We start from the raw sequence: 72,089 nt of genomic DNA, 5'->3' as shown, positions 1-72,089 counted from the left end.
CAGAAACAAAGATACAAGTCGTTCTTCTGCAGGTATCTTCATCTCTGGGCATCTGGCAATGTATTGTTTCATTCGAGTTGCACAAACCCTAACAGACTCACCATGTTTCTATTTAAAGCTGTAGATTTGAGCTACCGTATTATGTTTAATCCCCATTTTAGAACAAGCAACTACAAATCCTTGAGCTAATGTGTTCAAGTCCATGATTGACCTTGGTGGAATGTTTTGGAACCATGTCAGAGCTTTTCCTTCTAATGTCATTCCAAACCCCTCGAATTGAGTATGGAAATCGAATATATGCTCTGCTCTTAGCACTTGCTTAAAGCTTGCTAAGTGGTCATATGGATCCCCTGATCCACTGCATTTTCTGACCCATTTTTGAAAATCAGCCGGTCTGACACGTCTATATGGTTCAACTCCAGGTCTTTTGGGAGTTGGTCCTGTTCCGAGTCTTTCAAACCAATCTGTTGGAAATAGTGACTCATGTAGCCCTGGACTGGCCTGAGTGTCACCCGGTTTTCTATGTGATGAGGTGGTTTTTGATTTTTTCACATTACTCTGAGATGATCTCTCACGATGTTCATCTCTTGGAGTGGTTTCTGGTCCTTGACCCAATATCCAATCGTGTATGGAATACCCCTGGTATTTGGTTTGTTCTACCTCCTTAGGAGTCATCACAACAAAATTGTTGTTATAACAATCCCTAAACAAGTAAGTTGGTAGATCTGCAGATTCCTTATCACTGATCTTGAAGATATAGATGATCTTCATGGCTGTTAATTGTCCTGGTCTAGCATGAGAAGTCCACAAAAGATCTTTTATGTTTCTATCTTTCCAACAATAGACTCCGATGCTAGGATTATCCGTACTAAGCCGTTTCAAAGGCTTCAAGTCTACTTGATCGTATCCCTCGAATTCCAAGGTTGGCGGTCCTTCTTTTGCTGACATATCTGGGATTATAGTGTTTACTTCTAACCCCCATTTGTCTACCATATCAGGAATTTTGACTTGTACATATTGAGTTCCATTTTGATCCATGTACATTTTTCCTTGTTTGTTTGCCCTAACCTCTTCTTCAAACTCAATGCCATGGTCATCAATGCGAATAGCATACTCTTCGTTAGGATCCAAGTAAACCTGGGCTTCATGACATTAGTCTTGTAAAAAGAGAGTATATGCTTATAGCGCATTGTCGTTCTGGTTTTCGAGTGAGTCGAGTAAGAAGACATTTCAGATGTTGAATCTGAAAAAGTGTCCGACACTTCTTCAGGAATTGTGTGCAAGGAATTGCCTTGATTCATGCTTTCTTCGGTGGATACTCTACTGGTGGTTTCTCCGAATAGGCCTTGATTTCCTAGTACACGACCAGATCTAAGGTTCATATAGACTTATGAAGCCTTGGATAGAGTACTCACCTTGGATTGACTTGTCCTCAATTTCCACTTGATTCAATTGCAACTTTCTGTCAAGCCACTGATTGCTCGACTGCAACCTGATTCCTGTACAAAATACAAAATTAATCAAATTAGCTATTTTTCTATAAAGACAGTGAAGCTCTTGAGAACTCTCGTGATTGGTCTCTGTGTATCACTTCAAATCATGCTATGGAAGTCAAAATTTGACTTTCAGATTCAGCTTTAGCAAAATCAAAGGTCTAATCTGTAACCTGTAAACTGAGTGTATCTATACCAATTTTGATCTGATTGAACCCAAAAATGTAATGTGGCCTTATATTATGTTGATCTAACACTGTATAAGCCCAAAAGTCAAAATAAAGTCTCTGGATAGCAGAAGTAAATAATTGTGATTATTTACTTTTGTCAAGTTCTGGCACTTTTTGGATTGGTTTGGCAAGTTTACAACTTGTTAAAGCCCTTGGACAAGTTTCAACAAGTTTGGACAAAATTTGATCAAGTTTACCCACTGTTTCGTGTCCGCAGACTTTGATTTCGAGAATCTGGCTTAAGTCTCACATGTGTGGTCCAAATTTCACCAAAATTGATTTGTGGGGTCTACTTGATGTGCTTGTCCTTGTGGTATGCTGAAATTTGCAAAATCACCAAGTTTTGAAGCAGATGTAAATAATCACGATTATTTACTCCAGCTATATTTTTGTAAATTTTTGCCCCAACTTTGACACAGATCTGTTAAGCACCTTAAATTAAGGTCACTAGTCAAGTTTCATCAAGTTTGGACAATTTTGTGGTCAAATGATCATCCATTATCTGTCCGCAGACTAACTTTGCAATTTTAGTCACAATTTTTCAATCCAGTGATTCAAATCTTACCAAATTTTGTTTGTGGGCTTATTACAACATGGTAAAGATAGTGGTATCCCAACTTGGTAAAAAAAGTTCAAAAAAGAGCAAATGTAAATAATCGCGATTATTTACATTTGATAAAATTTTGTAAGTTTTTGGTCAACTGAGCATGTACACATGTTTATCACATCAATATAAGCCTATGGATCAATTTTCAACAAGTTTGGATAAATTTTTACCCAATTTACAAGCAAGATTCAAAAAGTCAGTACAAACTTTAGTTTTTACCCAGTTTTTTGCCAGTTTAGTGATCCAAATCTTTAGGTCCTTTACAAAAGTTGTTTGTACACATGCAATGAGTCAATGGTATGAACCTTGGCCAATTTAGAGCAAAAAGGTAATAATCACGATTATTAACTTGAGGCTTGAAATGAGCTCTTTTTTGCTAAAGACAGTCTTTTTATGATGTTTTTTAAGCCTATAAATCAAGTCAAAACTTAATTTGGCCTAAAATGTCAAGAAAAAGTAAACAATTTGAGTTTTGATCAACTTCTTGAAATTTTTACCTTGAAGTGTCTTTGAGCTTACCCACTGGTTCGGACAACTCTTAGGCTTACTGTCCAATCGGATTGAGTGAATTTGAGTCTTTTCAAGCTATTTCTAGCCGTAGACTTGAAATTCTGCAACTTGACATAACAACTTACACTTGATTCTTTCAGAGAGAGCAATGTTTTGAAATCCACCTCGGATCCTACTTACCCTACTCCTAGTTTCTCATGCAATGGGGTTGTGGAAACTGTCCACAAACACTCGTTTTATTGTGTTTTTTATGTTTTTCAGAGTTTTGACCTTAAGACTTGTCTCGTCTACCAATCATTCTCCAAATCTTAATCTAAATCTACAATCCTACAATCCTTAAGGCACTAACTAAGCAAGTACGATTACTTCCAAGCTACCTCTACATAGCAAAAGACGACACTCTTAAGCTATGCGGTTTCTAAAAGAAAGTTTTGAACTCTACGCGAACCTAGAGAAAGTTAAAGGACAATTACACAAGACGCTCATGTTTTTCCCTAGTTTAGGTCTTTTCGATCCCCGGCAGCGACGCCAAATGTGCGACGCATGTCTAACCTCACCATCCTATCTTATTGCAGTATTAGCGAGAACCACGATTAATTTGTCAAACCATGGGACGAAGCTGACTCGACTAGTGCATAGAGGCTACTAGAGGTTGTCAATCTCTCGGAAAACAACTAACAACTCGTATCTCAAGCTACACTCAAGTGACTGAAATCACCAAAAGCCCATCGCTCATCGACAAGAAAATCACATCCGTTACAGCATCAAATGACATCCAAACACAACAAAACTTCTAGGACAAGTTGATAAGACCTAAGCACACATGCCTATGGCCTCAAACCCCACTTTAGGTCAAGTTCCAAAACTACGATTATTAACAATAGTGGATTTTTGACCTAGTCGTTTTTGAACCATAATGCATCTAAATGCTTAGCAATGATGCCCCAACACCCCGCCTATGCTTAGTTTTTGATTTAATAGTGTAAAAATTCCTAGTTATGATGAAATTAGGCCGCGGGACGGCGACGCCAAAAACTACGAAATACTGTGGATGGCTTATGTCAATGCGTAGAGCTCTTACCTGCGGTTGTAATGCAACAAACGCACTCGCAATGTAACAACCGGTGAGGGAGTAGGAAGCGCGAGAAGGAGAGAAGTGAGTACCGGTAGCTCATGCTGTGTATTTCTTATCCAAAAACTTCTAAAAAATTTACAAAAATTGACTTTTATACCTTAGCCAAGGTTTTTGAATGGCCAAAACTAATAATCTGGAGTTCTACCAAAGCTGGGAATTGACTGGCTGATACAATTTGGAAACTTGTAGCCCCGGCTCATTAATTACAAAGTTTACCAAGAAAATAGGAGTTACAATATTCTCGATTTATCAAAATAATAATTGTTTTACAAGGAGAACTCTGAAAAATGGTGTCCGCGTTAGCTTGCTGCTAATAGCAGTCCAACTTTCTGTTAAGGTGTTTGAAGACGTTGCCTCAACCCATTCTCAAGGCAAGAAGTGCAAGGATCTTCTGGTGGAGGAAATGTGACGCAAGGATTTCACATCTTTTCTTCAAAAGCATTTGACCACTTACATCTGACAAAATTTTATTGCCCGGTGGCAATCTCAACACTTCAAAGATTGCATTCATAGGTTTCTTAGAGATGTTGTGGTCTCTGTTATTGACTTTGTGGAAAATTACTCATTTAAGGAGCAAAATGAAATCCAGTCAATGCATTGGTACTCTTCACAAGTCACCATCTTGGTGCACATTACATACATTAGAGACAAGAAAGACCAGGTGTTTAAATATAGACATTTTTACATTTCTGATGACAAAGATCATGACACGCTCTTTGTGCAACATTGCTTGCAACTACATAGTGTTTGGCTTCAAAATCAGGGATTCAACTTCTTGAAGCGGCACTGGGTGTGGTCAGATGGATGTGCTGCTCAATTCAAGTCATCTAGACAGTTCTTCTTTGCATCAAGGTACGCCAGGTTTTATTCCACCTCTTATGAAAAGTTTCCAGAAATTTGTTTCTGCCTAGCATTGAAGGTGGGTCATTGTTTTAGGTACTATGGTTTGACTGGCATTGAAATGCTGTGGAGTTTCTTTGCCTCGGGCCACGGCAAAGGGGAGCATGGTGGGGTAGGGGCAGTCGAAGCATGAATTTAATGATGAAAGTGGTCAACACAGGGGTGATTCGGATTTTTTGGGAGGTCCAAGCAATTGAGGTGCCAAGGGAGAAGAAGTGGAATTGCAAGCGAGTTGAAGGCTCATGATCAATGCACTGTGTCAATGGATACTCCAAGAGTGAGAAGAGTGCACTCCGTTGCAGACTTCTCTCTTGTTTTTGTGAATTTTGTCTGTTGCAGCATTGGAGGCGATGCTTGAACAAGACACATGTTGGGAACTGGGAGTATCTAACCCTTGAGGCATTGGATGGTGTGACAATGCAAAAAGTGAAGATTTCAGCGAGCGATGATGAAGGATTAGATCTGCCGATGTATGGTGGGCACCATGACATAATTAGTGATGCTCTATGCATCGGTGATACCTTTGCCACCAATGCCAATGAAGATGGAGCTGACTTCTACCTTTTGAGGTGCTCAGAGGAGAAATACAAAACAACAAGAGCCTTGAGTGATTCCTGGGGAAACATACTTTTTGCAGGGAGCTATTTGGTTGAGGGGTACTATTACAAGCTAGTGGAAGGTGCTGAGCATATCTATAACATGCTTGCTAGTCAACCAAAGGTGCTTTTGGCATCACACTTGGTTAGATCGATTAAGGTACCCTTGGAACCCTTAAAAGGAGAGCCACATAAGTTCAAAATCGCTGCAAAGGTATACAAAAATGTGTTGCCAATAGTGATATAGGTTGCTGCCCAAGTAACTTGTAGAAGTACCAGTAATTAGCTTCAAAGTACCATGCAGCTATTCCACAGGTAGTTTTTGTAGGAGCCTATCATAGGTTTCAAAACCTCTTGTAGGCCAGTTCAAACAAGCACTTGTAAACGTTTTGTCTACTTGAGTAAAAAAAATAGCATTTCAATTCTAGAACACAAAGTACCAGTCTGCCAGCCTAAAGTAACTTATAGGTAGTTCACAAGCACTTCTGTCAAAATATGTAGGAAACAAGCACTTCTAAAAGTTTGTCTATTGGCCCAAAGTACCTTTAAGGTAGTCCTCAGGTGGTTTCCGTATGTTAAGATATGTAGGTAACAAGCACTTGTAAAACTTTTTGTATGCCATCCCAAAGTACTTTATAGGTAATTTACAGGTCTACCAGCCCAAAGTACCTTACAGGTAGTTCATAGGTGGAAACTATCTTAAACTATGTAGGAAACAAGGACTTGTAAAAGTTTTTGTATGCCATCCCAAAGTACCTTAAGGGTAGTCCTCATGTGGTTTCTGTACATAACAATCTGTTAAGGTTTTGTAATGCCAACCCAAAGTACCTTATAGGTAGTCCACAGGTGGTTTCTGTAGGAAACTATCTTAAATTGGGAAACAATAACAGAATCAGAAAAATAACACTTCAATGCTAGGACACTTCAACAGTCTTAAACTACTTGAATTAAAAATATAACACTTCAATGCTGGGACACAAAGACAATGCATCCAACCAAAAAGAATATATTACATCTTCATCAATTTGACATCAAGTCATTACATGAGTTACAATGGCAATCAAAATGAAGCCAAAAAATTGGTTTCCACATGGAAAGTAGCATATAAATTTACAAGGTTCTGCCACGGGTTTAGTTTAGTTACAAAAGGTACATAAAGGATCTTTCATCCTGAAAAAAGACGTCGCTTGCACTCTGTGGGCATGAGCTACGACCCACATAAGTACACATCATACAATGTCTTTTCAAACCCTTTTGCAATTTCTATGAATACATACTTGTCGTTATCTCAGTAGGTTTTGATTTGCTGAATGTGTCTGCCAAGGCACGGAAATCTGTAGCATGCTGCCACTCTTCCAACCAGGCCTTTAGATCTTTTAACAAGTATTGGCTGAAGTGGTGCTCAATACCAGGCACTATGATGTAAGTACCACAGGGATTATAATGACATTTAGAGAAACTATTGTCAATTAAAAGGACATTGTAGGTATCATACCACTCCAACTTCGCCAAAAAATTATGCAATACCTTGAAAAATGCTGGTCTTCCACCACCAAAATAGTAATTGCCCACATCACATAACTGTTGTCCAGCCTATCCACTAACATAGCTGTGAACCTGGGGAAAACATCTTTGAATTCTTAAACCCACTCTACTGAGCATTGCACTACTCTATATGTAGACATTTGCCATCATGTGCATTTTTTGGAACAAACAGGTACCTGCCATCCGCCTCCTCATGCTTGACAAATGATGTAGCCTCAATATCGCGGACAGATGAAGGGTCATACTTACTAGGTGTACATGTGAGACAAAGTACACCATTAAGATCTAATATGAGGGCTGGTCAGGTTGGATCATCATATTGCAAGGAGGAGATAGCTGGGGGAATGTACTTTGGGGGATCTCTGATGATGATGATTTCCTCTACGGGTTGAGGATTCCCTTTTCCTTTGCACGCTCCTCTTGCGATGTGCCTCCGCGTCGTCAATCGTTGCATCTTCCTTTGGACTGCTTTCGCTTGGTTGTGGCTCAACTGCTGTTGTCCTTACTATAGGGGGGTCTACCTTCACAGCTAGAGTGCCCTCACTGGAGTCCACACTATGGGCTTCAAGAGTAGCTTGTAGCACAACCTTTGGCATGTCATCCTGTATCGGTGCCACACAAGGAATATGGCCAGAACCTACGAGCACATCAGTGAAGTTCAGGCTTGTGCAATTAGCAGATACTTGAAGGCAACCTAAACAATTCTTGGATTTATATGAAATTTGGAGCAATGGCAACCAACCTGTATGCAGGAGCATTGATTTAAGTGAATCTGGAATACTACTCTTGCAAAAGACGTCCGCACATACCGTCTTTGATCCAAGCCAGGCAGCAAAACACAGAGCATGGTATGCATGACCACATGTTAGCATATATACACAAACCACATGGGAAGCCATAAATGCAAGACCACATGCGGCACATAGTCCTGGAACAAAGATTGTAGCCTGCAAGTGGCTCAAGTGCTAGCCAGTTGTCAGAAGCAATAACATTATGTCACCAGCCTTCACCTGCTCCAACATGCTCTCACAAAAGTTGATCTGTTGCACACATGTACTCATTGATGCTTCCAAGTCAATCACTTCTTTCTGCATGACAAATGAAGAACAAAACGCCCACAGGGATTAGATCTTAGAAGCACCATTATAGCCCAAAGTACCATGACAAGTACCTTTAACTAAAAAACCTACCATAAAGAAGTACTTTGGACACTCCAAAAAACCACCAAGGCAATGAAAAATACCATGGCAGGTAGAAAAGTACCTTAGACACTACCACCATAACAGAAAACTGCCATTCCATTAAAAACATCAAGGCAAAAGCTATTCACATAACAAGAAAGACTGTCATGATAAAAAAACCACCATGACCAAAAACAAAGTACAATGACAGGTACCTTGGGCACTACACACTAATCAACAATGACCCTACAACCACCTTGGTAGAAAAAACTACCTTTACAAGTACCTTGGTCACAAACACCATAGCAAACAAACTTCCTTAAAGAAACAATCAACCATAGCAGAAAAAACCATGAAAAAGTACCTTGGGCATTGCCACCATAACAGAGATGGATTTCCAAAAAACCTCTAAGGTAATGAAATATACCATGGAAAGTAGAAAAGTACCTTGGGCACTACAACCATAGCAAAAGAAAAGTACCATAGCAGGAAATACTGCCCATGAAAAAAACTCCACCATGATCAAAAGAAGTACCATGACAGGCATTTTTGGCCATTACATGATACCTGGAAAAATAGCCATGACCCATGCACCTGTCATGGTAGAAAAAACTATCATGACAAGTACCACAATAATAGAATGGAAAAAACAAACACCATAGCAAAAAAAACCACCATGGGAAAGTACTTGGTCAATGTCCGTAACAAAAAGAGAGCCATGTTAAAAGAAACTACCATGCCAAGTACCTTGGGCACTATTACCATGATAGAACTAAAGAGGAGTGCAAAACCAAAGTATAAAAAAAGAAAAAAGTTGGATTCTACCACCTAACAAAAAATTAGCCATGTCACAAAAGAACCCCACAATAGAAAAAACTACCTTGTCAGGTAGGTTGGGCACTTAGCACCATAACAGAAATAACTGGCATGACAAAAACAACCACCTAAATAGAAGAGAGTACCATGTCAAGTACCTAGGGCATTACCACATAAACATAAATAACTGGCATGACAAAAACAACCACCTAATAGAAGAGAGTACCATGTCAAGTACCGAGGGCATTACTACACATAAAAAAAAATCTTGCCTTGACTTGGCCGGCACATACCTGGAGATGATCCACCTCATCTCTTATGTTTGACCTACTTGCATTGGACCCAAGAGCTATGAGTGCACTAGTTAGAGCAGCCATCTTGCCTTCAATCACCAAAAAATCAGGGTCAGTATCGAGCGACAACTCCCTTCTTGCTGGACTGCAATATCTGGAGCTCCTTTAATTGCCCCTGAAGCACTGCCGTGGTTGAAGACTTCCCTTGTATCTTCCACATATTTTGGTTCATGTCTCGTAGCTCTACTCTCACATTATCCAATGTTGTGTTCAAAACCTTTAATGCATCCCTTTTTGCATCCAGAATCTGCTCCACCTGTGCTTTTACTTGCTGGCTTATGAAGAAGGAACTAACTAGAGAACTGCTACCAGAAAAAAGAGCATTTTGCCCACTTTTCTGACTTGCCCCGACATTGTCAAGACAAAGGGGCTGAAGTGATGTCCCCTCATTATTCTCCAGCCAAATATTTACTTTCTTGTCAATGCCACTCGAAAGCTTCTTACAATGGTCCAAAACCTGTTCACCAAAAGCAGCCCACGCAACCTTTCGACCTGCAGGATCTTGCCGAGCAGCTAGGGATCACTCGTACACAAACACCATTGCAAACTTGTGTGTGATCTCTTTGTTGGCTGTCATGCTTTGGTAGACTTTGTGAAACAGTAACCTGCATTCATCTACAAACTCAAGTCGCATGCAGAAAGATTTTAGAGCCCTTCTCCCTTTTCTTCATGAAGACCAACAACCAATCCTGATCTATGACATCAGCCTCACCGAGATGCTGGTAGAGCTTGACCTCCAAGCTTAAGCTATACTTCTCATGCAACTCCTCTCGTGTGTAGCAGAATCGAGTTTGCTTGGGGTATTGAATCCTCCAAGAAGATCTTGTTGCAAACCACATTTGACATAGTAAACAAACATAAACAAACATTGAAAAGAACATTTCTATAATTGAAGAGACAGAGTTGATATGTACCAATGCTTTTGTCGCGGACAGTTTCAGACTTTATGCCCAATGTTGTGGAGCTCCTAGGCTTGCTACTGAATGAAAGCATGCTAGCTGAACCACCATCAACTGCTGCCTTGGTGCACTTTTGCGGTGGATTCTTCATATAACTGTACAAATAAGAAAACAAAATCCATGATTCACTATGTCGTCAAACAAACACATTGCTCAACTGCAACAAAAGAGAGAGGGGGGGGGGGGGGGGGGGGGATCACAGTACCCGATGAAGATTGAGGTCGCATAGAGAGGGCAGGCATCTATAGTTCTTCCTCGCTCTGTTCATGCAGGGTGCATGAAGATGGAGTAGCGCGTGGGTAGCTTCCTACTGTGTAGATTGGCATGTAGTAAAAATCATAGTCACCCTCTACCCGTAAACGATGTTCAAAAAATGATGGCATTCTTGAAGTGGCGGAATTTTCCATCTCTTGCAATTTTCCACCTCCCCGATAAATTATTTGAAGGGAATAAATAAAAACTGAGAACTACTTCGAAAACCACCTAGAAAAGCCCTTAAAAGTGACCACCATTTTATGCTATCAGCCAGGAGGATGGAGTTTGAGATGAGTCCAACCTTCTCTTTGATGTCTCCTTGCCTCCTTCATTACATAGATTTGAGTTAATTAGGCCCTATCTCATGAGTGACTTGGCCCTTTTCTAGTGGTGGCAGATTTGACTTTCCATACATTTTTGATACCCCTTATAGTGCATGATTCTTTTCTCAGTTTAATTTTGCTAGATGGATTTTGTAGAGACTTTTTTGGTAGCCACAACACTTGATTGTCCTTGTAGTAGCCTTGAGCCTATATGAGACTTTGGGGAACTACATTCTCATAAGTGCCTTGAGTTAGGGCTATAGCATGGAGTGAGACCAATGGGCTTGGGTTTTGGGCTAGCAAGTCCTTGTGGATCCATCATTGCACTCTTGTTTGAGTTTGGTTGATGTGGGAGGCCAATGTAGAAGCATTCTTGGGTAGCTTCCTTTTTGTATTGTTTTGTGGTTTCCTTCCTAGGATTGATGAGAACGCTTAGGCTGTGTCTATGTCCTAGAGCTGCTTGTTGTTAAAGGTTGGGATTACACACAAAAAGTTGTAGTATTTGTAGCACGTGTGTCTCTGTGCAAAATATCCTATTGCATCTAGGCTTCGTTGACTAGTTAGCAATCGATATTATTTTGTACATTGGTTTTGTATCCATTTGTGCTTGTCTCCATGACTAAATGTTCTAGCTAGTACCCTTGATTTGAGACTAAGATTGCATGTTTTCCTTTGGTATGTTCAATGTGCTGGGTACTTTGGCCGGTGGATTTTTTGTTGGAGCTTGACTTTAACCTTTGGATGATATCCATGCTTGTGGGGAGGTTGATTGTTGTGGCTCAAAGTTGGATATCTCCTTCAATGAGAGGTTTTTATCATTTTTTGATGTGCAAACATATAGTGTTTCCTATGAAAAAATTCTTTGGCTCTTGATCCACTTTGGGTTTACCCTCGTTAGCATAGCTTGACTTGGCATTAGAAGATGTTGGCACTATAATTTGCAAAGGAGCCTACTTTATTGAAAAGACATGGTCCTACATGAAGGGTAATTGCAAGAGTTTCTCATTATCATGCGACATGGATAGTAAGGGCACAACAATTACATTTTAGCGTTGGTGTATATCCATCCATTGTTGACAAAGACCACTTCTTCCATTAGGGATTCCGTGGCCATCACCTATTGGATTTTGCACCTTTGTCAAGTAGAGTGGTGCACATTTGTCAAGTGGAGTGGTGCATCTTAAACTAAATCCATTCTCACATGAAGCACTATTGAAACCCTCATGGAAGATTCAACTTGGTCATTGGTTGCATTCTTTGTAGAAAGCTTTGTGGAAGAAGATGAAGTGCAAATTCTTGTGTGGCAAGGATGGGGCTATCAATTCATTGTAAGTGCTTGGTTTGGAGTTGCTAACCCCCTTTTTCTAGGTTCCTCAGGGGTTTCAAGCTCCTGCTTGTCAATTGCACCATTGGACTCCTTTGGTTTTTTTTATTCCAACATTGTTTATTGCTTTGATGGCATTGAGGATAGAGCATGTGAGCTTACAGGTAGGCTTTTGTGGTCCATCCCGCATTGTTGGCACATAACCAAATCCGCTTGTAGATGCTCCAAGGCCTCTCCTCCATTGAAAATTTGGGATGGCCATAGATGGCTCTTTAAGATTAGGCCATCCAAATTTTCTCTAGGTGTGATAAGACATCACCTTGAATTGTGATTGTGGAGCTAGGAGCGTCCAGCATTGGAGCTCCATATTCTTTTCTTTGTAGATGCAAAGTGCAGTGTACCTCTAGGTTGAGGATTTGTCGTCTTTGATTAAACTTTTACTTTGTGGTGCTTGCTTGATGTTTTTAGTTAGCTTTTGGGCCATGACTTGCTTGCCACATGCACCTATCAAGATAGCATCCCCTTGTATTTTTTTGTATTGAAAAGGCACATTTGTAAGGCCCCTATTATGAGGAGAAGCCATCGTGCGTGAAGAAAAATCACTCATCGGAAATAAAAGACGACGGTCGGAAAGTGGTCGAAAAACGACCGATCGGTTGGCCGGTTGGCCGGTGGCCAGTAGTCAATGGCCGGTGTGGTTGGTGGCCGAATTCAATGGCCGGTGCGCGAATTCAAAAGTGGACTTGTCTTCTAAAGGGTGGCCACATATGGGTGGATTGGAGGGTCCGATTTGGACTTATCTACACAAGGGCGGCTACACATGGCTGCCTCTCATGAGAGAGGACATCCCTTTTGGCCTATAAAAGGAGGCTATTTCTACACACATTTCATAATGTGAAGTCGATGCAACAAGGTGGGTGTGAGGTGGTGAGAGTGAAGCAAGGTGGGAGCTCTATTAAGGGTATAATCCCTTTGTAACCTACTTCTTGTTTTGAAGTACTAAAGTCATTGAGTGGCTGCTTTCCCGTGGACGTAGCCCACATTGGGTGAACCACGTATATCGTGTGTACTCTCTCTCTCTCTCTACTCTATAATCTTTTGTGTATGAAAATTATCTCTCTCCATTAAGTAATCTACTCAATTATCTAGCTACATCATATTTCCTAACAACTGGTATCAGAGCACGGTTTGCTCGTAGCTAAATTATCTCAAGGAAAGGATTCCTTCGAATTGAGTGGGAGTAATGCCGAAGGAAGAGAAGCTCAAGATCGAGAAGTTCAATGGCAAAAACTACCAACATTGGAAGATGCAGATTGAAGACTATCTCTACCAGAAGGACCTCTATTTGCCACTAGGCGGGGCGATCTTGCAAAGAAGCCCGCAACGATGGCAGATGAAGCATGGATTGTCCTTAATCGAAAGGCACTGGGAAAAATCCGGTTAAGCTTGGCGTCAACGGTGGCCTTCAACGTCTAGAAGATGAAGACCACGGAGGACTTGATGACTTCTACGAGAAACCATCAGCATCCAATAAGGTATTTCTCATAAAGCACTTATTCAATCTAAAAATGACAAAGATTGGTTCAGTTGCAGAACACATAAATGAATTTAATACAAACATAAGTTAGCTTTGATCAGTGAAAATAAATTTTGATGATAAAGTGCGAGCTCTCCTTATACTGTCATCTCTATCGGATAGTTGGGACAGCCTTGTGATGGCTGCAAGTAATTCTATTTCTGGCACAAATACTCTTATGTTTGATGATGTTGTGGGTGTTCTCCTAAGAGAGGAAATGCGAAGGAGAAGCAGAGGAGAATTATCAAGTGCTGCATTGTCAGTGGAAACAAGAGGAAGGCCTAAGGAGAGATTCAAAAACCAAAACGGTCGTGATCGCTCAAGACGGAGAAGCAGAGGAGAATTATCAAGTGCTTCATTGTCAGCGGAAACAAGAGGAAGGCCTAAGGAGAGATTCAAAAACCAAAACGGTCGTGATCGCTCAAGAAGGAGCAAGTCACGCACAAAGACAGTTCTTGAATGTTGGAACTGCGGCAAGAAGGGGCCACGTCAAGAAGAATTTGTGGTCAAAGAAGAAGAAGGAGTCGGAGTCTCAAGAAAAAAAGCCAAATCCGGAGGCCAATGTGGCAGGTAAAGTAGAGCAATATGCTCTAATTCTCTCATTAGAAAATGTGTGAAATACTAGATAGTAGATTCGGGATTTCATTCCATGCGACACCACACAAGCAACATTTCCAAGATTACACCAAAGGTAATTTTGGGTATGTATACTTGGGAGATGATGAAGCTTGTGAAATTGTTGGCAAAGGTATAGTTTGTGTCAAAACTGCTAATGAAAATGAATGGAAGCTTAAAGATGTTAGACATGTTCCTTCTATTCGGAAAAAAATGATCTCTACAGGACAATTGGACGATGAAGGTCACAACATTGCATTTGGAAGCAAACGGTGGAAGATCTCAAAGGGATCTTTGGCGGTTGCCAAAGGAGAAAAGGTTGGTACACTTTACTTGTGTACTGCTAGCATGCAACCTTCAGCTTGTACATCAACTACAGAAGTCGATAGTGCGGTGTGGCACTATCGGCTTGGGTATATGAGTGCCAAAGGAATGCAAATCCTTCAAACAAAAAAGCTTCTATCAGGTTTGAAAGAAGTGTACTTAGAGTTCTGTGAAGATTGTGTTTATGGTAAACAAAAGAGGGTAAAATTTCAAAAATTTAAAAATGAAAGAAAAAATAAAAAACTTGAGTTGGTTCATTCTGATGTTTGGGGTCCTGCAAGTACACCATCACTTGGTGGCTCATTGTACTATGTAACATTCATAGACGATGCAACTAGGAAAACATGGGTTTATGTTATGAAGAATAAATCCGATGTGTTTTCCATATTTCAAAGGTGGAAAGCCCTTGTGGAGAATGAAACATGTACTAAGGTTAAATGCCTCAGATCCAACAATGGAGGCGAATATTGCAGCCAAGCTTTAGTGCTAGCAATGGTATTCGGAGGCAAAAGACAACCCCAAGGACACCTCAACAAAATGGAATTTTTGAAAGGATGAACAAAACAATCATGGAGCGATCACGAAGCATGCGGCTACATGTAGGCCTACCGCTTGACCTTTGGGCGGAAGCAGTAAGTACATTTGTGTACTTAATCAACCGGTCACTCTCAACGGCATTGGATGGGGGGGTTCTAGAAGAGGCATGGATAGGTAAACCGATAAATTATGCATTTCTCAAATTGTTTGGGCGTGAGGCTTTCATGCACATAGATAGAAGCCTAAGATCAAAGCTAGATGCAAAGTCCAACAAGTGTTTCTTCATTGGCTATGGAGAAGGTGACTTTGGGTATCACCTATGGAATCCTGAAGATGGTAAAATCTTTAGGAGTAAGGATGTAATTTTAACGAACAAAATATTTACAAAGATTACTTGGAAAGAAAACAAACAAAAGAAACAAGTGATGAGTACATGGCGCTTGAGGACGGAGAAGGCTCAAAGAGTGCAAACGGTGATAATGTGCAACAACGTCAATCAAATGAGGAGCCTCAACCTATTGCCCGAATATCTACAAGAGCAAGTAGACCTCCAGAAAGGTTCGTTTCTTCCTTCAACCATCTCTTGATCTCCGATTCTGGAGAGCCGAAATCATACGAAGAAGCTATGCATCACAAATCCAAAGAAGAATGGATGAAGATCATGCAAGTGGAGATGGACTCATTACATTGCAACCAAACATGGGAGTTGGTTGAGTTGCCTAAAGGTAAGCGGCACTGCAGAATAAATGGGTGTATAAGCTGAAGAAAGAAGAAGGTGGAAAGAAAAGGTACAAGTCTAGGTTTGTGGTAAAAAGGTTTTCTCAAAAGAAAGGTATTGACTTCAATGAAATATTATCTCCTGTTGTAAAAATGAACTCAATTAGGCTTGTCTTAAGCCTTGTGGCTGCTCATGATTTAAATCTTGAGCAAATGGATGTAAATACGACATTCCCTTACGGTGACTTAGAGGAGGAAATTTATATGCTTCAACCAAAGGGGTATGAAGTAAAAGGTAAGGAGAAAATGGTTTACAGATTAAAGAAGAGCTTGTATAATTTAAGTTCGATCGATGGATGTTGGATCATGGATTCACAAGATGCAACTCAGATCACCACGTCTACAAAAAGAATTTGGGAGATGGGAAGTTCATCATCCTAATGCTGTATGTTGATGACATATTGATTGCAAGTGCTAACATGCAAGACAGTAAATACCTAAAAGAGGAGCTGTCTAAATCTTTTTCAATGAAAGATTTAGGTGTTGCAAAGAGGATACTTGGTATGAAGATATCAAGGGACATGCGAAGAAGACAATAAAGCTATCTCAAGAGGATTACATCAAGAAGGTACTAGAAAGGTTTGCAATGCAAAATGCAAAAATGGTTTCTACACCTTGGGCTGGTCACTTTAAACTAACCAAGGATATGTGTCCAAAGACACAAGAGGAGATATCCTATATGTCTAAAGTTCCATATGCTACAGCAGTAGGTTCTCTAATGTATGCTATGGTCTGGACAAGGCAAGACATTGCACATGCAGTGGGAGTTATAAGTAGGTTCATGGACAACCAAGGTAAAGAGCACTGACAAGCTATGAAGTGGATACTTAGGTATCTAAAAGGGACAACAACAAATGCTTTGTATTTTGGAGAAACTGATATTTTTCTAGAAGGGTATGCTGATGCAGATATGGCAGGTGACAAAGATACTCGAAGGAGCACTATTGGCTATGTCTTCACGATTGGAGGCACAACAGTAAGTTGGGCTTCAAAGCTGGAGAAAGTGATCTCACTTTCTACCACGGAAGCAGAGTATGTAGCAATGACAGAGACAAGCAAAGAAATTCTGTGGCTCCACAAATTCTTAGAAGAGTTTGAATTCAAACAAGACAATCGTGTCTTGTACAGTGATAGCCAAAGTGCTATCCATCTTGCGAAGAACTCAGCCTTTCATTCAAGGACAAAGCACATTGAGGTGAGATATCACTTCATATGCACTCTTCTGGAAGAGGGGCAACTAAAGCTAGGAAAGGTGCATACAAGTGAAAATCCTGCAAACTCTGTTTACAAAGGTGGTCAACAAGGAGAAGTTGAGATTTTGCTCATCGTCAATTGGCATTCAAGGATAAGAAGCCAGGATGGAAAGTAGTCACAGGTTTGGTTTGGAGATCAGTCTCCAAGTGGGAGATTGTTACGTATGGAGCGTGATTTACCCCTTGTAATTTTTTGTATTAAAAACGCACATTTGTAAGGCCCACGTTATGAGGAGAAGCCATCGTGCGTGAAGAAAAATCACTCGCCGAAACCAAAACGGAATATCCCTTTTCGTCGGAATATTATGGCCGGACGACGACCGGATAGTGGACGGAAAACGGTTGGCCGGTTGGCCCGTAGTCAATGGTCGGTGGCCAAATTCAAAAGCGGACTTGTCTTCTCAAGGGCAGCCACACATGGGCGGCTTGGAGGTCCGATTTGGACTTATCTACACAAGGGCAGCTACACATGGTTGCCTCTCATGAGAGAGGACAACCCTTTTGCCCTATAAAAGGAGGCCATTTCTACATACATTTCATAGTGTGAAGTTGATGCCACAAGGTGGGTGTGAGGTGGTGAGAGTGAAGAAAAACGGGAGCTCTATTAAGGGTATAATCCCTTTGTAACCTACTTCTTGTTTTGAAGTACTAAAGCCATTGAGCGGCTACTTTCCTGTGGATGTAGCCCACATTGGGTGAACCACGTATATCGTGTGTAGTCTCTCTCTCTCTCTCTCTCTCTCTCTCTCTACTCTATAATCTCTTGTGTGTGAAAATTATCTCTCTCCATTAAGTAATCTACTCAATTATCTACTTAGCTACGTCATATTTTCTAACACATTAGAGAGGTTTGTTCCCTTGTCAAATTGGTGGTGACAAACTCTAAGAGATTATTGAATTCATTATTGATAAGCTCTAGATTGGATTGCTATTGTTTTTCTTCTTGAAAGAATGTCATCAATAACTTCAAAATAATTCTCACATTTGTCATTATTAGATGAAAAATTTAACCTCACACTCCTGCCATTTAGAGTAAATTTGTCCTTTAATTTTCCTTTACCCTCTTGTGCAAGGGTTTTAGAGGACTTTGCATTTGAATAATTTTGACATTATTAGCATTGATCCATGACAAGGGATTAAAGATGGTTGCCTGGTTGTCGAAAGTCTATGGCTAGCCAGTAGCCAAATTCCAATGGTTGGTGCCCGAGGTTCAACAGCTGGTGGCCGAATTCTAGGCGGACTTGTCTACCCAAGGGTGTCTACACATGGATGCACGGGGGAGTTCTACTTGAACTTGTCCACGCAAGGGTGGCTACACTCAACTTTGTCTCATGAGAGAGGGCAGCCCATAGAGGCTCCTTTGGTCTGTAAAAAGAAATAATAAAGAAATATCAAAAGGGGCACCAACCTTTGTTACCAACGCGTTTTGGCTTGGACCTCCACCTCTCTCTCTCTCTCTCTCTCATGCGTGAAAATTATTTCTCTCCATTAAGTAAATCACTCTAATCTCTACTTAGTTGCGCATTCATTCCTAACAAGAGTGAGAGCTATGAATGCATGACTAAATTGTGGATTGAAATTAAATAAAAATGTAGTGCCAAACTTTGCCTATTGTGCATGCTACGACTCGAGCAATAGATGTAGGCAATTTAGATGTGGAAGAATTGAAGGAGCATGAAAAATGGTTTAAGTATATATTCACTTGTATGATAGCTGAGGGGAAGTTTGAAGGGAGTTTGACATGCATCTATATCGTGCAATCAGTATTGAGCAATTCTTCAAAAAACACTTTGGTATGTCAAAAAATAAATGGTGCACCAAATGTATTGGGTAATTTGGGAGCTCTATGCTCAAGAGAATGACCCAGTGTATGTGCCATGATTGATAAAGGCAAATGTGAGATCATCCTTGATAGCCATTGAATCTATCTTGAAAACATATTATATGTTGTATATAAAGACCTTACTTATATGTAACAAAATGCTTATCATCTCTTCTTGCAAAGTTTATGAGGCTCAAAACAAGAATCCCATGATGTAAAAACACCTCATGAATTGTCAATCACATCCAACAAATAGGGTCACATGACCTATTCAACCAACTCATGATTGCAATTCATGAACTTACAGACGGGATAGATGTTATACCTATTTTCAAATTTCGGGAGCATAATGCACAAAGAATAAATGGATTGGGAAAGTACAATGTACACTCACTGATGTGAATGCAAGTACAAGAGGTCAAAAAGAAGTAGCTAAAGGATGGAAAGATTGTGTATCCATTGTCAAATAAGACAAACACCCATGATACGCATGACTGAAAATTGGTGCACCAAATGGGATGCCTACTTTTGTGGTCATTTGGTACATCCCTCATTGTAATTTCAAATTTGTTCTTACATAAATAGAGACAAACTTTTGTAAATTTGGAGAAATTTATTTTGTATTTTAAGGACAAAACTGAGGTTATTATATTAGGTGGCATGAATGCATGCACAGAATCTCTACAGGTTGATACACAATATGTTAGACATGCCATATGGATCAAGCTTAATAGAAGATGTATTCATGTATGACCAAGCTTCTGTGGATACAAAGGAGCCTCATCACTTTGGAAAATCTCTTCAACTTAGTATTGGTATACTTATTAGAAATGGTGTATCAATATGGAATGGCACTATGGAATGTACATATTATAATGAGAATATGATTTTTTTCAAAAAACATCATTCATTGCAATCAAAAGATTACATTTTGAGAATGGAGCCTACAATTTGACCATCGCATGTAGATTGCAACCGTCATGTCGAAAGTTGCCTATTTGTGTTGAGTTTAAGCAAGTACCTACATATGCCTCGTTGGTTAACACTTGTTGCAACAAATAAACCTTCACCATGATGCACTCTTAGAAGTACCATGAAAAGATTTCAAAAATTTCATTGGGTGTTGTGCAACAGAATGCTTTACCATGAAAGGCGTGCCTTGTGAAGGTTTCAATAAACATTGTTCAAGAAAGAAATGGTTTGATAAATATTTTCAAGATGTTTAAAATTTTGCAAAGGGTTGGGATGCATTCAATGATATACAGCCCGCTTATCAAAAGCATATAAACACATGCAATGGGCTTCTCCAAAACAAGCAAAGAGAATGGAAGACAAATGTACACTTCCTTGCTCATGTAGTAAATTTTGGAAAAACCACTAAGGAAAAATTGAAGAAATTTTTGGTAATTTTACACTCATTGACATGTACTTGCATTGTAAAAAACTATATCCTCAACTAATTGTAAGCAAGATGGCATAATATGGTTTTTCACATGGGCATATATGCATTGTAAAAAACTATATTCTCAACCAATTGTAGGCAAAATGGTTGGATATGGTTTTTTTCATGTACATCTTCTCTCTTTACCATTGAGGAGATATGTCGAGGAACCAAAAACTTGGTCACACATGAGGCAAGGGATTTGCAAGCTATGAAGCAAAAATTTATTATATAGATCACAGGGAAAACATATGGTTCCATTTGTGATGTGTTGAACCTTGCACTTTAGCATGGCCCGCTTACTGATTGGATCACTAATTGGATCAAGCCTCTACGTAAAGGGGGAGATGCATACAATGTAAATAACTATTCAATGATAATGATTAAATATTATGCTGAATAATGCGAGAAAAATCGAGCACACGGGCTAAAGAAAATGGCAAATAGGATCATGGACAAGCAACCTTATGTCAATGTCAATTGATTGGGAAAGGATTGTGCTATTGATTTAGGACTTCAAGAAGAATTTTGATATGGTTCCTTGAGAGAATCTTTGGAAATGCATGGAAGGACTCTAAGAGCCAAGTGAATATTTGCATGCAATTTCCGTATGTATGAAAAAGAAATGTCAAGCACACTTGGGAGAGGATATTTCGGAAATTTCCTCAAGCAATATTGGTGTTGAGCAAGGGTTCCCACTTTCATCAACTCTCTTGGGGTATGCAATGATGAGTTGGAGCACATGAAGTACTCCTTTTGGGTCATATTCATGAAGACACATAAAATCGCATGGCCATCCTTGAAAACTTTTGCTTTCATAGTGGTCTCATGCAATGAATGCCTCAAAGATGGAGGTTATGCTTGTGAAACTCTTCACAGGGAGAAATCATGCATTGTGTATGATTGAGAGCCACTTGAAGTAGTAGAAGTATCAAGTACCTTGGCTTTGAGATTCCAATAAAACACAAATGGTGTGAATGCATGTAATCTACATTGTCTTAAGGTCAGGAAGAGAGCCTACTATACACTTGAAAACATGTTTCAACAAGGGGATATCATATGTTAGATTCTCAAGAAATATCTCTTTGACACCTTTGTAATGCCTGTTCTTCTTTATGGGGGGTGGTAGGATTAGTGTCTCCACTTAGAATTTTAAAATGTTCAAAACCATTATTGTACAAATTTTCATCCAGTGAAGATACAAACACTACGTATGCTCCTTTTTTTCTCGAGTTAGGATCACTTCCCATTGTGGTTATGAGCATGGCGAGAGTTGTGGATAACATATTAAATATGCACCAACACTAGCTACATGAGCTTCCTAGAATTGCATGGGAGGCAAATAACAAAGTCCAAAGATTGATAGAAGAAAATTATTGAGCTTGGAATGGATGCAAGACATCAAGAAGTGGTTTGGAAGATGGAACGCTAGACACTTGCTTCATGATGCATCTCTAGGCCCATTTTGGATGAGGCTTTCTTACAATCTACCCTTAGTGTATCATAGCATGGGAAAATCCCAAAGGGAAAAGAGAGTGCATGATAGTTTTGGTGTCTCTTTGTGTGAATGTTTTGAGAGATGCATGCTTGTGTGTGTGTGCAGGCGTGCGCGCTCATGCCTTTGTCAATCCCTTTCTCTATGAATGAACCAAGGCTGAAAATGTCAGATCATTTGAAAAGCACAAAGGAATCGTGGGAACAGCTCTCAATCCAATAGTTTTTAAGAGATTGCCTAAGCCATAAGGCTAAACTTTATATTTTAAAAGATTTTTAGTATTCCAAGGGAGACATTTCCTTTACAAGCTTCAAGTGCCACATAAACCAAGTCAGTCTTTTGAGAGCTAATGGGCTTGCAATTTGTCTGTAGGAATTGAGAAGCAGTGGCATTGTAAAACTTAGAGAGGAATAACTCCTTTAATCCGTCCTTCTTTACCACTTTTGGTTTGAAGTTATCTTGTGATGAGTAGAGATAGGCAGGAGCAACATGGCTTCCTTCCACATACAAAATTGTGGCCTGGAAGATAGGTAAAAGCATTTTTCGCAGCATTTCTCTCCGAGTGCGAAAAAATTGAACTTACGAGGCTTTTGGGAACCAACATTAGGGGTATAGTCTGATAACACAAAACTTCACTCTTGGTGGTTCTTTATTAGCTTTAATTTTGCTGAAAAGCACATGCAATCTATGTGAATATATTTGATTGCATTCTAGAAATCCATAATCTTGTTACAATTAGTAAATTACCAAGGTGATTGTACTGACAAACCTAAGGGACTTGGTTGTTGACAGTACTTGTCTTGCAAGAAGAGATGGGGATGCAAACCATACTATGACATTTGTGAGGCTCTTTATAGCACATTAATAGTTGTTATAAAGATGCAAATACAAATGTGGGCAAGCTACTCCATCTACTGTGATGTCAATATGAACTTTGAATATGGTTTTGCACAAGGATGTAATTCCCTTACCGTACGAGATCATTTGGCACTAAGACTAGATCCGTACTTTGCAGTCAAGGTATTTGTGTCAGTGTGTAAATACCCAAGTTCAAAATCCATTTTGATGATTTCAGGTTTCCCTTAAAAAGGAAAAACTTGGTCAGCCAGTTTTGGCACTAAAACAGATACCAATTACAAATTTCTGCACATTTAATGGAGCAACTTGTTGAATTGCTTGATATTCAATAATCCTTCTCTCCTTTGTTTTCTTTTCAAAAGAAATAAGTCATGCACAGAGTGAGTTTAATATGCGAGTAAATCATAAGTAAAATTTTGCCTTGCCGGTCGCTCTTTTCTCCTTGATTAAAAAATCATTTCCATTCAAATTTTTAAATTTTTGGTTTTGGAGTGTTGCAGTAGCTAATCAAAGCCACCACTAAGGATACAAGGTACTTTTGGCAAGTGAGTTCAAATGTGAGGTAGAAGGCTTTCAGATTAGCTTCGATTTGCCATGTGCAAATGGCAAGTGCAGAGCATGGACTGACTCAGTTTGTGTGTGCAAAAGTAAGGTGAAAAGATTGCCAACAAGAACATACAAAGCATGCACACACACATCATGCTGGTTAGAGGACATGCGTTCCACTGACAAACAACTTAAAGAGCAATATCCTCACATCCTCATCCTAGTGTCAGAGAGGATCAAAACCGGCAATGCATGGAAAATGCAGGGCCATCAGGAGGGAGAGTGGGGCTGTAAGTACCCGGGCCAGGTCGCCATTCTTGCTCGTGCTGAGAGTAGTACGACGACAGGCGTTGTCCCAAGCTGAATTTGGGTGAGGCATTCGAAACGTACCGTCGACTAGGATCGTAGGCACCCGGCCCGGGTGTATGGGAATTCCAGTGACCTCCGCCCGTCCGGCTATGCAGAGTGAATGCTGGCCCATCATGCTTGGGCACCACATTGTAGGTGCCTGGCCCAGGTACTGATCTTTGCCCATATTGCCTCACATGTAGCCTTCCATGCAGCGAATGCGATGGCCCTGATGGCTTGTATATTTGCTCATATGACCCTGGCCCGGGACCTAGTATCCTCTTGCTTCCTGGTGGGCGCATGCCGAAACTGTAGCTCAAGCTCTTCGGAAACTCTGCCATGGCAACACAACAAAGAAAGAAGTCCGTTACTCATCAGTATATCATCAATTTTGGTTGTGCCGTGAATGCGACAGAACCTGCTTGCCCTTCCTCTCATCTACACACACTTCCTCATATCTACATGCATACTCACACACGCATACAATCGCCCACATATATACCAAAAAAAGACATGAAATCTACATATAGACGCATATATGCTCACATACATGGCATTTCACACATAAAAACAATATAATGCGCATATGTACCTACACTACATGCATACACACACACACACACATGCACATGTACGGCAAGAACAAGCAACCAGTGCAACAATCAGTCTCTAACAATCCTCGTACAAACTCGGAGACTCCCTGATAGTCTCTAATGCACGTTATTCACTTCTCTCCTCGAAGAAATGAAAAGAAAATTTGATGATTCCCTTTCTATCCAGACTTACCATATTACCCAACTTTTGTTTGAGCTTCAATGGCCTAGAGGAACACCACAAAGGGCCTGCTTATGTAGTTCATACATATCTTCAGTGAAGTTTTCCTCATCTCCTCACCCCAATGGCAGGCCAAATAGCAGATTTGCCTTTCAATCAACTATTTTGTAAGAGGCCACTAGCTGCAGATCAGAGTAAAAGAATGTAGATACCTGATGTACAAAATAATGAAAATGGATGACCCACCTTGCACGTAGGTAACGTGGCTGCAATTGGATGCATGCGATGCATTTGCTAACAGCAAATGCAAATTTCACTAGAGGAGAATTCTTATCTGCAGAGTCCTTTATATCACAGGCTAGCACTCTTTAATCTCTTCCTCCTGTTTCTGAGGAAAATGGACCATCAAATTAAGTACCCCAATAAGAATCTCTTCCTCATGTTTCTGAGGAAAATGGACCATCAAATTAAGGACCCCAATAGGACGAGGACAACAAGATCAATGCCCATTGACCTCTCAAAAGATCCTAATTCAGCTAATGAACTAAGGTTGCGGTAGCCACATCGAGGACAAGCTGAACTTCCATTGGATTTACAAATTTCCGCAGTGTTTCGTGATCTCTCCAAGAAAAACGCTTTCAAGATGTCAGTTAATATGTAACTCTACCAAAATACTCATGATACTCCATACGTTTTTTGAATACAGGTACCCTCATATTACCCAGGACAACACATGGCTTTGCGGCAAACAAATCCAGCTAATATTTTGCAAAAATCTAAACGTGTTGCAAATGATGACTAACTTCACATGCCTGATGTGGCACCCATGATCAGCCCCGGCCCATTAAGGCCCTTCAAAACAATTGAAGAGAGACATACCGCTGACACAGATATTCAAGTCGTTTGTGCAGTTCTTAAGGGTGGGGTAAAATGCAATCCTTACCAATGGTAGTTATAGAGCCTTACCAATGGCCACTTCCATAAAGAGTAATAAAGAGCAAAATATGAGATGCAGTTGTACTCACTTGAAGTATTGTATTGGCCTGGTCCGGGAGAGCGTGATTGCTCTATAAAGCCCGTCTCCGGAATCCTGCTGCCAAAGCTGAATGATGGCGAATCTGGCCGCGTAGGCACATTATATCGACCTGTGTATAGAAATCTCAATTTTAACTTTGAATGAGGAACATCACACAGTTCATGTACAATAATTCTTTGTGTTTGATAGTGGTAGAGCAAGGTACTTGCCTGGCCCGGGCGTATCGGCCCCCTTATTTGGAGGGCCAACTTTAGCAAGAAGGCTGAAGGAGGGACCCTCAAAGGTGCCTGGAAGGTTGTAGGCCCCAGGTCCCGGAGCACTCTCCTGCATGCGGTCCACAGCCTTGCTTGTAATAGAGAAGCAAGGCGAGCAAGGCCGCGATGATGCCGAATAGTAGCTACCTGGGCCAGGCGTTCCGTCAGGCCTCGAATGCTGCAACCTGCTCAATAAACTGAATGCTGGGCCATGTGCCTTGCTCTCTTGATGATACGCTCCTGGGCCTGGACTTGTTGCCCTCCTCGACTCTGTTATCCTCCCACCGAGCGAATATGATGGCCCATCTATGTCACACCTACGTTGATATGCCCCTGGCCCAGGCGTGTCATTCCTTTTGAATGTCTCTTCCCTCCCTGTTATCGAGTAGGATGGCCCACACGTCCGTCCTGTCCGCAGATTGTATGTCCCAGGCCCTGGTGTATATGCGGTGTCGTTCATTTGCCGAGAAAGATGGCTACCAAAGCTGAATGATGGCGGAGAGGGCCGCGTAATTCTTGCGTTGACATAGTATGAGCCAGGCCCTGGAAGAGTGTCTTTTCCAACAGCACTCCGGCGAGATTGCATGCTGTACCGTGTGCCAGCAGAGCGGATGGAGATGTCGTATGACCCGGGGCCAGGCGCTAAAGAGTCATCTGACATGTGAGATTGAGGTAAGCGGCCGGCAAGGCTGATAGATGGAGCAGTGGTTACACGGGAGGAAGAAGATTGACCGATGTTGTAGTAACTGCCAGGGCCAGGGTTGTTGCCGCCGCGCCGAGGAGGAGATACTCGCCGCCCCATTGAGAAAGCTGGTGATTCACAACGCGGTTTTGGGTAGTAGTCGCCAGGGCCAGGGGTTCTCTGTGCATGGGCATCGAGCCTATTATGAAAGCGGCTTGCCATCGTGATTGCTGGAGAGTTAGAGCGGGCGTGAGGGTAATATGCACCAGGGCCCGGCCCGCCCGGAGTTGTCTTACTGGCTTCTTTTCCTGTGATGGAGTAAGAGGGGCCCTGCACAGAGATGGGAGAGTCGTATGTTCCAGGGCCAGGGGTGGCGATGTCTGGCAATCGTGCTCCTGCTTTCAAGCCGATGGTGATTGAAGGAGAGCTGTCGGGAACGGCAGGAGTGTATGTGCCGGGGCCAGGAGTGCCGTGGGGCGAAATGGGCGGCAAGGTTGTGGTGTGCGGCTTCGCTGCGTTGTAATCAGGATGGTCATGGTGGCTTCCACCTGAGGCAGCAGAGACTGGGCGAACTAGGGCGTTTGCAGAATTGGGACGAGCAACTTCTGGCAGGTAAGAGGAAGGAGGACCACCCTCCCTTTCATTGTCCATAATATGGAACCTTATTCAAAAGATTGCTGCTCAAGTCCCCATATCCTACATTGCACAGAGGAAGATTTCAACATGAGGAGTCCACAAGCACGACAGCCCATATACAGAATGTCGAATTTGAATGCTACAAAAACACACAGAACGCTAATTCTAACTCACAGCACCTTTAGCCTACTTCAGCCTCGCCATGGGGTGGTGGAATGAGTTGAAAGGCACGAGCGGGCGTGGCGAAGAGAAGCTGGGTCCATGCAAGCTGCTCCGCTGGCGCGAGGCAGAGCCGGGGCACGAGAGAGACACTATTATGCAGGCGACCCTTCAAATCTACAAATCCAGTATCACAATGTGCTCCTCTCGTGTTATCAAATTTAAACGGGCACAATTTACTAATTTTACACGGACCTCCCCAAAGGGAGGATGGGATCAATGGCCCACACCCATTTCCGGGATCGGTGTGATATGAGCCATCCGGCGCGGTTGTGGTAAATTCGGGTGCAACAAAACTTGTAAATTCGGGCGCCCCCCTCCCCTCTCTCCCTCCCTCCCTCGGAATCGAATCCGGAACGTCACCTTTGCAAGCCTATCACCTTAACCACCTCACCTGGGCGTGCTTCTTGAAAGCATTGGGAGAAGGGCTTCTTCTATGATGATCCAGCCGCTCTATAAATTTGGGTCTGTTTAGTAAATTCAGGCTAATTGGTGAATTCGGGGCGCGCCGCAACATCGGACGGCCCATGATGCCCCTGCTCCAAAAAATAGGTGTGGGCCATTGATCCCATCGTGCCGATGCCCATGTGAGATAGTGTTGATGTCAGCTAGCCTCCACCTGTGTTGGGTGCACTTAGAGAAACCTTACAACAAGGGTAGGGACATAGGCTAGGGCCATCACACACATTGCCCCTTTAAGAGATTAGGGCTTGAGATATAGTGTGATTTTTAGTGGATTAGGGGAGGAGAATTTCGACCAGATGAGGGACCCTTAGAGAAAGTTGGAAATAAGGGTGGGCAAATAGGGCCATTATATGCACACTAGTAAAATGGCGCCGCCTTCGGCGGTGGCATGGCCCCTCTTAACCTCAAGCCCCTTCCTCCTTGCAAGTTTCATAAAGCTAATCAAGAAAAGCATTCTCTCTCTCTCTCTCTCTCTCTCTCTACCAATTGGATGTTGTCTCATGTGTTCCCATTTTGCTCAGTCCACACCAGCCGGATGAATCTCCTCTAGACACGTGTCCTGGGGAGGGGGCCAGAATCCCTTCCCCCAAAAGGCCATTATGATCTATGAGACCAAAAGTAGAGAGATAGAGAGAGGAGAGAGAGAGAGAGAGAGAGAGAGAGAGAGAGAGAGAGAGAGAGAGAGAGAGAGAGAGAGAGAGAGGCTTTCCGCTACTTGAGAACATTTTGTTTTGTTTTATTTCATATCTATGCAAAGGCATGTTTGAATTTGGAAAACGATTTGACAGAGTCATCACATATTTTAAAAAAGAAGGCTAAAAATAACGTATGGCCCACTGCCTTCGGCATCCTCTGTGTTTGTGTGTGCGTGTGTGCGCGTGCGCTATCTGTCTGTCACCGGGGATACGGGAAACACAGCTGATCAAGCTGCTTGTGATGTGGTCGAGGGACGGGCCGGAATTCCTCCATGCCTATATATAGTATAGATAGTGTGTTCTTTTCAAGCAACTCACTATCACAAATATCAACATCTATCCTATTGCCTTGGTACAAATCTTTCTTCTTAGCATTTTGTATGTCTCGTTGTCGTGCCATGCCTTGGAGCCCAAGCTACAGACGTCTCACTACAGACACCCTCGCTTGGCATCTATCAAAAAACAACACAGAGCTTCTTAACCTTGCCCAAGTTGGACATATCCCACAATCAGTGCACTCCAAGAGACAACATCCCGGATAGGAAGCTCCTCGCGCACCTTTTGTGCCTTACGAAGTGCACCACATTTGGGATTCATGTCGACCAAGGCAGTGCCAAGCACATCATTTTCCCTCACTCTCCATTTGCTCAAAATAGCCCAAAGCTTCCTTACCCTGTTGTTGGACATGTCTTGCTGTCAATGCACTCTTGCGATTCCCCATCGCAATACAAAACAACCCAGAGCTCTCTCTCTCTCTCTCTCTCTCTCTCTCTCTCTCTCTCTCTCTCTCTTTGACATCCAGGACAGGAAGCTCCTCAAGCACTTTTTGTGCTTAATGGAGTGCACCACATCTGGCGTACATGTCCAGCAAGGTAGAGCCAAGCACAACATTTTCTTTCATCAACCCCTGACTAACATGTCAACCAAGGCAATGCGAAGCATGCTGTTTTCTTTCAATAACCTCTGACTAACCATGTCATAAAATCTAATATCTAACCAACCCAAATGATTTTCTCCTATTAAACTAATCACTTAATGTGGGAGAATAAACGGGAACAAGGGTTAAGATATAGACATGTGCTTATAGATCTACCTCAACACGGGGCCAATGGTAAAGGGGCCCAAATGAGAGATGTTCTATCAAAGAGCAAGGCTACCAATGGAGCTTAGAAGACCTTAGGGTTAGCTTCATTAAAGAACTCCAAAGGTTAGTGTTTAACATCCTTTGACCTAAGTTAGGGTTGAGCTTGAGGTGGGAACCCGACCCAAGCTCGAGGTGCTTGTCTTGCTTGAGGTGCTTGTCATGCTTGAGGTACTTGTCATGCTTGATTAAGGTGCTTGAGGTGCTTGTCTTGATGGATGATTAAGGTGCTTGAGGCGCTTTGTTGTGCTTGCTTGAGATGCTTGTGGGAACACCCCCAAGCTAGAAGTGCTTTGTCATGCTTGATGAGTAAGGTGCTTGAGTAGCAAAAGTGATAGTGATCCCTACATAAGAGGGGACGAGCCCATATTGTAGGGGCTAGTGAGAGAATACACACACACACACACACACACACACTCAAGGTAACCCCAAGCCTTAAGAGGCAGCAATGACACATGTCAAGCTCCTACCCATGTTAGCTTCATGAGGTGCTTGAATCCTATTGGCCAGGCTTAAAAAGGGTCCAATGATAAATTACTTGAATTAACTAATTTTTTTTGCATTTATCAAGTACTCTCTCTCAAAGGGGAAAGGGGACACTTGTCCCAAGACTACCCCTATTGCTAGAAATGGCCCAAGCTTGTGATTGGCTAGGCTTGGCATGAGCCAATGAGCTTCAAGCATGAGCTAGAAGAGGGGGTCGACCAAAGCAAGAAGAGGCCTTGCTTGCAAGGTATACTCACACACACACACACTCTCATTGTGTGCTATGCAAAGTGCAAGAGCTCCATCTCCTTCTCCAAGCTTCTTGAGAAGTTGAAAGCCTACACCAACACTCTTGGCTATGGAGTGCAAATCCAACCAAGAGCCATGCTTCAATGCTTAAGCTTTCCATCTTCTCCATCTTCATTACTATGCTATTATGTATGCTAGCAAGAAGATTTATGATAAGTGAGGAGCTAATTATTTCTCCTATGAAATGTTTCTTCTTCCTCTTCCCTACCCTCATTCCTTGCTAGCTCTCTCCACCTTCGAAGGCGTTTGAGGTCTTGGGACTGAGGCTTGTGATAGTTAAAGCTTTCTTCAAAGTTTATGTTATGCTTGTGATGCATGAATCTTTCCATCTTCATTGCATCCCCTAGGTCACAAGGCGCTACAAACGGGAGCGTGGCTGCTCTGCGAAATACCCGAAATAACACAATAAACAGCATAAAATAGGCTAATCGGCATACCTGGCACAATCTCGTGGTCGCATGATCGCAAGATACAAGAACAGAGAGAGACAGAGAGCGAGAGAGATTGAGAGAGCACGTGCAGCGCACCTCCTAGAGCGGAGTGCTACGCCGGCGTGGCGAGAGAGAAGAGAGGAGAGATGAGAAGAGCAACGCAGACACTGGGTGCAATCTCCCCCCGTGCAAGAGTGACCATTTCCCTCTTGCATGTATTTCATTTATAGATTTCTTGAATGGTCAAATTGAGTACAAACTGGCCGGCCGGTCATAAATGGCCAAAGCTCATAAAGAGCACTTGAATAATAAAATATACATAAAACATGATATCCTTTGCAATAGCCTAGCTCTGTCAAGCCTTTTCCACCTGTCAGCTGCAATAAATAATAACATATCAATTTCATAACATACCTCTCTGTTGGAAAGCAACTGTCCTCAGTTGCGAAGATAAGAAATCTGCAAACAATGCTTGTAAGAAACAATGATTAGAAATCAATGTCCAAAAAATAGTATATAGTAAAACTAATGAAACTGAACAACATTGCTTATGCCTGTCGTCATCCACATACTACCTATTTTAGTGTCCCATACCACTAGAATAAGCAGTATATGTCATACCCTGATGAATCAGGATATCATTGGTCACACTCGTCATTAATCTCATAATGTCAAGTCTCATCACATAAACACTGCCATAATAATCACCAGATACCAAATCCCAATCCAATTCCAATTCCACAATATAAGTCCGAATCCAAATCACTTTCATTATGTACCCGGGTAACAAAATCATACCAGTTACAGTGGTGGCCAGCCACTGCAGCATGATTTTGTGATTGGTGTTGCCTCAGCCGGCGAATCTACACCAATAAGACGTGCTGCCTAGATCGGCGAATCTGCACTAATGCTGCCTATATCGGCGGATCTGCATTTACCATTGTGAATTTGCAAGTTGTCAGTGTGCTGCCTAAATCGACGGATCTGCATACATAACTGGTGTTGCCTAAATCTGCGAATCTACACCAAGGTGAGCATTTACACACTGCCTAAATCGACGGATCTGCACCAGAATGAGTATCTACACACTTCCTAAATCGGCGAATCTATGTGTACGTGACCAATGGACGAGACAAGACATAAAGGAGGAAAAAGTATATTTACTACTTTGTCGACATCACAATGCAGTATATCACCAAAGGACTTACAAATGGTTGTGCACTATCCCAGAGCACCTTAGCTCACATGAGGAGTTGTATAGCTTATAGACAAATCATCTCAAGAAATTCTTTTCAATACTTTTAAAAAGTGTGAGTATGGAGTTAATAATTAGTCTAAGCTTGCAATGAAAACTACAAAGGGGATTAATATACAACTGAGACAAATGTGATACAATCAAGCAAAAAGAAAAATTTTGCAGTTCTAATGTAATAGCATAGATCAACTAGTGCTACTAACAAAAAAAAATTACAAGAATGACGCTGCGAGTTGTTGCAGTTGGCCAAAATAAAAGATGTAAGGATGACATTCTGATGGACTCATTACATGAACCAGACAATTTGACAGAGAATGACAAAATTACGTTGACTACGTACCGAGGTCAACTATGATGAGTGTTTGAAATTGTGTATGTGAGATCAAATATAATAAACATTAATTTATCAAACCACTATTAAACTAGAGGATTTGCGCATAAGGAGATGTCGTGAAGGGTGGGGGAATTTGGAGGGGTCAAGGTAAGAGAAGAGATGGGATAGGTACTTGTGGTGAATTAGATAATATTAATTTGAGGTCTAAAGATACATAGATAGATCTTACTTATCAAGAATAATTGAAATGATGTTTCAAGAGGGGTATTATCAGAATGCATTAAGAAATGACATACATGGAGCTTGATATGAGAACATTGTATTTAGATTTTATCTCCAAAACTTGTCTAAAAAAACAAAGCACTAAAAACGACTTTGTGTTAAATTCAACAACAATCTAATCATACACTAAATTTACATGGACAAAAGGAGGAATATCTTGATGCTATTGATTTTAAAACTGACAATTTAGGTTATAGAGTTGTGAGAATATCTATAAGAAGACTCACTAAAAAGAAATTAAATATAACAAGCATGAATTTATCAGAACCCATAACCAAGGTAGGGGAATTTATAGCTGGAGGGTCTACAATATGGTAGCCTTGTACTTAGGTTTATTTGCAAACGTGGTTCTCAAAGACAAAGCCCTAAAAAAAAATTCTTATTAAATTTATTAACAGGTTAACCGCATACTAAATACTCAGGTATATAGTGATGATGATGGGTCCATATTGGAATACAAACAAAAGTATGACTCATGATGCGAGGAGTGTGGTTTTTAATTTTAACATAAGAGTAAGCACCTAACCGTAAATAATCATAGCCGTCTAAACTCCAATAACAAATTTAGAGAACGCATAGTGCAATAGTGGAAATAATCGCAAGCGTACCAAACTACAAATGAAATTACATTAAAGTATTACTAAGGAGATAATCTTACATCATCTGGCCGAGGGTATGTTAGGAGAGAGAAATGTTCTCCTTTTTAGTAGAAAACTTCTTTCAAATTTTGTAGATTTTATAGATTTGGATAATCTATTTATACAAAAAAGATCATATTTTTATGTGCCAGTGCCAAGAGACAATGGATAACGACAAAAAAATTTGACCTATTAGTAGTGCACAAGGAAGATTTAGATCAATTAACGTAGGGAAGAAGAGTTTCCTGTCAGGCTCAAAGTTAAATCACTGTTGGTGTAAACAATCTATGAATGCTCTAGAGAAGAGGCTATCTTTTGTATCATTGATGTGCATGAGGTTGATGATAGTGATTTGGGTGCATACAATCATACTGATCCTGAGGGATTTTCCCAAGGGTGAAGCACCCATATGCAGATTATTGTGAGCATGTGCACTTACACGCTCTCTCCACTATCTCCTACAAATATTTCACCCTTTTTTTTTTTGCTACCATGTTTGATCGACTTGCTCTCCATTACAATCATTTTATGACTAGTTTAAGCCTACCGACAATCAATAAAGTCAAAGAGTGCAAATACATTAATGACTTTGATTCTCGTTTTGCTCCGTGGCACTCGTGATTTTGCTGAGATCAATTCCACTCGATAAGAGGAGAGAGGGTCCGAAGGACACCATGGAAACTACTAGCATCCAAAGAACTCAGTAAGAATGAGGCTAAAGTGAGTTGTGACCTGCAAGTGAGAAAAGCAAAAGCTTCCATCCCTGAGGTGGTCAGTAGAGTGACTGCAACAACAAAACGATGATGAAGTTTCAGCCCGTGTCACAACAATTATTGTTTTTTGACTCTAGGTAGTGAGCGTGATAATTAGTATCTTATCGGAGCTTCTTCTTGATGTTGCCCCAATCAACCACGATTTTGTCTTCCTGATGTGTTCTCCAGCCCGGGCTCCTTCGGCCAAATGAAGCAAGATATGGCGCTCCCATGTGTGCGTGTTTTGTTAGTTGGTAAAGCTCCAGTCTCTGGACCGTGTAGGCAATGCAAGTACTGCGCCGTCAGCCACAGAGGTTGTTGGTCAGACAGAGAGAGACTTTGTTGATGGGTAAAGGGTGTTGAGCAGCACATTGCTCCAAGATCAGTATCTGCAGCAGTCGTGATTAGACAAAGAAGAGAAGAGAGAGATTGGGAGGCAACATATTGAGGATACATGAGGAGCATGCCTTTGCATAGAAAGGACATGCGGTTGTATGTGGCCATGCCAAATACGTGAAGGCCCAAATGATAAGACTTAGCCGGATGAAGCAATGCCTTCAGCGTCCACAATGCCTCTTGCACAAGGAATGCCAAAAATATGCCAATTAAGCCCTTGGGGCCCCATGTCCGCTGCAAAAGTGAAGTCGCTATCGAATCCACCTCCATGTGGACACCTGGGCGATCAACAACTTCCTGTTATAGTAAAGACAAAATATCATCCAGCATCATGGCCACGATGTGTCTGGCCTGGCTTTGAAATTGCAGGAGCCATATTGGTGTGTGTGGCTGCTGACGAGGGAGAGAGAGAAACAAAAAATGATCGTCACGACGTTCAGCTGCATGGTGTGGTGGATGAGGTGAGAGAGAGATTACGGCAGCAGCCAGTGCATGCACGCATGCGAGGTGGTGGGTGAAAGTTAGTCGGAATTGAAGAGCAAAAGGCCGACGTGTGTGTGTGTGTGTGCGAGAGAGAGAGAACAACTTGCATGCTCTTGGTGCCGCCATGCAATAGAGAGAGGGGGAGCGGGATGATGGCCCGTGAGCATGTGTGGGTTGGGAAGGTTAGTTCTGTTGCGGCATGAAGAGGTGTGCAAAGCCGCCCACTTTTGGGATCACTATGTGTAGGCGGGGGTTGGTTCAGTAAAGAGAGAGAGTGGATGGCTGGCTAGTCGCCAAAAGCCTGCATGGTGATTGGGTGGTGCGCAATAGACGTAAGGGTCTGATGGGTGGCCCCATGCAAAGCCACATGACAGGGTTAGCTCTGCTTTGCAGACGTTGTCCAATAAGTCATCAGATGGCGGAACGTGCTGCTAGAACTGCCATGCTAACTCAATTAGCACGCGAGTGACGGTGCCCTACTGTTGCTCGACTGTGAGCATGCTGCTTGGCCTCTGCCACTTATGGCTTCCAAGCCTACGTCTAGTTTGTGCGCTGCAATGCTTCCGATGTTGTCATGATGTCGACGACCATCGTGTGGAGACTGCCATCTTTTAAGTTGCCACTGCTAAGGAAACTGAGTCGTCACGTGGGAGCGCACGGCAGAGTGAGCATAGCCAAAAAGCAAAACGAAAAAGAAAAAAATGAACCATGGTTGATCTGGGCTTCTTCTTCTTCTTCTTGTCCATGAACTTAAAGCTATCCTACTCCTCTGTCTAACCTTGCACAGTTAGTAGCACGGAGCTATATAAATTTGTTGTATGTATTTAGTCCACAACTAGATGGTTTGTGAGCATGCTATTGCCTTATATTGCGGGTGAGGTATACTACCTTTTCAAATCTTCTCTACTAACGAGGTAAATAATATAATATAGCCGGCATCATTCATCAATGCACCGTAATGCTATTTTCTATCTAAACACGAATTGACAACTTGCAATCCGTACTTAAGGCAAGCATCATGAAGTAATTGTAATTTCATGTACAAAAATGGAAAAAAAGACTTATCTTTGAGGTTTATCATATCCATAGCTTTAGTTGTTGCAAGCCTGAGAACATAGCCATTGCTCTGATACCACTGCTACAAATGAAAGCGTGGCTGCCCTGCAAAATACCCGAAATAACACAATAAACAACATAAAACAAGCTAATCGGCATACCTGGCACAATCACGTGGTCGCATGATCGCAAGATACACGAACAGAGAGAGACAGAGAGCGAGAGAGATTGAGAGAGCACGTGCAGGCGCACCTCCTAGAGCGGAGTGCTATGCCGGCACGGCTAGAGAGAAGAGATGAGAGATGAGAAGAGCAACACAGACACTGGGTGCAATCTCCCCCCGTGCAAGAGTGACCATTTCCCTCTTGCACGTATTTCATTTATAGATTTCTTGAATGGTCAAATTGAGTACAAATTGGCCGGCCGGTCATAAATGGCCAAAGCTCATAAAGAGCACTTGAATAATAAAATATACATAAAACATGATATCCTTTGCAATAGCCTAGCTCTGTCAAGCCTTTTCCACCTGTCAGCTGCAATAAATAATAACATATCAATTCCATAACACAAGGAACACAAAGATTGTATTGTAACAAGTCTCTCTTAATGGGAGAAATCATAATACAAATGCCTATTGGAGGGGGGACCGGCTCCACATAAATCCGGTCCTCAACTGTTGTCATGCTCTCTAAATTCTCTCTCTTACAAAAGTATTGTTCATGCCAAGTTAACTAATTGTTATGTTTATGTTGTTATCTTCAATTATGTTCATCCGCTATGCTCACAAAGTAATTTCTTAAAAGTCTTCTCATTAATTTCTGCTACTCTCAAGTTAATAGGCCAATTCCATTACATTGGTATCAGAGCATTTGGTTTTCTCTTTTCTTGTTTAGAAAAGAGGTCCTTAAGTAGTCTTTAAATGGTTGATGTTGTTAATTATATTAGGGTAAGTGGAAATGGGATCTATTATCGGTTTTGTTGAGTCCACTATGTGGGATATGGTGCACACCTCGGGAGCTGTGGACTTAATAATGGAGTCTTTTTAGACTTGCCTACGGCTTTACCATTATTGAGCCATAAGAAGTCCAAAAGAAGCTAGCCCTCGACAACTCTCCTATGTTAGACCTACTCCATTACTCTCTATAATTAACCACTTCGAGCCGTGGGTGTAGATACTTAAGAGCCGATTTTCAAACGCTAAGAGGAGTGGCAACTAAGGTTTTGAATTGCCAAAGCATACATTAAGTACATACATAAATTTTGTTAACATGGCTGACAATAATCAAGAGAGTAGAATGAACATTGATAGCTTTGATTTTGCACATGAAGGTGCTAATAATGATGCCCCCATGTTCTTGAATTATCTCGTTACTAGTTTGGAGCAAGATTCATGCTTATGGGATTTTCCTTCCTCTCCAAGAGGAGAGAGAACTTAGGAGGCCTCTTGAAGAGACACCCCAAAAGAAGACTATCTCCCATTCGAGAGGAGGAATTTAAAGAGAAAGAAAGCGATGAAACTTTAAGTTCCTCTGAAGATGTGGCTCCACGAAGACGGCGGGCTAGACGATCGCCCACTCCTCCCAAGAGAAAAAGATCAACACACATTCCCTCTCCTCGTCATTCCAAAAGGAAGAGGAAACAAAGGAAGAAAAGGGCTAGGAAGAGGCCACCCTCTTCTCCTTCTTCTTCACCTTCCTCCTCTTCCCATGGAACCTATGGCTATTCTCCTAGAGAACACAGGAGGGGAGGACATAGCAAATCATACCCTGCATGGCGAAGGTCCCAAAAGCTAAAGAGGGAGGAAAGAGTGTCTCTTTTCTCACCTATGATGTCACCTTTGGTGCTACCGACAAAGTGTTGGCCTTCATCCAGCAATTTGATGCGTCTTTGGAGACGAGGGCTTCACGAAGTCCTCCAAGCTATGCACTTTCAAAAATCAGCTTGTCAATGCTGGGCTAGCCTTCGTGGCAACGGTGAAGCCCCAAAGACATGGAAAACTCTACGAGTTTCCATCATGAAGCAATTCCTTGCAAGCGATGCAAAGGACAAAGTGCTTACTGAATGGCACAGCTTGAATCTTATCTCTCATGAGTCTATCCACAAGTATATAGACAAGTTTTGGGATTTACATCTCAAGGCTACTATCTTTCAAAAGTTAGACTTTGCTGAGCAAAGACAACAATTTTGTGCGAGATTACCTGAAGAGATGGCTGAATACATCAACTCAACGGCGTGGTTCTATCAGCAAAGTAATCCATCACACCATGGTTGCTTCGCGCATCAATTTCCATCAAGGGGCTAGACGGAATGTCAAGCCCATGGAAAACAAAGACAAATATGATGCAAAGGGGAAAACCAATGCTCAAAATTCTTCCCAAGACACTTCCAACAACAACAACAACAATCGGTCCAAGGAGAAGGGAGTTTACAAAGGCAAAAACAAACTCTCTTGTGAAGGTCTTGAAGCTTTTCGCAAGGACCATAAGTGTTTCAAGTGTGGGGAGCAAGGACATGGCTATCGTTCTTGCCCCAAAAAGAATGCTCGCAGTGAGACTCCTAGGGCTTCCACCATCGAAGCTCCAAAAGAGGATGCTCATTGCAAAGGATCATCACTTTCCTATGCTTGGGGAAAGGTAAGAGAGAATGATGCCTTCATCTTATTTGACCCTGGCTCTACTCACAACTTCATATCAACGGAGTTGGCCACCAAGTTGGTCATTCAAGATTTCGAGATGGGAGATATGGTAATGGTTGACACAACTTTCAAGGGACTGCAAGCCTTCGTTACTCCCTTGATTGGGAAGTTGAGGCTTCATATCCGAAGCTATGTCGACAAAGAAGACTTTTTCATGTCTCCTCTCCAACATGAGGATGCTATCCTATGGGCCCCATGGTTTGATTGCATGGCTGCCAATATGAAGTTCCCTAAAAGGAGAATCTATTTCACCTACAGGAGGGGAAAGAACATGTATATAGATTCTAGTGAGAGTGGTCGCACTATTCCACTTGTAAATCCTCCTGCTTTTGATAAGTCAATGAAGAGCTCAGTTTCTGCGTACATGATTTTTGTCAAAGAGTCTCTAAAAGATCCTAATGTTTCATCAAATTGAAATGGTAGGAATCAAGAAGAGTTAGACTTGTCTATTTTCTCAAAGGATTCCAAGGTGTCCTCATCGATGATATCCCTATGGACTTACCTCCAAAACGAGAGGATGATGACCATCGCATTGAGCTCCTTCCAGGAAGCTCATAGCCTAACAAGCCTCCTTTATCGAGTCTCACAAGCTCAACAAGAGGAGATCATGAGGCAAGTACAGGAATTGGTAGACAAAGGGATGGTGAGGCCTAGTTCCTCTCCCTTTTGTTCTTTTAGTGCAAAAGAAAGATGGTACATACCGTATGTGTGTGGACTATAGAGCACTAAACCATATCACTATCAAAAACAAATTTCACGTGCCTCGGGTCAAATATTTGTTTGATAAGCTACAAGGCTCTACCTACGTCACTAGGATTGACCTTAAAAGTGGCTATCATTAAATAAGGATAGTGGATGAAGATATGCTAAAGACCGCTTTTAGTACAACATTGGTCTTTATGAATATCTAGTCATGCCTTTGGCTTGACTAATGCACCAGCTACATTCAATCATCTAATGGAGAAAAATTTAAGACCTTATCGCAAATTCACTTGATGATATCATTATCTACTCCAAGTCTTTGGAGGAACATAAGCAACATCTCCAAGTGATTTTTCAAGCATTAAGGGAGAACAAGCTTTTTCTCAACCAAAAGAAAAGCGAAATTTTCCTTCAAAAGATTCAATACCTAGGTCATATTATCTCTCAAGTTGGTACCCATATGGATCCATCAAAGTTAGAGGTAATAAAAGCATGGCCTAATCCAAGGAATCTACATAAGCTAAGAAGCTTTATTGGTATGTGCGCATACTATAGACGCTTCATACCAAATTCTCCCAAATAGCAGGACCACTACATGACTTAACTAAGAAGAACTTTAAGTATGTATGGACGGCTAAGAAGCAAAATCCTTTTGATAAGCACAAGGAGAAGCTTACCTCCCAACCAATCCTCATGCTTCCGGATCTCTCAAAGCCATTTGACGTCCAATGTGATGCTTGTGGTGATTGCCTTGGAGCAGTTTTGCTTCAAGAAGGGCATGCCATAGCATATGAGAGCCGAAGGCTCAATATGGATGAACGAGTCTTGGGCATTTATAAGTAAGAGCTTTTAGCTGTTCTACATGCCCTAGACACATGGAAGCACTACCTGTTCGGGACTCCATTTATTCTACGAACTGACCACCAAAGTCTCAAGTATTTCATGATGCAAAACAAGCTTTCCGACAAACAAATGAGGTGGGCAAATTTTCTTTTGCAATTTAATTTCCATATTGCTCACATTGTTGGTAAGCACAATCAAGAGGCCGATGCACTTTCAAAACGAACAAAAGTTAATGCGGTGTCTATAGCTACTCACAATGATCTATCTTCTATGATAGATAAGTATGCTAATGAATTTGATTTTAGAGACATAATGAAAGCACTCACAATGATCTATCTTCTATGATAGATGAGTATGCTAATGACTCTGATTTTAGAGACATAATGTCAGCCTTTGCTTTGGGGAAGAAAGAGGAACCATTCACCTTGAAGGATGGTTATCATCACCATGGAAATAGGCTATGTGTTACCCATTCCCTTCGTGAGAAAGTTATGTATGAATCCCATGCTCCTCCCTATGCGGGGCATAGAAGTATTCAACCTAATCTTTGAGGAGTAAAGACATATTTCTATTGGCCTATCATGAAAGTGGACATACAAGAGTATGTTTCAAAATCATTGTAGTATGCCAAAAGACCAAGTATGATAGAGGGAAGCAACCTGGATTACTCCAATCATTGCCTATCCCAAATTCACCATGGGAGAGTATATCCATGGATTTCATCTTTGGATTGCCCAAGCATATCCATGGGAATACGGGATATATGGACAATAGTCAAAGCAAGCACACTTTATTCCCGTCAAAAAGACTATTAAGGCACACCAAATGGCAAATCTCTTCATATCACAGATTTTCAAACACCATGGATTACCAACATCCATCGTGTCAGATAGAGATCCTAGAATGACCAGTAATTTCTAGAAAGGTCTCTTTGAAAATCTAGGAACAAGATTGAATTTCTCTTCGGCCTATCATCCACAAACGGATGGCCAAAGTGAGATAGCCAATCTTACGATACTCGATCTACTCAAGAATTATGTTACCGAAGTAGATCAACGCTCGCAATAGGAAAAGCACTTACCTCTTGTAGAGTATGCCTACAATAATACTGTACATACTTCTATGGGACAAGCAGCTTTTGAGATCATTGAGGGAAGACCTTGCTACTCAAAGTACATGGGAAGATCTTCACTGCAGATGAGTATAGCCATGACCTACAAGAATCTTTTCAAAAGATTAAGGAGGCTATATCCATATCTCAACAAAGGCAAAAAGCTGTTGTTGACAAGCACAAAAGGGCCTTAACATTCAAAGAAAATGAGTGGGTCTTGCTTAAGTTTCCTAAGGCTAGATTAAGGAAAACCACGGGCAAAAATCCTACGGGCCATCAAAAGTATTATGCTAAGCTAGCAAAACGATACTATGGTCCTTTCCAAATCTTGAAGCCCATCAATGAGATGGCTTACCAACTCAAGTTTCCCAACCATTGGCTCATACACAATGTCTTTCATGTGAGCCTACTTAAGCCCTACAAAGGAGAGCCACCAAGTGAACCAATTATCGAAGACCCTCCCGAAGTTGAAGACCAAGAAGAGGTGCTACAACCCGAAGCTATCCTTCGGCATGAAGACAAAGTACTACGACATGGTAAGATTATCCGACGGTATCTTATTAAGTTCAAAAATTATCCTTTTGAAGATGCTAGATGGATGCAAGGAATACAGCTTAAGGATAGTATGAATCTTGTCAATGCTTACAATGTTACATTAGAGTAAGCAAATGTACAAACTTCCCTTAAATGACCCATGTTTTTGTCTTATAAGACTAGTTCTCTTTTTAATTGTGCACAAATTTAAATAGTATGCATGCTTAGAATCATGTTTGTGATGACGGCGTCTCTCAAACACCAATTAGAATTTGTCACTCTACTTTGGGAGAATTAATGGACGAAAGAGTCGACATGCTTGCGGCAACTATGTCTCCCAAGCACCAAATGGATGAGTCATCCATCTTGGAAAGATGTCGTAGGGTAAAAAAGGATTCTCTACCCGCTAAGTAAAGATTGACTAATGACTAAGTCTTTATCTCTTCGACCTTATAGTTGAGGACGACTATGATTTCAAGAGAGGGGTAATGTCATAAAATCTAATATTTAACCAACCCAAATGATTTTATCCTATTAAACTGATCACTTAATGTGGGAGAATAAACGGGAACAAGGGTTAAGATATAGACATGTGTTTATAGATCTACCTAAACACGGGGCCAATGGTAAAGGGGCCCAAATGAGAGATGGTCTATCAAAGAGCAAGGCTACCAATGTAGCTTAGAAGACCTTAAGGTTAGCTTCATTAAAAAACTCCAAAGGTTAGTGTTTAAAGTCCTTTGACCTAAGTTAGGGTTGAGCTTGAGGTGCGAACCCGACCCAAGCTCGAGGTGCTTGTCGTGCTTGAGGTGCTTGTCATGCTTGAGGTACTTGTCGTGCTTGATTAAGGTGCTTGAGGTGCTTGTCCTGCTGGATGATTAAGGTGCTTGAGGTGCTTTGTTGTGCTTGCTTGAGATGCTTGTGGGAACACCCCCAAGCTAGAAGTGCTTTGTCATGCTTGATGAGTAAGGTGCTTGAGTAGCAAAAGTGAAAGTGATCCCTACATAAGAGGGGGCGAGCCCATATTGTAGGGGCTAGTGAGAGAACACACACACACACACACACACACACACACACACACACACACACACACACACACACACTCAAGGTAACCCCAAGCCTTAAGAGGCAGCAATGACACATGTCAAGCTCCTACCCATGTTAGCTTCATGAGGTGCTTGAATCCTATTGGCCAGGCTTAAAAGGGGTCAATCATAAATTAATTGAATTAACTAATTGTTTTTGCATTTATCAAGTCCTCTCTCTCAAAGGGGAAAGGGGGACACTTGTCCCAAGACTACCCCTATTGCTAGAAATGGCCCAAGCTTGTGATTGTCTAGGCTTGGCATGAGCCAATGAGCTTCAAGCATGAGCAGGAAGAGGGGGTCGACCAAAGCAAGAAGAGGAATTGCTTGCAAGGTATACTCACTCACACACACTCTCATTGTGTGCTATGCAAAGGGCAAGAGTTCCATCTCCTTCTCCAAGCTCCTTGAGAAGTGTGGAGTGCAAATCCAACCAAGAGCCATGCTTCAATGCTTAAGCTTGCCATCTTCTCCATCTTCATTACTATGCTATTATGTATGCTAGCAAGAAGAGTTATGATAAGCGAGGAGCTAATTCTTTCTCCTATGAAATGTTTCTTCTTCCTCTTACCTACCCTCATTCCCTGCTAGCTCTCTCCACCTTCGAAGGTGTGGGACTGAGGCTTGGGATAGTTAAAGATTCTTCAAAGTTTATGTTATGCTTGTGCAAGTCTCTCTTAATGGGAGAAATCATAATACAAATGCCTATTGGAGGGGGGACCGGCTCCACATAAATCCGGTCCTCAACTGTTGTCATGTTCTCTAAATTCTCTCTCTTGCAAAAGTATTGTTCATGTCAAGTTAACTAATTGCTATGTTTATGTTGTTATCTTCAACCACGTTACACGCTATGCTCACAAAGTAATTTCTTAAAAATATTCTCATCAATTTCTACTACTCTCAAGTTAATAGTCCAATTCCATTACAAACCATATCATCGTGAATTATTTTTCCCATATCTATATCTTGTGTAATGCCAAATGCCTCCAAGGTGCGAGTGTACGTGATTGCTCAGGGTTGTCGAGGTGAGAAATAAGAGAGAAATCGAGACAGAGGAAACCTTATGGCACCAATCACATTGAAAAGGGCTCCCATTTCATGTTATGGTGGCAATGCTGCTCAACTTGGCACCTCCCGTTAGAATTTTGAGCTCCTACACTAGAATATATGGACCGTGCCTCTTGTTGGTCGAAAACATTGCCCATTATTTTTGAAAATAGTGTAAATTCATTTTTTGATAAAAAAAGAAGAAAATTTTACTTTTTTTAAAAAAATCCCAAAATATCTTTTTATCTGTTTTGGTCGGATTGTTCAAGATTCTTTAATCTTTATTCCTTTTTGACAACTGAGATCCGTTTTTGAGTGCTCGGCATGTATTTTGTCAATTTATCACAAATTCCCTTGTTTTCACAAATTCCCTCGAAAAACAGGCGATTATGTCTATCTCCAAAGCCTACATAACCAACTCAAATTCTAGTTTTAGTATCTTGTGTAGGGAATCACTCTTCTTATGAAAAGCTACAAATTTTTTCAGCTTCAGAGAAATTTGAAGGACAGTTTGGGAATTTTTAAATTAGAGGGGTATTTTGGTAAATTTTAATGAAAGGGCGATCTCTCTCTCTCTCTCTCTCTCTCTCTCTTCGTCGAACCCTACCAACGCTACCATGGCTGCTCGATACATTCTCTCGGCTCGGCAGCAGCAGCACTCTCCAACAACCTCTGCAAATCCAATGTTACCGGCCTTTGTTGACTCACATAGCAGCGCTATAGTTCTCTCTCTCTCTCTCTCTTTACCGGCCTCTGTTGACTCACACAACAGCGCTACAGTAGTCTCTCTCTCTCTCTCTCTCTCTCTCAGGAGCCATCTGTGTGTGTGTGTGTGTGTGTGTGTGTGTGTGTGTGTTCCCGTTTTGCTCAGTGCACACCAGTCGGACTAAGCAACTTCAGCCACATGGCCGGGGCATGCTTAGCATAGTATGGCATGCATGTTCCTTGGTTTCTTGAACCATAGCATAAATTCAATGTCGGTGGCACGAAGCTATGGTGGGTGAAAACGGTGAGGCACCATAGAGGATAAGAGAGTTATTCATTAGGTTTTAAGGCTTTATAAAGACCACTATAGTGCATTCACATGAGTGTTGGTCCTCTTAGGTCATCCAAATTGGGTTGATCTCAACAATCGGCCCCTTTCATCAAATTTGGCATAATCATAATCATAAATGTACTCCTAAGCTTTACTGATGCATTTAGGTGTAGTACTTGATACATCATGGTGGTTCTCATAATAGATTTTTCACACATGCTTCACAAGAGTACTCATCTTAGTCCTACAAAATCATATCGTTCATCATTCGCCCCCTTGAAGTAACTTCTCCACTCTCATGAAACCACGAGTTTTTTGTGTACTCATCAATCATGAGTTTTAGATTTACTCACAACCTCGCCCTTCTACCAAGCTACGAACATATGGGGTTTTTGGTTAACTCCCGCTAACCTTAGGGTTTAGGATTACCCAATAACCTCACTAGAGATGATTACAAGAGAAGGTTGAGCTTTTCTCATAGTTCATAGAGAAGGTCTTACTGCCAGTATCATCTTGATCATCATGGCAATGTCTACTTCCTTCATAAATTTTTTGTCATAATCATACAGAGGCTTCATCGAAAAAACTTTCATCGTTTCATTATATACATCATCATTGTCAAACAAGTTGTGTGTGAACATCCTAAAGCTTAAACACTCCCTAAAACAAAGCCATTTGAATTTTTTTTCTTGAAACCAAAACTTCAATGAAGTGAACAAAACAAAAAAATTAGCATACAGTGGTGGGTTGTGGAGCGTCACTGATGACATCACTCTATGGTGTGTGTGTGTTGTACAACTCCATGTGGCCTGTTGCTTTCTCCAACCCTTGGACCACCCAATCGAAGGTCGCTAGCTCACTATTTTGTTGCCCATTTTCAACTAGGTACGATGAGCTGCCCAATGTTGCTATTGGCTTGTATAATAAAGGCCTTTATGCCCACCTTTTGTGAAAGAAAAATTTTGCTTGATAAAGATGCGTGTTTGTCATAGACAGTAAACGTCAAACTATCGGTGCCTCTTTATAGCCTATTGATAGGAGAGTATCTGATATTCTCCTGCTACGAGGGGGAGCTAAAAAAAAAACAGGCTCCAAATTGTTGATCATTGGCTTCACTCCTCAGCATATCAGAAGTTTGTAAAGCTCAAAGCAGGAAGCTAGATCTGTAGAGTGGCATCAAACATGAAGTCACACGAGTAGGATTGAGGTTGAAGAGATGTCAAAGGCAGCTATGATGCCCTTTTCCAGCAAACTCAATCTCCTTTTGGATCGACTCAACCACTTAATCTCTACCTATTTTTGATGTGAACAATCTATTTGTATTGCCTTCGCCCATGCCAAAACTGTGGGCTCCAATACTAGTTGTTGGTGGCACAAGGCTATGATGGGAGAAGATGATGAGGTGTCATAGAGGATAAGAGAGTTATTCATTAGGTTTTTAGGCCTTATAACTTCCACTACAATGCGTTCACGTGAGTGTTGGCCATCTTAGACAACCCAAATTGGACCGATCCCAACCTTAAAAAGGGTTATTGCCTTCGCCCAAGCCAAAATTGTGCGCTTTGATACCAGTTGTTGGTGGCACAGGGCTATGGTGGGAGAAGCGGGTGAGGTGCAATGGAGGATAAAGTAGTTATTAATTAGTGTTTTAGGCCTTATAAAGACCATTACAATGCATTCACATGACTGTTAGCCGTGTTAGGCAATCCAAGTTGGGTTGATCCCAACATTCAAAAGGGTTAGTTGCTTGCGCTATAATATGATTTTTTTAAAAAAAATTATGTGTGTTACACTTAGTTTAGAGTGGTGAATATAAGAAGTTGTTGGCACAATTCCTATGAGCTTACCATTGCTATGGCATCTCTATTTCATAAGAACCTAAGAGTTTACCATTGTTGTTGGTGGTCCAAAGAATATGACTGCCATTGTGAAAAATAGTGCTTATAGCTACGAGAAATTTGTTGGATGTGTAAGAAAAAAATGCAAAAATTATTTTTGTTGTATGTCACAACATGTTGAATTTCATTATAAAAGACATTGGAAGGATATAATTTGTAAATTGCATGTTATGGATGCAAACCACAGTGTCAAATTTGTGAAGGAGCGCTTTATTTTAATTTAATATTTTGCATAATTATATTCACAATCATATACTTTGTGTTGAATGGATTAATGGCAATGCATCTTGCTCTTAATTAGAGCCTTACATGGAGATACAAAAATGTTGGGTCACTAACCTTCAAACTATCATGACATCATGCTTCCCCAATCTCGAAAAATTAAAAATCTTTTCAAAATATCTCGAGTGCATAAGTGAAAGGTGAGTTTAAAAAATGAAAAGACCATGGAGGTGAAAAGTCAAAAGACTTTTTGTGTGCATATAAATAGAGATTATAAAATGCACCTCATAAATTTATGTTTTTCTTCTTTCCTCTAGCCTTTTCAAGCTAGCCATTAGGAAAGCTTTTTTTATTTCTTTAGAGCCATTAGGAAAGCCTTTTATCGTGACAATAGTGAATGCACTCAATTAATATAGTCCACTATGTTTTGGCACAACTTAGAAAAAGATGTGTGTGAGTGTGAGAGAGAGAGAGAGAGAAAGTGTGTGAGAGAGAGAGAAAGAGAGAGACCCATTCATGGATATACTAAATTTTGTTGTGTAAGGTATATGTACAATATCACACTCCATCAAGATTATTAAACATACTCCATCAAGATTAATAAAGAGAAGAAAATTGCAATTAATGGTAACAACTAACTACCATTGGGTGCAAACGCAAACATCACTACTTCTTCATGTAGCATTGTTTCTTTAACCCTAACCTTTTCTTTGATGTAGGGTCAAAGAAAACATTGAGGTTAGGGCAATGAGGACTTTCACAAAAGGCTAGATTATACCAATTGGATTGCAGTGTTGAGCAATCCTTGGCACATAGAAGCTACTAAGATTGGGTTCACATCGAGGTGGCGGAAAATAAGACACTTTATGAGTTTTTTTTGGGTGAAAAATCTTGTAAATGTTTTTTTCACCATCCATGTGTTCACATTGATGGCGGAGGAAAATGTGAAGCAATTTTCTACCAGCATCTTATGTGAACGTCGAAAGGCGACGGAAGAAAGAGGAGGAGGCAAGTGTGGACAAAGGAGTGGGAGATTTAGTTTAATATGATTGGTGCCAACATGACACTTTTTGCCAAGGTGGAAGGTGGAAGAAAGAACTTTCAGGGGGAAAGGGGGATCGAAACAAATCTCCTTTTTCTCTTCCACGATGTGGCACTCTCCATCTCACTTTTCCGCCATCCTATGTGAACAACAAAGTCCACATGGCACTTTCTTTTTGGTTTGCAAGCTTTTCCAATTCTTTTAGCTGCCTTATGTGAACCTAGCCTAAGAGTAAAATTTCCCCAACATTCCTCTCTCTCTCTCTCTCTCTCTCACACACACACACACACACACACACACACACACACACACACATGTGTGTGCGCATGCATGCGCACGCACGCACACACCCACACACACAACACAAAAAACGTGATCCTCCCAAAAGCAATAGACTATTTATAAAGGACTTGATTTGTTTGAGTGAACCTTTGCTGCTAGGTTCTTTCTGATATTCCAAGAGCTTGCAAAGGGTGGTAGCATTTAAGAGAAGCAAGTGCATTTTCTAGCCTCCACTCAAGGCTCTTGTTAGGTAGATGAGGAGCAACATCACCATACCTCAATCAATTTACATGATAATTTTGATGCAAGTGAGGAGTACCAAATTTACATAGCTCTCTCAACACAACGACTCTTGAGCCTCAAATTTTGACGAAAACGCAATTAATAGGTGCATGCATTTAAAACAAAGAATATATAAAGTTGATGTTGAGATCACATTTTCATGGAAGTACGAAGTCATGATTAGTGCAAATAGATCTCAAGAGACACTTCACCCAAAAGCAAGTTGCACAGACGAGCAATGAGCCATTGACAAAGTCTAGGGAAAAGATGATAATTTTTTAATTTTTTATTTTGCCAAACTCACAATTGTGAGTGATTGTATCAGAATGTCGTAGAAAAAATTAAAACCATCAACCTTAAGCTCATCATATTCAAGCTAACAAGCTAATATCGAGAACTCATCCGAATGTCCCGGGTTGCCTTGAGCCAGTCATTTGAGTTGTGACCTTTATCTATCACAAATATGAGCTTCTGACTTTCTTGTACAATCATTGAGAAACTAGCCATAGAAATTTCGTTATCAAAGATATGGCAGTTCCTTGGCCTTCCAGATATTGTGGAAGAAGCAAAATTTTACAATTTGAGTACAAACAAGAAGGGGCAACACTTTGAAACTATTTCCCCCCTAGAAACAAATCATTCTTGAAGAAGCCTATCTTCCACGTTATTTGTATCCACTTGCACACCTTCCTCCCCACCATTCCTCTAATAGCCGGAAAGACCAGGAACAGGTGTGCAAGATCTTTGCTAGCCCCTTGGCACCCTGAGCACCTATCGGATCCAACGCCTCGTGCTTGAATCTTGACGCCCATCGGTAGGGCCCCCCATAGCACCTTCCACAGAAACACCCTCATATATTGGAGCCACTCTGGTCCCCGAATAGTCATTGTGACCATAGCCCATCGAGCTTCCAGCCATTGTTTTTTCCAGTGTTTGTTCAAGTACATGAATCAATCCTCCTTGTGCATGAGCTCTTGATAGATGTTCTTGGTGTGAGGTTTGAAGAAAAGACAACTCTTGGGCCATTTCCAAGCTTTCCACTAAAAAGTGGATTCCTGAATCGACATCAGACCCTTGTCCAATCCTTCAACCGTTTTGCACATAAGCACCTTTTCCATGCCATTTAGTTGATATTGGTAAGCTAGAAAGTCAGAAGATTTCCAACACTTATTGTTTTCATCCCAAAAATGGATCGGATGCTGGAGTCCTTTATTGTTCAGCCTTCTAGCAATTTCCCTCCAGTAAGAGTTCAAGCCAACTCCAGCTACTTTTGTCAACCAAAGAGACCACTACGAGGTGGCAATCTGAAAATAAATGATTGCTTCTCCCCATTCCAGCACCCATGACGCTTTATTGCTCTTTCTCACCAGCTCCCCCATTGTGCCACCCATTTTCAGACTAGACCACCCCGGGGCTAATAATTTGTCATGCACCCCAATCTCTTTCCATTGACCACCTTCAGAGCAAAGCTTTGACTTGTTAATCATGTCCTTGGTCATCATGATAGCCCATGCCTGCTCTTGTTTAGCTATGGAGACCACAAACTTGGCACAGAGAGCCTCAACGTGGATAGTAGGTTAAGAATTCGGAGGCCCCCTTGGGTAATTGGGCGAGCTATATTTTCCCACTTTGCCCACTGCCATGGTGACAAGGCTTTAGTGATGTTCTTCCATAAGAATCTTTTAACCGGTTTCAAAAACTCCTTCCAATTACACTTAGCGATTTTGAGGAGAGGGATGGTGAAGGAAATGTAAGGGAGCAAAAATGAGTTGATCACTTTAATCATGCTCGAAAAGGGGAGCAACACAAACTCTCACTTCCTCATTTTCTTTTGGATCTTCTCCAGAACCCACTGGAACCTTTTCTTGTTAGTGACGTCCACCCCCAAGGGTCCGCCCAGATGTCAAAAGATCCTCGTTTAGAAACAATCTCCCCTGACCAGTCTGATGGGTCAAATGAGTCATTTTCCATCAGGAAGATTAGTCTCGACTTCTTGATATTACACTTCGACCCCACCCGAAGCCACTGAGAATGTTTGTACGATCTCTAGCGCTCTCTTGAGAACTTGAGGGCAGGCTTTCAAGCAGCAACAACTTCAAGCATCGTTATTAGGGGATGCGAACCAATGGAAAAAAGGAGAGGGGCTAAGGGGCGTCCCTGTTTGATAAATCTCCCAGCTTCAACGGAGCCCACAATTCTTTCATTGAATAAGAGTTCAGACTGGTCGCCTGCGCCCAGAGTGTGCACGAGACAACAAAGGCGAGGCCCAAAGCCCAGAGCCTTCATGACATCCTCAATGAAGGACCACATAATCATGTCATATGCCTGCTTTTCAATGCCAACGATTGCTGCCAAGATATTGTCATATATCGACCTCCCTTTGATGAACCCCTGTTGCCAAAGGAGTTGCTCTTAGGGAAAAATGATAATATTGTTTGGTAGTCAATTTTTGAGCTTACTAATAAATCAGAGGAAAGAAATGCTAGATGTGCTAAATGATAAGTGTGTCTCACATGGCACCCATGACAAGCTTTATGATACATTCCATGTTATTCGTTTGCTTTTAGACATCTCCGTAGGCATTGAAGAATCCAAAGTGCAAGAATGATGAGATTTTTGTAAAAAGCCATTTTTAAATTATACTCGCAATGGCTTGATGCAAGGTGGTGATACCTATATAAACGTTTAGCATCATTGATTTTTGGGAAAATTACCAGAATACCCCTCTAATTTGTGGAAATTCCCAAAATACCCTTGTATCTATTTTAGCTAGATTGTTCACGATTTCCTAATCTTTATTCTTTTTTGACAATGTATATCCGTTTTTCAGTGCTTAACATGTAATTTGTCACAACCTCCCAAAAAAAGACAATTATGTCTAAAAATGATGAAGCAATTCATCTCCAAAGCCTACATAACCAGCTCAAATTCTAGTTTAGTTTCTTATATTCATAGGCGATCAGTCTTCTTATAAAAAGCTACAGTTTTTTAATCTTTGGATAAATTTACTCTCACAACAAAGGTATTTTGGGATTTTTGGAAAATTTGAAGGGCATTTTGGGAATTTATGACAAAACATGAGGGGTATATTGGAAAATTTTTGAAATTTGAAGGGTATTTTGGGAATTTCGACAAATTAAGGGGTATTTTGGTAATTTCCCCTTGATTTTTAAGGTCTACTCCATGAAAGTTTTTTTATGTTATGCATGTGGTGGATAGCAATTATGAGTGCTACCATTGGAATAGTGTAAAGGAAATCAACATAGAGAAAGGCCCCTGAGCAGGTGAAGGAGATACATGTAAAGTTTTGTTAAGAGCACATGAGGGTGAAATACATTTAGCATCTATTGCATGCATTGAGTGATTCCTGGGTAATGAAACCACTTCATATTCAGTTGTTGTCTTCTTGACTTTTGAGGATAGGCACTACAAGGCGTCAAATGTGCTGGTAAATTTGTTCAAAAAATATTTCCCATTGGTCTCATGCCCGTCGTTATGCTTATTAATATTTTTGATTTATTAACCGGCATGCATATTGATGCTATACCAATGCACATAGGAACACTCATACCAAGGCACATTCAAGGTCAATAGCAACAGAGTATATCAATACACATACCAAACAACAAAGTTGTAAAATAATTTTGGGAAGAATGGATTGACATTATCTATTATATCATCATGGAAACTATTGTATAGCAAGTTCCATGCCATTCTACCCAAGGAAGAGTGTAAACAGCAATCGTGCTCCATTATTGATAAACATACCCTGAATATAGCAGCATGATTTGTGGTTAGAGTTGTTTGTTAATAGGGCTATAGTGTCACTGGTAGAGGACAAGCAATTAGTTGCAATGGGCTAGAGTTCACACTGGACGGACTCTCGCTCATGTGGTAAGTGGTAAGGATGGTGGTTTAGTGGACACCGTGGCCAGATCACCACCACCTCAGTTTGGAGATAGGCTTAGTTGGATTGGGATATCTGCTAGTCGTTGGTGGCGTCTTAGATATGAGTGGTTGGTTCAGGTCGAAGACGAACATCATCTACTTTGTGTGGTCAGTAGTCTAGAGTCTATCATCTTGAGTTATACACAATACGTCTGCACCATCCTTGCACAGTTGAGCCTCGACACCCCATTGTACCTATGAGTTCTTGGTTGGAATTGAGTTTGTTGCCATTGCCAAAGTCTGTACTCGTTTCTTTTAGTTAGTCGAGTCCCATATGTTCGAGTTATATTTTTGAGTCGCTATGCTTGTTTGCACTGTTATCCATTGTTTCTGTGTTTTCATTATGTTGGAGGTTAGATAATTATGAGAGGCTATTGGCACAGCATTGCATCGAGGTCTACGTGAGAGTGCATTAGCTACTTGATTGTGCTTACCATGAATGTGAGCAATGTGAAAATGAAATTGCAAAAGGAAAATTTTCCACCTCATTTGTTTGTCGAAAGTGTCATGAAGTACTTGAGACTCTAGTGATCTGTTCGAATGATGAAGGGCGTCCCAAGTAAGTAATGCTTCCACGTATCCAAAGCATGTAAGACAGCTAGAAGCTCCTTTTTATAGATGCCAAGAATCATCTCATCGAAGTGCAATCACCGAGTCTCATATGCTATGGCATGCCCTTCTTGAAGCAATACCACTCCAAGGCAATCACCACTTGCATCACAAAGGACCTCAAATGGCTTTGAGAGGTCTTCTAACACTAAGACAGGTTGAGTCATGAGTCTCTCTTTAATCTTAGTGAAGGCTTTTCTCTCCTTTTTAGTCCATACATGCTTGACGTTCTTCTTGTGTAATGGTCCTGCTATGCCCGAGAATTTTGCAATGAATCTTCTATAGTATGAGCACATTCCAATAAAACTTTGTAGCTCATGTAGATTCCTTGTTTCATGCCATTTATTTATCACCTCAAGCTTTTGTGGATCCATACAGATACCATCCTTTGAGATAATATGACCTACATATTGAATCTCTTCTAAGAAGAATTCACTCTTTTTGCGATTAATGGATAATTTGTTCTCTTGTAATGCTTGAAACACTCCTTTGAGATGCTCCTTGTGTACTTCTATGGACGTAGAGTAGACTATGATATCATCAAAGAAGACTCCAGTGTAATCCCTATGTACACAAAAAATTCTTTCCATCATTTGATTGAATGTGGTTGGAGCATTTGTCAACCCAAAAGGCATGACAATATGTTCATACAAGCCAAAGATGGTCCTAAAGGCTGTCTTGTGAATATCTTTTGGTACAATTTGTATTGATGATAGCCACTTTTAACTTCTATTCTACTAAAGTAAGTAGATCCTTGTAGCTTATCAAACAAATCCTTAGTCCTTGGGCTTGGAAATCTGTTCTTCCTTGTCATCTTATTTAATGCACGATAGTCTACAAACATTCTGTAATAAGACAAGAGGACAAAATGGTGAAGTGCTAGGTCTTGCCATTCCTTTTTGCACAAGTTCATTAACTTGTGATATGATCTCCTCTTGTTGAGCTAGTGAGACTCGGTATGGAGGCTTGAGATTCCTGGTATAAGCTAAATCCTATGATTGTCATCCCCCCTTTTAGGAGGTGACTCTCTTGGGATGTCATCGATAAAAAGATCAACATGTTCATTTAGAAATGAATGAAAATCACTTTGTACTTTTAATGAACCATTAGAAGAGTCAACATTATTTTTAGGAACATCCTTGACAAATATCATGTAAGCAGAAATAGAACCTTATAATTGTTTGTCAAAGGAGTCATGAAGATGTTGGAGGCTACCATTGCATGGTGGATAACCTCGAAGATGGTCCGAGGTCTTTGAGTATTGATATAGTTTCTCCGATCTTAAAGAATCCCAACATAGAATTGTTGCTTTTGCTTAAAGAAGTTGACGCTCTTGTATACTGTAGCTTTAAGATGCAAATCCCAAAAAATTTCCACAGATTGTTGCATGTTTCTCCAGCATCAATCTTTAGGCTTCGCCATGTCGTAAGCACTTGGTCAAAAGCCCCACTAGATAAGACTTGCTTCATGATAGAAACTCTATATTTTTTCCAAGTCTTTGGAGCTTCTTCATTGGAGCGTAAGCTTGCCCACCATTGACGGGCTGATTTTTGGAGATGCATAGCAACATGTCAGAGTTTGGATGAATCCAACAAAAAATTATCCCCAAGAGCTGCATCAAATTGCTGGATAAAGCTTAAAACTTTGTCCATATTGCCAAAAGTTCCATCAAAGGAGAGGAAGGTTATGCTTTTACCTCCTTCCTTGAACTTTCTTAGGCAAGATGCTCTCTTCCAAGCAGCATGAGAGTGTTGATGGTCTCTCCTCTTGTATGCTTTGGAATAATTGCTATCTTAGTAGGAGATACTCTCAGAAGTAGATGCTTGATGATAACGAAGAGCTAGATGGTTTCTTCTTTCTCCATTTTTTCTCAAGATTCTTTTCACTCTCCCCAGAACGATGAGAAGAATGAGAGCTTGAGGATCTTCTCTCCCCAAAGGGAGGTGATGGTGAGGGAATTCTTCGACGTCTCTTAAGATGTACATCTGAATCAGATGACACATGACTATCTTCTTCATTCACAGAAGATTTCTCTCTTATGTCTTTGTATTTATTCTTTCCCTTTGCCTCACGTTGAGGGCTTCTTCCTCTCCTTGTAGAAGATGAGTGCTTCTTCCACTTGACATAATTTCCTCTTTTTGAAGTCTCTTTACAAGATTTCACAGGAGAATCCTCTTTGTGAGCAGGGACAATAAGATTTCTTGTTTGCAGCTGTGTTTGGACTACAGCCTGCAAAGCAAGATTTTCCATAGCTTCTTGTAACCTGCAAGCAAGAAATTCAATTGCCCAAATTCCATCAGCAGTTGCAACATCATTGTGCAAATCCAAACTGGTGAAGTTAATCACTCTCTTCTCTTCTTGATTATGTGCAGACATAGTGATGGTGCTTTGTGAATCAGAAGTCCTTATGACATATCATTATTTTGTGTGAACAATTACAACTATTCCCCTTTGTTAATCAAGAGAAAGCTCTTTGGATCTTACACACCCTTGGTTTAAACTCTTCATGCTCAATCCTAGAAACGCCCTTTCTTCATAAAGAAAGAGATAACCTAGATATGCTTTGATACCAATGTCAGAGAATTGGGACTAAGGTGTAGCGGAAATTATAGATTAACTAGAGTAGTCAATCAATTGTGTAACCTTGAGCATATTTGAGCATGACAATTGCAGAGCATGCATTGACTTAGATTCAATCACACATCACACACATGTACTAAAATTGTAAGAAAGGAAAAGAGAAGAATTCGACACCATTTGAGGGCCAAACTTTTTGGAGATGACCCCTCTTCGAAAGGACTTTGTATTAATAAATTATTCTTCTTTAGAAGAGCTTCTGATCAATAAAACTGACTAATCACACTTTTGTGTACACAAATTGAAGAGATGAAAGCTCAAAAATTTGGCAAAGTTTGTGATTACAATTTTCACCTAAAACACCTCATTGAACTCAATCCCAAGGCCCTAAACACCTCACGCGTGATAGGATCTGTGGGGATTAAGCAAGAATGAGGTTGGAAAGAAGATATGTAAGCATTAAGAAGTAGTAACCTGCATAGTTAAATAGGATAAACCATAGCTATAGAGTCTTGTGTGGGAGAGAGAGAAAAGATGATGAGCCGAGCATGGAGAGTTTCTTTTGGCTGACAATTGCATGGAGCTTCATGAGACAGGAAGACAGAAGTTTCCCTACTCTCTTTAGTGCAACCTTGCAAAAAAATGTAAAAAACTCCCTCTTGCGGTTCTTAAATGAAAAAACTTTGAACTACAAAGTTGTTCATCTCTCCGTTTTTCATAAGCTTAACGAGCTCTTTTTACAAAAATGCTTTCTTTTTTGAGTTATTCCAAAATACTCAAAAGCAGTCTTCCATTTTTAAGAGCCACTCCTCTCACCTTTTCTTTTGCATGGGATGCTTGTGGAACACATCCCTTATCTCTACATAGCTTTAGATTGGCAAGTGTGGATAATAACACCATGGCTCTCATTCCCACCTTTTGGTTATCCTTTTTACTTTCAAAGGCTTTTGGGATCCGTTTTGTACTCTTTTGGACTCGCTAATATCTCGTTTTCGCCCCATAAGATCCAGATTGAATCCTTATCAAATTCCGTTGGCACTTGGGAAGAATGCATTCATATTTTGGAACTCTCTAGTTCACAAACACATTCCTTTGATCGTTGTACATAATTGGCCCTTCTACTATTTTTATTTTCTCTCACTAGAATGGCCAATTCTAGCAAGAGAAAATTCATTTAAGTAGACCAAAAATGGAATTTGGTGACAAGAGCCACCAAAAATAAGCAAATGGTATAAGATATAAACTAGAAACAACAATAACCATAACCATAACCATAATAAACAATCGTGGCATTGACCACATCCAAAAACATAATCGAAGACCAAAATGGCAATCATTGACAACCATAACCATCCCACAAGACCTGTAAAGTTTAGAACAAACATTCTAACCATAACCAATTAGAAACCATAACTGAAGCATAGCTAAAAGGCCAACCATTCAACGGTCATAACTTGTTTATATTAGACAACCATAACCAGAATCAACTATGGCATGACAACCATAATTATGATCATAAACATTTCCACAAGCATAACCAAAATCACAGCTAAAACGACCCAACCATAACCATAATGATAGACAAAACAACAATTATAACAATAACCATATGGTGATAATTATTTGACAACTATAACCATAACCACAACCAAAATCCAACCATAACCATTGAAAAACCATAACTATAACCATAACAAAAGCAGCAACCATAACCATAGTTAAAACAAGAATCATAAAAAAACTAAGCAAATAATAAAGAGAAGCATTCATCATATTAAAAATGTACCGGTGTATATATAGTGACAAACTGTAAAATCCACAAAATATTGCACAATTTGCAAAATCTATGATGTCTCATGGATGCACGCTCTAACCTAGAACATTTTTAAAAAAGGACTACAATTAAACTCATATTCATAACATGTACGGATGAAGATAAAGTGCAATGAGGCCTTCATCTCATCAAAGTAGTGCATCCCAATCGATGATCTCTCCCTCTCTATCATGGTTCCCTTCAGGCAAGCTTCAAATCCCTTCAAAGTATTTATGAACCTCTCCAACAAGAAAGTCCACATGTTGTATTTTTCTTTGAGGTTTCATTTTTCAATTAGGTTAAGTGAAGTTTTGTGTGTGAATGCATTGTTGTTGTAAATTTACATGGAAACATCACACCACTATTGCATTTGTACTATTGTCATGGCTCTCTCTCTCTCTCTCTCTCTCTCTCTCTCTCAAATGGTCGTTCCTTCTCTCTATAATTATCATGTGAAGGGATTACGCATTCACCATGTTTTGCAATGTGCTAAGAGTACGCAATTACGATCAATTTACATGGTGTTTTTGTGGTAATATGCATAGGCAACCATTTTGTTTTAAGGTTTCATTTTGTCACTAGCTTAAGTAAAGGTTTGTATTTGTATTCATTGCTATTGTGGATTTGCATGCAATCATGCAATATCTATAGAATTTTATAGTTGCCATAGTACTCTGTGTGTGTGTGTGTGTGTGTGTGTGTGTGTGTGTGTGTGTGTGTGTGGGAGTGCTAGCTCGATTTATGTCTCGCTCAAATAAGTTTGCTCACCCTTCAGTAAGACTCATGACTCACAAGCTACTTGGTTTATAGGGGTGTCTCTTGGATGTAGAGGTTGCAGTCCTAGCATTGGAGGTGGTAATGGTGTGATTTGGACAACATTTTGGGTTCTATGGACTATGTGCTATGATGGTTTCTCAACAAGTGGGGCAAGCATTCATGTAGGAACTCAAGGCAAGTCTATCCAGGCTAAAGGTGGTTTGTTTGCTATTACATTTAAGCACTAAGAAGTTCTTAGCTTGAGGACATTATCTACCACATGCATTGCAATTACCATTGAACTTTTCTCTAAAGGTAGGGGATTCATCGATGCTATGTTGACCCAAATATACTAAGCACCATTGTTGCTCCCTCCTTGAATACATATGATTGTTTTGTGGAGTACAATTATCTTTAAGTCTTTCTTGAATAGCCTTGGTAAGATCTACCAAAGTCATCTCAAATACCTTTTTCTCTTTAACAATAGGCTTTATTGTCATTGGCTCATGTTTAGATGATTGTGAGCTAGTAGACTTTGGTTCAAAAGACACCCTTTCTCTTGCAATCATTAAATTGTTTTCTAATTTGATTGAATTGGTGGTGACTGCTTCCCAAGTAGTGATACCTCTAACGAGTAGGCCATTGTTGGTATCCTCATGTTGCAAGCCTCTAATATATGAATTGAGCAGCTAGTTATTGTTGAAACGCTCATTTGGGGTAAAACAAAAATTTAGATGCTTCAAATGACTAATAAAATCTCTCATTGACTCCCCTTCCTCCCATTTGGCTTTTTGGTGTTGAGAAGCTATGTCCCAGTTTGAAATCACACTCTCTCGTATGTACTCTTTCAAGAACATCTCCTAAGAGTAGGGTAATGCATGCACTCTTCAATCCTTAAGGTCCTATACCAATCTCCAGCCTTCCCACTCAAGGTGTCAATCTTAAGGCCTTATACTTATGTAGCTCATTGTGCTCTTCTTGGGAATCATATGCATGTGTGAATACCTCAATATTCTTTCTGACATCTCCGTCATCACTGTAATTTTGGGTAAGCTTGGCCACTTATACCACCTTGCTTTTTGGCTCTCTCTTAGGTATGCTACGCATATTCTCAACAAGGGTAATATTCTTAGGCAAGCAATTTTTGGTGAGCGCTCACGTTTTTTGGGTTACCTCAATGCATGGTGCATATACCAGGTGGCGCCAAAATGTGCATTGGTAGATGGGAAGAAGAAAGTAAGAGATCCGAAAAATTGAACGAGAGAGAGGTTACAAAGTGCTAAGGGAGGAGATGCCAAGGTGCATGAAAGAGGAGAGAGAGAGAGAGAGAGAGAGAGAGAGAGAGAGAGATAGAGAGAGAGAGAGAGAGAGAGAGAGAGAGAGAGAGAGAGAGAGAGAGTTTCTCCCAAGCCGTAATACATTGGCATTGTAGAAAAGCTTCATTCACTTAGGAGTCTATTGAGGCATCATGTAGCAAGTATAATTCATTCCATCTTCCAAATCATTTATTTATATATTGTATCCATCTCATGCTCAAGATCTTGCTTTTATGCATTTTATAAACTTTTTTGATTGCTTCCCATGCAATTGTAGAAAGTCTATGTGAGGGATTTTGACGCATCTTTATCATGTACTCCACAACCCTTTGCATGCCCATGGATAAGTGAGCCTCCTATCTTTCCCTTATGGAGTCTCTCTCTCTCTCTCTCTCTCTCTCTCTCTCTCTCTCTCTCTCTCTCTCTCTCTCTCTAAATTTTTCTCAAATGCTTACCAATGTGCAATTTAGTGGGGGGATGGAAAACACATCAAACATCATGGCAACCCGGAGACAAATATAGAGTGAGAGAGAGAGGATGAGAGAGCACGGTTTAGGGTGACAAAGAAACACACACACACTTGGTGTGTGTGTGTGTGTGTGTGTGTGTGTGTGTGTGTGTGTGTGTGTGTGTGTGTGTGTGTGTGTCTGTGTGTGTGTGTGAGAGAGAGAGAGAGAGAGAGAGAGAGAGATCTTGAGATATAGGGAATGATATGCCAACTATAATGGAAATGGCCTATGAACTTTGAGAGTAGCGAAATTAGGAAATTTAAAGAAAGCATTTTTGTGAGGTTACTTTGTAAGCATAGGGGTGAACTTAATTGATGGTAGCAACATAAACATAGTACTTAGTTAACTTGGCATGAACAATACTTTTGCAAGAGAGAAAGTTTAGAGAACATGACAACCGTTCATGACTGGATTTATGTGGAGCCAGTCCCCCCTCCAATAGGCATTTGTATTATAGATTCTCCCATCAAGAGAGACTTGGTACAATACAATATTTGTGTTCCTCATGACCTAGGTGATGCAATGAAGATGGAAAGCTTCATGCATCACGAGCATAACATAAACTTTGCAAAAAGCATTAACTATCCCAAGTCGGTCCCAAGGCCTCAAACACCTTTGAAGGTGGAGAGAGCTAGAGGGGAATGAGGGTAGGGAAGAGGAAGAAGATATATTCCATAGGAGAAAGAAGTAGTTCCTCACTTATCATCCCTCTTCTTGCTAGCATACATAATAGCATAGTAATGAAGATATATTCCATAGGAGAAAGAAGTAGTTCCTCACTTATTATCACTCTTCTTGCTAGCATACATAATAGCATAGTAATGAAGACGGAGAAGATGGAAATCTTAAGCATTGAAGCATGGCTCTTGGTTGGATTTGCATTCCATAGACAAGAGTGTTGGTGTAGGCTCTCAACTTCTCTAACAACTTGGAGAAGGAGATGGAGCTCTTGCACTTTGCACTTCACACTATGAGAGTGTGTGTGGGAGAGTATACCCCCCATGAAACCCCCCTTATTGCTTTGGTTGACTCCCCTTGTTTCTCATGCTTGAAGATCATTGGACCCCTCCATGCCTAGCTAATTACATGCAAGAGGCATATCAAGCAACAAGGGTAGCCTTGGGACAAGTGTCCCCCTTTCCCCTTCGAGAGAGAGTACTTGATAATTGCAAAAAAATTTAATTAAATTAACTAATTTATCATTGGACCCCTTGGGAGGCCAACCAATAGGCTTTAGGCACACCATGAGGGCAACATGGGTAGGGGCTTGACATGTTTCATTGCTGCCTTTTCAGGCTTGGGTCTTCCTTGTGTGTGTGTGTGTGTTCTCTCTCATCCCCCTAGATTTAGAACTCGCCCCCTCTTGAGTAGGGATTGGATTTGACTTTTTGAACACATTACCCTGAAGCACCTTAGTCAGCAAGCACTTTACCCTCAAGCACCTTAGTCAGCAAGCATGACAAAGCACCTCGAGCTTGAATAGTTTTTTCACAAGCACCCCAAGCTCCCTAGTCGGCAAGCACGACAAGCACCTCAAGCATCTTAGTCAGCAACCATGACAAGCACCTCAAGCACCTTAGTCATCAAGCACGACAAGCACCTTAGTCAACAAACACGACAAGCACATCAAGCTTGAGCTGGGTTCCCACCTCAAGCTCAACCCTAGCCTACCTAAGGTCTACCTAAGGTCAAAGGACTTCTAGCACTAACCTTTGGAGGTCTTTGATGAAGTTAACCCTAAGATATTTAGGCTCCATTGGCTAGCCTTGGTCTTTGACAGACCATCTCTCATTTGAACCCTTTTACCATTGGCCTCGTGTTGAGATAGATCTATAATCACATATCTATATTCTAACCCTTGTTCACGTTTATTCTCCCACATTAAATGATCAGTTTAATATGAGAAAATCATTTGGGTTGGTTAGATATTAGATCTTATGACATTGCCTCTCTCTGGAAACCATTGTCATCCTCGACTATGAGGTAGAAGAGATAAAGCCTTAGTCATTAGTCAAGGTTTCTTAGCGCGTAGAGGATCCCTTCTTACATTACGACATCATTCCAAGATGGATGGATAATCCATTTGGTGCTTGGGAGACATAGCTGCCACAAGCATGTCTGCTCTTTAGTCCATTTCATTCTCCCAAAGTAGAGTGAGAAATTCTACTTGGTGTTTGAGAGACGTCGTCATCACAAACATGATCTTAAGCATGCCTACTATTTAAATTTGTGCGCAATAAGAAGAGAACTAGTCTTATAAGACAAAAACATTGGTCATTCAAAAGAAATTTGTACATTTGCTTACTCTAATGTAGCATTGTAAGCATTAACAAGGTTCATACTACCCTTAGTTGTATTCCTTGCATCCATCTAGCATCTTCAAAGGGATAATTTTTGAACTTAATAGATATTGTTGGATAATCTTACCATGTTGTAGTACCTTGTCTTCATGCCAAAGGATAGCTTCGGGTTGTAGCACCTCTTCTTGGTCTTCGATTTTGGGAGGGTCTTCAATAATGGGTTCACTTGGTGGCTCTCCTTTCTAGGGCTTAAGTAGGCTCACATGAAAAGCATTGTGTATGAGCCAATGGTTGGGCAACTTGAGTTGATAAGCCATCTCATTGATTGGCTTCAATATTTGAAGAGGAGCATAATATCTTTTTGCTAATTTAGCATAATACTTTTGATGGCCCGTAGGATTTTTGCCCGTCGTTTGCCTCAATCGATCCTTGTGAAACTTAAGTAAGACCCCATCATTTTCTTTGAACATTAAGCCCCTTTTGTGTTTGTCAGCAGTAGCTTTTTGCCTTTGTTGAGAGATGGATATAGCCTTCTTAATCTTTCGAAAAAGTTCTTGTAGGTCACGGCTATACTCATCGGCAATGAAGATCTTCCCATGTACTTTGAGTAGCAAGGGACTTTTAGGCCTTCCCTTAATGATTTTGAAAGGTGCTTTTCTCGTAGAAGTATGGACAGTATTTTTGTACGCATACTCTACAAGAGGTAAGTACTTTTCCCATTGTGAGCGTTGGTCTACTTCAGTAACAGAAGTCTTTAGTAGATTGAGTATCATAAGATTGGCTATCTCACTTTGGCCATCCGTTTGTGGGATATAGGGTGAAGAGAAATTCAATCTTGTACATTGATTCTCAAAGAGACCTTTCCAAAAATTACTAGTCATTCTAGGATCTCTATATGACAAGATGGATGTTGGCAATCCATGGTGTTTGAAAAAATGTGATATGAAGAGAGTTGCCATTTGGTGTGCCTTAATAGTCTTTTTGACAGGAATAAAGTGCTAAACCTGTCGGCTATTTTTTATATTCTTGTATTCCCATGGATAGAGTTGGGTAATCCAAAGATAAAATCCATGGATATACTCTCCCATGGTGAATTTGGAATAGGCAATGGCTGGAGTAATCCAGGTTTCTTCCCTCTATCATACTTGGTCTTTTGGCATACCACACATTTTGAAACATACTCTTGTATGTCCACTTTCATGATAGGCCAATAGAAATACGTCTTTACTTCTTCAGAGTAGGTTGAATGCATCTATTCCCCACATAAGGAGGAGCATGAGATTCATACATGACTTTGTCACAAAGGGAGTGGGTAACACATAACCTATTTCCGTGGAGAAGATAACCATCCTGCAAGGTGAATGGTTCCTCTTTTTTCCCAAAAGCAAGGGCTGACATTATATCTCTAAAGTCAAGGTTAGTAGCGTACTCATCTATCATATAAGATAGATCATTGTGAGTTTCTATGGACACCATATTTACTTTTGGTCATTGTGAAAGTGCATAGGCCACTTGATTATGCTTACCAATAATGTGAGCAATATGAAATTAAATTGTGAAAGAAAATTTGCCCACCTCATTTGTTTGTCGGAAAGCTTTGTTTGTGTCATGAAGTTCTTGAGACTTTGATGGTATGTTCGTAAAATGAATGGAGTCCCGAGTAAATAATGCTTCCATGTGTGTAGGGCATGTAGAAAAGCTAAAATCTCTTTCTCATAAATGCCTAAGACCCGTTCATCGGCATTGAGCCTTCGACTCTCATATGCTATAGCATGCCCTTCTTGAAGCAAGACTGCTCCAAGGCAATCACCACAAGCATCACATTGGACCTCAAATGGATTTGAGAGATCCGGAAGCATGAGGATTGGTTGGGAGGTGAGCTTCTCTTTAAGCTTGTCAAAAGCATTTTTCTCCTCCATGAATACTTAACGTTCTTCTTTGTTAAGTCATGTAATGGTCCTGCTATTTGACAGAATTTTGCTATGAAGCATCTATACTAATAATGATTCTTAGCTCATATAAATTCCTTGGATTAGGCCATGCTTTTATTACCTTCCAACTTTGATGGATCCATACAGATACCATCTTGAGAGATAATATGACCTAAATATTGAATCTCTTGAAGGAAAAATTTGCTTTTCTTTTGATTAAGAAAAAGCTTGTTCTCCCTCAATGCTTGAAAAATCACTTGGAGATGTTGCTTGTATACCTTGGCAAGGACTTGGAGTAGATGATGATATCATCAAAGAACACTCCAGTGAATTTATGGTAGGGTCTAAAAATTTTCTCCATTAGACGATTGAATGTGGCTTGTGCATTAGTCAAGCCAAAAGGCATGACTAGATATTCATAAAGGCCAAACGTTGTACAAAACGTGGTCTTTAGGATGTCTTCATCCACTATCCTTATTTGATGATAGCCACTTTTAAGTTCAATCCTATTGAAGTAGGTAGAGCCTTGTAGCTTATCAAATAGATCTTCTACCCGAGGCACGGGAAATTTGTTTTTGATAGTGGTATGGTTTAGTGCTTGATAGTACACACACATATGGCATGTACCATCTTTCTTTTGCGCTAAAAGGATTGGAGAACAAAAGCGAGAAGAGCTAGGACTCACCATCCCTTTGTCTACCAATTCTTGTACTTGCCTCATGATCTCCTCTTGTTGAGCTTGGGAAACTCGATAAGGAGGCTTGTTAGGTGGTGAGCTTCCTCGTAGGAGCTCAATTTGATGGTCATCATTCCCTCATTCTGGAGGTAAGTCCATAGGGATATCATCGATGAACACATCTTGGATTCCTTTTAGAAAATTAGACAAGTCTAACTCTTCTTGATTCCTACCATTTACATTTGATGAAACATTAGGACCTTATAGGGACTCTTTGACAAAAATCATGTATGCAGAAACTGAGCTCTTCATTGACTTATCAAAAGCAGGAGGATTTACAAGTGGTATAGTACGAGAGGATTCACTAGCATCTATGGTGAAGTAGATTCTCCTTTCAGGGAACTTCATGTTGGCAACCATGCGGACGAACCATGGTGCCTGTAGACGGCTAGATAGTCACTATGTGGGAACGTCTTCTTAGAAGATGGGCAGCGAATTACTTAGTAATTACTAGAGTAATTACTACAGTAAACCCGAAGTGTATAAATAGGGACCATTACATTATTATCGGGTTGGAAATTGTTATCACTTGTATTAGCGCTTTGGCTATAAGTGTACTTGAGCATCATTGGCAGTGTTGTCAGCTGTACTTTCTCTCTGTAATCATATTCGCTGTAATCTTGATCTGTAATCCCAATCATGGCATATATTTCAGTTATACTTACTTCTCGTCTAGTCTTCTGAATCTGAACCTTATTCCAGTCCATAAGTCTGATTCTTATTTCAGTATCCACATTTCAGTCTAGTCTCTGATTTCTATCTAGTCTGCTGTCTGAAAGCTTCCCACACTAGTAGTTGAAATCTTTCAACACTGGAATTAGCTGTCTCAAGAGATCAGATCCAATTCCATTTTGGAGATCACGGTGGCTCGAGCTGAAGCTCGTTGACTGAAAAACTCTTCCCCAGTTGAAGTTTTCAGCAATGGCACCAAAATCCAATCGCGGCCTGAAATCTACCATTCGTGTGAACCCCATTACTGAGGAGTCAGGAAGAGACTCTGACCCCAAGCAAGAGAAAATGACTGATACTGAGGCTCAGGAGGAGCATAGTCAGGCTGATGAGGCGCAGGACTCACAGCACTCCAATCATTCTTGACGCCGACGGGCAGAACGGGAAGCACAAAAGGCAAAGAGTTCCAAGAGTTCTTAGTCTCGCCAGAGAGATGAGCATATCAAGGGTAGAAAGGGAAGTCACCGTACTTCTAGCAGACAAAACAAGGAAGACACTGATACTGAGACAGAGACAGAAATTGATTGAGATGCTGACACTGACAATTGCAAGAAGGCTCCCAAACGTCATTCTGAAGCCAAGAAGAGAAGTGGCGGGATCAACAGTAATCGAAATGATTACACCGCTTCCCTGAAGATTTCCTTTCCCATATTCAAAGGAGGAAAAAAGGATGATCTAGATGTTCACATACAAGCTTTCGAGTAGTATGATGAACTAAAAAACATTGATGAAGATGATTGGGGGGAATATTTTCCACAAACCTTGAAGGAGGCAGTGAGGAAATGGTATTACCATTACCCTGCATGCCAGCTGAGATCATATAACAAATTACTTAAGGCCTTCAGGTTGGAATATTCCAACAATCGAGGGGACAAGGATATTCTCTGTGAATTAGATAAGATCAAACAGAGGAATTTGTCAGTCCGCAACTATGTAGAAAAGATAAAAGAACTAGGGCCAGGCAGTTGCAAGAACCGCCGTTTGAGAAGAGATTGAGGGCATGGTTTCTGCATGGGTTCAGAAGCAAGAAGCTTAGGGAACAAGAAGTACCAGCCCCTACAAAAAAATTCAATGATCTGGTCCAAAGGGCATTAAAGCTGGAACAACAGGCTAAGAAAGAGAAGAGCCATAAGAAGCAAAGGACCAGCAGCAGTAGTTCTGCTACTGAAACTTCGGATTCCAGTGGAATGTCCAATAGCTCCGAGAGCAGTTCCAATGAACGAGCAAAGGAGAAATCAAAAAAGGGAGCATGGACCAAGAAAATTGAAGATATGTCGAGGCAGATTGTAAAGGAGTACGAGCGGAAGTGCAACGCGAGAGAGAGTGCGAGAAGAAGAGCACGACGACATGGTGAACTTGCTCTACTGTAATGTGTAGAGCATAGTGAGTTCTTATTAGGTTTTTACAAAAGAATATGTGTACATACCTGGCGGCCCACCCACTTACCTGGGCGACCACATTGGGCTTTATACCCCAACAACCTCCCACTTAAAGTCCAATGTGGTACTTTAAGTGTGAGAGAAGCTACTATACAAGCTAATATACAAGAGATGTAGAGAAGTGATGTACTACCCTACACCTAACTGCTTGCAAAAATGCGCAAAGCTCTCTGAGGGAAGTCCTTTTGTAAGTAGATCAAGAGGATTTTCTGTGGTGTGAACTTTGACAAGCTGAAGTTGCTTATCCTCGAGCATTTCCCTGATGAAATGATACTTCACATCCACATGCTTTGTCTTTGAGTGATAAACTAGATTGCGAGCCAATTGTATAGCACTTTGACTATCACAATATAACACAGGCATCTCTTCTTTGATTCCCAAATCTGTTACTAGTCGATTAAGCCAAATTGATTCTTTGCATGCCTCTGATGCTGCAACATATTCAGCCTCTGTAGTAGACTGAGTAACACAATCTTGTAATCTAGAGCGCCATGATACTGCTCCACCAGCCAATGTAAAGACATACCCTGACGTAGACCTTCGGTTGTCTAAGTCACCTGCATAATCTGAGTCTGTAAAACCCTTTACACTTAGCTCTTGACTCCCATAGCATATACGCATACTCTTTGTAGCTTTCAGGTATCTCAATATTCCTTTCACTGCCTCCCAATGTTTCTTGCCTGGGATTGACATGTATCGACTTACTACTCCCACTGCAAATGCAATGTCTAGGCAAGTAGCAATCATTGCATACATTAAACTACCCACTGCAGACGCATATGGAATCTTATCCATTTCAGCCTGTTCTTCCTCAGACACAGGACAATCTTGTTTGCTAAGTTTCACATATGGTGGCAATGGAACACTCAATGCCTTTCCCTTCTCCATATTGAAACGTTGCAAAACCTTGTCAATATACTCTGTTTGAGATAACCAAATCAACTTCTTTGATCTGTCTCTCTCAATGCGCATACCAAGTATATGACTTGCCTCACCCATGTCTTTCATGTCAAACGATTTTGCCATCTTTGACTTCAAATCTGAAATTTCTTCCAAGTGCTTGCCAGCAATCAACATGTCATCCACATACAAAATAAGGATCAGCCAACTGCCATCCTTAGCCTTCTTTGTATATAGACAGTGATCGAACTCGCTACGTTTGTAGCCTTGAGAAAGCATAAACTTGTGGAACTTATGGTACCATGCCCTCGGTGATTGTTTTAAGCCATAAAGACTCTTTAACAACTGGCATACCAAATCTTCCTTGCCTTTCTCAACAAACCCTTCTGGCTGCTGCATGTAAATTTCCACATCTAAATCACCATGCAAGAACGCTGTCTTGACATCCATTTGGTGCAACACCAAATCTAATATGGCAACCAATGCAAGAAAGCATCTCAATGTAGTCATCTTGACCACTGGAGAGAAGACTTCATCAAAGTCAATGCCTTGTTCTTGCTTAAAGCCCTTGGCAACAAGCCTTGCTTTGTACTTTGGCTGACTATCATGAGCGGTGATCTTATACCTGTAAACCCATTTACAAGGTAGAGCCTTTTTGCCCTGTGGTAATTTACCTAGCTTCCATGTCTGGTTTTTATGCAGAGCTGTCATCTCTGACTGCATGGCCAATTGCCAATTCCCGGAGTCCTTCATTTGCACTGCTTCCTTGTAACATGAAGGCTCATTGCAATCAGTCAACATGACATAGTTCATAGATGGAACAAACCTATCAGGAGGTCGCGTGATACGTCCAGATCTACGCACAATAGGTGGCTCAGTCTCAGCCACAACCTGTGGTTCCAATCTATCCTGTCCTTGCTCCTCTTGAGCCCTAACATTTTGTCTTGCACGTGCAGGTCCATCTTCTTGGAAGACAACTCTTCTAATCTCCTCAACCCTCTCTGGTTTAGAATGGTATTTGGATTCATTAAAGTGAACATCATTGCTATGGACAACCTTTCTGGATTCGGGATCCCAAAGTCTGTACCCCATCTCACCAGAATTACCATAGCCTAGAAAGATGCACTTTCTACTCTTTGGCTCAAGTTTGTTCCTAAATTCCTTTGGAACGTGAGTATATGCCTCACAGCCAAAGACTGTGAGATGCTTGTATGAGGGCATTTTGCATGACCATACCATCTCTGGCACTGAATCCTTCTGCAAAACCTTGCTAGGAGATCTATTTACAAGATGAACAGCTGTTGATACAGCTTCAGCCCAAAACCCATTTGGCAGTTGTGCATTAGACAACATACTTCTGACCTTCTCTTGTATGGTCCTATTCATCCTCTCAGCAGCACCATTTTGAGGAGGATTGTAAGGAGCAGTAAGTTCACGTGTTATACCTTTTGACTCACAAAAGTCCTAAAAGGCCTTTGAAACATACTCTCCATCATTGTCAGTGCGTAAGCATTTAAGCTTCTTGCCACTCTGATTCTCCACAAGTGTCACAAACGTTTTGAAAACACTAAACGCTTCATCCTTGTGATTGAGAAAGTAAACCCATACTTTCCTCGAGTAATCATCTATAAATGGCATAAAGTAAGAAGCTTCCCCTAGAGATAGGTTAGGCATAGGTCCACACAAATCACTATGAACAAGTGCCAACTGTGTATCTCTTCTACTGCTTCTATGCTTATGTGGCTGTTGTGTTTGCTTACCATACAGACAATGTTCACAGAATTCAAAATCATTAAATGAATAGCCAGGCAAATAACCAGAACGAGACAAGATTTCCATTCCCTCCTTAGACATATGTCCTAACCGGCTATGCCACAAAGAAACGTTCGGCTGCTCGATTACATTGATTACATTTTTAGATACATTTGATACATAAATCATGTAAAGTCCTCCAGAATTTACTCCATGTGCTACTGTCATAGAACCCTTGGATATCTTCCACATGTTCTGTCCAAAAGTGGTGACGTAGCCAGCATCATCAAGTAAACCTGTACTAATCAAGCTCTTTGTAATTGCGGGAACATGTCTCACATTCTTCAACGTGAAAGAAGAGCCATTCTGAAACTTCAATTGAACATCTCCAACACCTAAGATCTCACATGTCTGCCCATTGCCTAGCCGAACATGATCTTTAGTGGTCACATAAGAGGTAAACCACTCCTTGTTTGGAGACACATGAAGTGATGCCCCTGAGTCTATAATCCAGTCACTCAGTGCATTTCCATCAGATGTTGTAAGAAGATCTGAGTCCATTGTATTCTTCAAGAAGTAGATGTCTCTTGACACTAGACTGTGTAACATTTAATGGCCTAATAACTTATGTGTAGAGGAAATTAGCATGAACATAGTGGGCATTTCATTAGAATAGATTCCTAATGAGAATTACAAGAGTGCTTGGGTGGAGAGAGCAACAAAAAGCATAACACCTAGTTAGATATCATCGACAATACTTTCAAAAGAGAGAGAAATTAAGCTATTGACAACAGTTGAGGACCGGATTTGCATGGAGCCGGTCCCCCCTCCAAAAGGCTTTGTATTATGGTTTCTCCCATCAAGAGAGACATTGTACAATACAATTCCTTGTGTTCCTTCAAGACTAGCTAGTGCAATGAAGATGGAAGCTTCATGCACTAAGCAAAACACTTAATCAAACACAACTTGAATTATCCCCGTTCTCAGACCCAAGACCTCACACACCTTCGAAGATGGTGAGAGCTAGCAGGGTATGAGAGTAGATTGAGAGGGAGAACGAGTATCTTACGAGAAAGATGTACATCTCCTCACATAATCACTCATATTAGCATAGCTTAGCTTAGTAATTAGCTTGGTAGAGAAGATGAGCATGCATTGAAGCTTGGCTCTTGGTTGGATTTGCATCCACATGCCAAGAGAGTGTTGATGTAGGCTTCTATCTCACAAGCTTGGAGTAGGTGATGAGCTCTCCATTAAAGCTTGGGAGGAGATAGAGTATTCTTTCTTCACACATGGTCGAGTGTGAGTGTGTGTGTGTGTGTGTGTCAATGCCAAGAAAAAATCAGCCCCCTCTCTCTCTTGGGTGAGCCCTTCCTGCTAAATTGGTCTGGCTTTTGCCTCATTGGACCTCCCCAAGTCAAGCCAATGGGTGTTAAGCAGCATAAGTGATAGCCTTCTGACATGTGCCCCCCTTTCCCCTTTTGTGATAGCTTTAGGTAATTAAATAATTAAACTAAACTCTCATTGGACCCCTTTGCCTCCTGGCCAATAGGAATCAGGCAAGCCATTGGGCTCCTGAATGCTCATTGGACCCCTTGGGAGACTGCCCAATAGTCTTCTAGGAGACTTAATTCTCATTGGTTTCTTTTATTAAATGTTTTTAAATTAATTAAACTAGATTTACTCTAGCTTAATTCTCATTGGTCCACTTCAAGGGTCTTCCAATAGGAATTGGGCACACCTTGTGGGCATCTGGCCTAGGGAGCTGACATGTGTCCCTAATTCCCTTTGTGTAAAGGGAGCCTGTGTGTGTGTGTGTGTGTGTGTGTGTGTGTGTGTGTGTGTGTGTGTG

At 40.9% G+C, this 72,089-nt stretch overlaps 1 protein-coding gene across 1 annotated transcript; it reads right to left on the bottom strand.

The window, feature by feature from the left end:
- Nucleotides 1-23,369: 23,369 nt before the first annotated feature.
- On the bottom strand, nucleotides 23,370-27,517 carry LOC147420909 (uncharacterized). The gene is made up of 4 exons (XM_086504332.1): nucleotides 27,381-27,517; nucleotides 25,839-27,261; nucleotides 25,619-25,738; nucleotides 23,370-24,153 (listed from the first exon to the last, which is right to left on the bottom strand). Exons 2-4 carry the CDS (start codon nucleotides 27,214-27,216, stop codon nucleotides 23,708-23,710), a joined length of 1,944 nt encoding a protein of 647 aa, XP_086360458.1. The 5' UTR covers nucleotides 27,217-27,261; nucleotides 27,381-27,517; the 3' UTR covers nucleotides 23,370-23,707.
- Nucleotides 27,518-72,089: the final 44,572 nt, after the last annotated feature.

The sequence above is a fragment of the Adiantum capillus-veneris genome, chromosome 28 (assembly GCF_014529385.1).
Source record: "Adiantum capillus-veneris isolate H3 chromosome 28, ASM1452938v2, whole genome shotgun sequence".
In the NCBI taxonomy this organism is placed as follows: domain Eukaryota; kingdom Viridiplantae; phylum Streptophyta; class Polypodiopsida; order Polypodiales; family Pteridaceae; genus Adiantum; species Adiantum capillus-veneris.
The sequence above is the reverse complement of the archived record's forward strand: the minus strand, read 5'-3'. Positions and strand labels throughout refer to the sequence as shown.

Coding starts and splice junctions, on each gene's coding strand:
- LOC147420909 (XM_086504332.1), bottom strand. CDS start 27,216: ATGGACAATGAAAGGGAGGGTGGTCCTCCTTCCTCTTACCTGCCAGAA. Junction 25,739..25,838: donor GGCCGATACGCCCGGGCCAG/GCAAGTACCTTG, acceptor TTCTATACACAG/GTCGATATAATGTGCCTACG. Junction 24,154..25,618: donor AGGCCAATACAATACTTCAA/GTGAGTACAACT, acceptor TTGCCATGGCAG/AGTTTCCGAAGAGCTTGAGC.